This window comes from Rhinolophus sinicus, linkage group LG03 (genome assembly GCF_036562045.2).
Source record: "Rhinolophus sinicus isolate RSC01 linkage group LG03, ASM3656204v1, whole genome shotgun sequence".
Taxonomy (NCBI): Eukaryota; Metazoa; Chordata; class Mammalia; order Chiroptera; family Rhinolophidae; genus Rhinolophus; species Rhinolophus sinicus.
The window spans coordinates 101,888,417-101,958,770 of record NC_133753.1 but is presented as its reverse complement, the minus strand read 5'-3'; the positions used below and the strand labels follow the sequence as shown (position 1 = coordinate 101,958,770).

The 70,354-nt window shown below is 48.5% G+C and overlaps 3 protein-coding genes and 1 long non-coding RNA gene across 5 annotated transcripts; 1 reads left to right on the top strand and 3 right to left on the bottom strand.

Moving 5' to 3' along the window:
• Positions 1-3,218: 3,218 nt before the first annotated feature.
• On the bottom strand, positions 3,219-6,236 carry CCL24 (C-C motif chemokine ligand 24). The gene is given in 4 exon segments (XM_019717666.2): positions 3,219-4,337; positions 4,339-4,438; positions 5,657-5,774; positions 6,008-6,236. Coding segments are annotated over 4 exon segments (381 nt in total). The 5' UTR covers positions 6,081-6,236; the 3' UTR covers positions 3,219-4,247.
• Positions 6,237-11,222: 4,986 nt separating this feature from the next.
• Positions 11,223-40,000, bottom strand: LOC109438072 (prolyl-tRNA synthetase associated domain-containing protein 1). Its single transcript, XM_019717665.2, has 3 exons — positions 39,821-40,000; positions 17,777-17,798; positions 11,223-11,704 (listed from the first exon to the last, which is right to left on the bottom strand). Exons 1-3 carry the CDS (start codon positions 39,998-40,000, stop codon positions 11,223-11,225), a joined length of 684 nt encoding a protein of 227 aa, XP_019573224.2.
• On the top strand, positions 39,917-49,921 carry RHBDD2 (rhomboid domain containing 2). Its single transcript, XM_019717677.2, has 4 exons — positions 39,917-40,176; positions 42,198-42,605; positions 46,488-46,638; positions 48,960-49,921. The coding sequence occupies exons 1-4, from the start codon at positions 39,999-40,001 to the stop codon at positions 49,312-49,314; spliced, it is 1,092 nt and encodes a 363-aa protein (XP_019573236.2). The 5' UTR covers positions 39,917-39,998; the 3' UTR covers positions 49,315-49,921.
• LOC141570652 (uncharacterized) lies at positions 44,785-64,848 on the bottom strand. 2 transcript variants are annotated; one of them, XR_012494913.1, is made up of 5 exons: positions 64,484-64,848; positions 63,796-63,897; positions 54,389-54,482; positions 49,892-50,002; positions 44,785-45,258 (listed from the first exon to the last, which is right to left on the bottom strand). It is a non-coding gene; the product is annotated as an uncharacterized LOC141570652 (long non-coding RNA). The 2 variants fall into 2 exon arrangements; XR_012494912.1 differs by lacking the exon at positions 44,785-45,258 and adding an exon at positions 48,334-48,480.
• Between the last annotated feature and the right edge of the window lie 5,506 nt (positions 64,849-70,354).

Below are 70,354 nucleotides of genomic sequence, written 5' to 3'. Positions count from 1 at the left end.
CCCAGGGACCCAAAACGGGGGTGGCACAGACCACCACCCTCGCCAAGTGGGGTGCCTACTTGGAGCAACGTAGCACCCTTAGTTCAAGCCCTTTGAGCACAGAGCTACAACACGTCCTGGGGCCTTGGACCTTGTAGCCCAGGCTGAGCCAAGTGCTCTGCCTAGAGGGGAGGACTTGGAGCCCTCACCCTACAAAGAAGGACAGTCCCCAGTACCTGAGGATGCCTGGTTTACCGATGGTTCTAGCCGAGGGGCTGCAGCTGTTTGGACGGCTATCGGTGTGCAGCCCAAAGCAGACACCATTTGGTTTGATACTGGGACGGGCCAGAGCAGCCAGTGAGCTGAGCTACGGGCTTTGTGGATGATAATCAGCCACGAGCCCGGGCCCCTAGTTATTTGCACTGACAGCTGGGCAGTGTTCCGGGACCTAACGTTGTGGCTCCCTACCTGGAAACACCAAAACTGGTTGGTGGGACACCGTCCACTGTGGGGTCAAGCCATGTGGCAGGACCTCTGGGACCTAGGGCAGAGAAAGGAGGTGACCTTAATGCATGTCACAGGTCACTCCCCCTTAGTGTCCCCAGGTAATGATGAAGCAGACGCCCTAGCATGGGTCCGATGGTTAGAACGGGCTCCTGCCACTGATGTGGCCCATTGGCTGCATAGAAAATTGCAGCACGCTGGAAACCGAGCCATGTGACAGGTGAGCAGACACTGGGGTCTGCCTTTGAAATGGCAGGAGATAGCAGATGCCTGCTATGACTGTGCCGTCTGTGCTCAGGACATCCCCCAAAGGCAGAGGCTGCTCTGGGTGACACAGCAGATTACACAAGGGAGGGTGCCCCTCACTCACTGACAAGTGGATTACACTGGACCCCTGCCTAAGGCCCGCAATGTGATGTATTCGCTCACAGCAGTGGACACTGCTACAGGGTTGGTGTTTGCTTGGCCGTATCCGGCTGCGGATCAGCGGCATACAGTGGTCGCCCTTACACGGCTGTGTGCCCTCTATGGGCGCCCCCAAGTCATTGAAAGTGACAGGGGTACCCATTTTATGGGGCAAGAAGTGCAGTGCTGGGCTGCCAGGATGGACGTACAATGGTTGTTTCATACCCCATGTAACCCACAAGTAGCTGGCACGATTGAACGCTATAATGGCCTTTTGAAGCAAGGTCTCCGGGTGTCAAAACACCCTCCCACAATGTGTGACTAGGCTTCGTGTCCATGGGACATCCTGAGAATCCTGAATGAGAGACCACGGAAGGGAGGGCCCGCACCAGTAGAAGCTCTGCTACATCGAACGGCCGCTCCCATTCAATTACAAGTTACCACCAGTGAGACTCTGTTAAAGCCAGGCTACGGCAGAAATGGAAACATTTTCCTGCCAGCACCCACCTGCTTGAAAGCAGGGGAACGACAGCAATGGACTTGGCCCTGGCAGGTCAAAAGCCCCCACTGTCGGTGGTTGGGCCTGACAGCCCCATGGGGGGCTGGTTTGACCCATGATTTGCAAATGACGCCAGGGGTGGTAGCCGAGTGGCTACCTCAAGTGACTGTGGTATACGAAGGTCCCGATGCTGGGATGATTTTGTGGGGCAACCTATATGTGCTCGCTATGGCCTATTATGGGGTCCCCTGTTCTGTTACATGTTGAAACTACGCAAGGGACCCCAAGCCCTGCCATAAAGGTCTGGTACCACAAACCAGGAAAGCTGCCAGTGGCAGCGACCCTCCTTTCTCAGGACAAAAAGCTAGCATGTATCCTCCCAGATGGAAGGTATTTGCCACTGTTGGTTCCTAAAACTGCTATTTCTTCCCCCTGCCCCCCACCGTAGGTGCCTATAGGCTAATATGGCACAGGGCCCCTAATGGAAGATGCTTGTCAGGTAGATTATGAGGCGAGACCCTGACCGGTGGAGTGTGGGGACAGAGTCCCAGAGAGCAGTTTCCAGGCTCTCGGCCTCACGTGGAAAGGTGCTGGCTCGGGTAGTAGATGGCCGTCAGTTGTGACTAGTTAGCCATGAGCTGTTACCAGTTAGCCATTGGCCACTGATATAACTGCTGTGGCTATGATAGTTGGTTGGTTGCTTGCTTGCTTGGTTGGTTGGCAGAGAAGCGGACGGCAGGTTGCAGATCATGTGGCTCCTGCTTCCTGTGTCTACAACCCAACCGCCAGCGAGAATATAGTGGTGTGACTCCCCTACACATGGCCCCGTGGGTGTTCCTTTTTGGCCTCACCGTGTTCTGCGTTCTTGTGCGGGGAGCGGGATCAGACTCCCTGCATGACAGATGCATAGTGTGATGGGGGTGGAGGGAGCAGAAATCTTCACAGAGTTGGCATCTGAATGGGGACTGAGACTTCACTCTGGAAAGAAGAGTGCATTTCTAAGGATGGAAGAGAGCCGGAGCAGTCAGGGACGAGGGACTGAGGTACAATGACCAGGCCATAGATGACAACAGAACTCTGACACACAGCCTCTGAAGCAACCAGCCCAGAGCCATCAATGGTCAGTGACTGCCAGCTTCCATGACTCCCCCTTTTCCAGCTCAGGGCCAAGCAGAGAAAGTCAAATATGCTTCCAAATCAATCACATAAGATGTTTGCTTCTAGTTAACTTACCTCCAGCTTCCTCGGGCCAACCACCTCCAATCGAAGCACACCTGCATCTTCCCTTTTGTCCACTCTGAAGCTCAACCCTCCCGCCTACCTGCCTGTGAGTCTCTCCGCCAAATGTGAGTGATGGTAACTGACTCCCTTACTCCAGCAAGCTCTGAATGAATAATGTGATTGTTCTCACCTGGGTGATCTTCATTGATTTCCACAGGGAAGTCGTATAGTCTGGTATGGCTGCAGCTGGGCCCATGGGAGGGCTAAAGCAGGCAAGGGAGAGGAGGGGAGAGCCTCTGGGAGCGTGGAGAAGCTGGCAGTGGGCTCTACTGCTTGCGGGAGTGTCTATTGGACCAGCCTCTTTGGAGAACAGTCTGGCGGCTATGTTAGAAGTGAGAATATAGTGGTATGACTCCCCTATCTATGGCTCCGTTGCTGTTCTTTTTGGCCTCATTATATCCTGCGTTCTTGTGCGGGGAGCAGGACTAGAGACCCTGCATGACACCACTGTTCACACCCAACCCTGCCTCTACAGGCAGGACACAATCACCTTCAAAAGAGAAATCATTTTACTTGGAATGTACCTGACAGTAGCAAGTGTATCCACACCTTTTTTTTTTTTAATTAAAGTTTATTGGGGTGACAATTGTTAGTAAAGTTAGATAGATTTCAGGTGTACAATTCTGTATTACATCATCTATAAATCACATTGCGTGTTCACCACCCAGAATCATTTCTCCTTCCATCACATATATTTAATCCCCTTTACCCTCATCTCCCACCCACCCCCTTGTGTCCACACTCTTGACATACAAATTACATGGTATCTCATGCATAGGAAAAAAAAGCTGGGGTCCCTCTCCTCCCTCAGCCCCACCCCATCTTCCCATCACCAAAATGTGGGGAAAGACCAGCTTTCAAGCCAGAGCAGATCTTTGTCCCCAAAGTAGCATGGAGCAAGCCATGTCACAAAGTGGGACATCTCCTCGAAGCTATATCTTCACAAGGGAATTAAACTACCCAGGCTGTCCCCTTATCCTGCTCTCCTATGCCCATTTTGTTACAAAAACCAATGAGTTCCTGAAACCTTTATTATCATATCCCATAAGAAGTGTGCAAGGAGGGCCAGGATCTGGCAGTGAATGCCACAAAGGGGCCCCTTGCTTTTGTGGGGTTTTCATTCACTCGGAGTGCTGGGAGAGGGACAAGCCCGAGGCATCCTCTACCTGATGGAGAGATGCAGCTGTTGTCAGGTCCCCCATCCCCAGATCGATCGATAGATGATAGCCTGTAGGCCCCACTGCAAGACCATAGGGCCCAGAGAAGCCAGCAGCAGGCTAAGGTTCAAACAAGTTTGTCTACAGGTTGGGCCTCATGCACCTGGGCTCTGATGGTGCCAGGAAGGCAGGGGAAGGGCCAGCTCCAGCTCAGAAGGAGGACAAAGGACCTTCTCCCCAGCTCAGGGAAGGCCAGGGGCACAGGATGCTTGGAGCCTTTGCTCAGACCCCAAGAGTTTTTATAGACTAGACATATCCCCTGCAAGTGATGCTAAGAAACAGGTTCATTAGCTCTTCACTTATCACTGCTGGCTCACCAGGCCCCAAGCAGCCTGGCAAAGAACTGAGACCAAGATGCAACTTCAGGACAGGGGGCCAGGAGATGGTGAGATGCAGCTATTAGTAGGACGTCTCTGGAGACGGACTTGGGTGCCCATTGCCCTGGCCCCAGGATGAGGCCTTCTTCTGCTTGGTGTTCAGGTTCTTCATGTACCTCTGGACCCACTGCTTCCTAGGGTTACTGCAGAACTTCTGGCCGTTCTTGGTGGTGAAGCTGTGGAGGAATGACAGGGCACACCTGAGACCTGGCAGGGAGCCTGGAGCGTTTTAGGAGGAGGTGGGGGTGCAGCCCATTGAGGACAAGCTGCTGCCCAGCCTCCTAGCAAGTGACTCACACGATGTCTTCGCTCTGTGTTTCTGTGTCTCCCTGTTTCAGTGTCATGTTCAGTCACCTTCCTGTCAGAGGGGGGAAGCCCAGTCCTGCCTTCGATAACTCTGGATCTCTATCCACAGGGAGGAGTAAGAAAATGCATTGAAAATCCCCAAGAAGAAAAGGCAGAACCTCCAATCCACACGCTATGCAAGGAAGTGTGGTCAATAAGGACATCGGGGCTGGGATGGGGCAGCAGGATGTGCTCCTCCAGGCCAGTGGAACTGGGCCTGGTGCCAGTGTGGGGAATCACTAATAATATGAACATCACATTCCTACAGCATGCTGCTGTTTACACAGTGAGTTCACACCTCCTGCCTTATGTGAGAGGCAGCTATGAATTATTTGAGTCCTAGGTGACCTTGAGCAGTCACTTTTCTGAGCCTCAGTTGCCCTCTGTAAAATGAGGATGATCCTATCTGACTCATAGGATGGTCAAGAGGGTTAGTTAAGATAACATTATGGGCCAGCCCAGTGGCTATCATGTGCTGCCGTGGGCTACCGTATGCTGCCATGAGTGGCTGGCGGCCAGCGTGAGTGGCCGGAAGCCGTCGTGAACTGCTATGTGCTGCCATGGGCTACTGTGTGCTGCCATGAGTGGCTGGTGGCCAGAAGCCATCGTGAACGTTTGGCAGCCAGCAAGAGCTGCCGTGAGTTGCTGTGAGCAGCCGACTAACCACTGGCGACCGGCTGCCTCAGCTGGGGGAGCACAAGGCTCATAACACCAGCATGGGCCAGGGAGCTGCGTCCTACACAACTAGACTGAGAAACAACGGCTTGAACGGGAGTGGGGGGAGGAGGTGGAAGAAAAGGGGAGGAGAAAGATAACATTATATGCCCTGAATGGTGCCTAGTATATATTTGGTGCTCAATAAATAATCGTTGATTCTGAATCCTCTTCCTAGTTTTCTGGGTGTGGAAGTTGAGGCTCAGAGAGGTGAGGTGACTTCCCCAGAACCACAGAGCTGGGTCCTCCTGACCTCACCCCTCAGTGACCCTGGAGGCTCCCATCTCCCTGCTCCTCTCCCATCAGGTGCCCAGGGGAAGATACGAGTTACTTACATCACTCCTGCCTTGGGGCAGATACTCCCACTGGACAGCTGGTAGCTCACCACTCGGCTCTCAGGAATTTTCTTGGAAACGAAGGACATGCAACAGGCAAAGGGTATGGTCGCAGAGCCTAAGAGACGGAAAGAGAAGAACTATGTCCTTTCTCACCCTGCCCTAGGCTCTGGGCTCCAGATACAGACGGAGCCTGTCCCCTTCACTAAATACCTCTGATCTAGTCACAGGGCAGCAGCATTCCCCTCCAACTCCAGGCTGGTCGGCCCTCCTCCCTCCACTGTGCCATCCTAGCTATGCCCTCAGGATGGTTGTCCTGCTCAAGAGCCATTCTGGGGCTGGAAATCTTACCTGCAGGGGCGATGCAGTGGGTACACAGGGCCAGGAGCAGGAGGCTGGCTGCTATGGCTGTGGAGCCTGCCATGTCCTGGGGAGCAAAACTGGGGTGCAGGAGGAGATGGACTGGGTTCAATGGGCCTGGTTCCTTGCAGGACACCCCAACCTCCTTCTGCCCTTTATAGAGGAAGCTAGGAGGAAACACGCATTGGTATAGCCTCCCCTCAACGCCTCTAGGCTTCCTTGAAAGTCCTAGAAGCCTAAGTTCTGCAAATGGGATGTTGTTGCCCAGCTGAGTCAAAAGCTATTTTGGGGTGCTCTAAGAAAGGGCTGGGGGAGGGGAACCATTGCTCCACCAGGACAAAGTTCAAAAGCTTTGGATGCACAGTCAAGAAGGCTGATGGGGGTCCTGGCCGTGCTGCTCCTTCCCTGTGGGATCCTGGGTAAGTTACTCATCCTTCTAAGTTTCTATAGCTGAAAATGGGTAGTCATCCTATCTCCTTCTTTCCATTCATTCATTCATTCATTCATTCATTCACCTGCTCTTATTTGGCATGTGCCATATGCCAGACTTCTAGTGGGCAGATATGTGATCAAGTGTATGTAATAAAGTATCACAGGTGCTGATAGAGTCGGCATAGAGTGAAGCAGATGCTGTCATTGTCATCCATATCCCCTTGGACACATTTACCATGTTCACGCACACTGGCTTCTGGTGGCCTTGCAGTCCCCACCTTCAGGCTGCCAGAGCTACCTAACCTACAGGCTATAGAAAAATGGGGAGTAACTCAAAACTTACATCATCAGGGCAGCCCTTGACCGGTATCTGCTGGAGAGATACGGACTCCAAGCCCAGTGTGACCTATACTGCGTCCTGAGTTCCTGGTAAGGTCAAGTCAGTTACCTTCCATGCTGTGAGACTTCGCAGTCCCCCTCCCCTGCTGGTTTCCCCTGGAAGCACTTCCTAATAAGCCACTTGCTCACGAATCCTTGAATTTGTGTCTGAGGGTCTGCTTTAGGGACCCTGACCTGAGACAAGGGGTATGCATGGGGAATGGGAAACCAGCCAGTTCTGCTGAAGGGAAAGTCAGGGATGCACTTGGATTTGACGGCTCTGCTGAGGTTTGAAGGATGGAAGTGGTAACCACGCTGGGGCTTTGCCAATCATAACGATAAGTTCAGTTGTTAGAAACTGAAGTGACTCTGTCAAACAGGGTGGGTCGTGGCTCCCACGTCACTCCAAGCCCCATTCCAGGATCTCAGGCTGGGACCCCAGGTTTAGAGACTCTTGTCATTGATGCTTCCATTTCCAAACTCTCCCCCCGTCCTCTCCGTTCTACTTCTCATGGAAACACTTGGCCTTCTCTGGCTTCCCTGCTCTGGCCAACTATGGCACCAGGAGCACACTAGTATGGGAGCAGAGTGGCACTCATCACCTAGATGACAGCCAGTTGTGCATTTGTCTCCCACTTGACCATGAACACCTTGAGGCCAATGTCTCATTTCCATGCCCATCAAGTCCCAAGCAGATCACCTGTCCCATGGCCAGTGTATAGAATGAATATATGGTGGACCAACTTTGGTCCCTCTCCTCTGGACCAGGGACTTCCACAGGGTCTCCGCCCAGCATGACTGGGGTCAGCGTGTACACAAGGCAGCCAGCAGGCAGGTCTTCTGAGGCTCACAAGAGTGGAGTTGGGGAGGCCAGCAGGGCCTGATCTCCCCATTGCCCTGCTTTACGTTGCAAAAATATTGAGAGCCCCGCTCAGCTCCTCACCAGCTGTACACCTTCCCCTCATCAGCCAGCAGTAACAGTCCTCACCTGGCAGAGTGCGGGGAGCGTTCAATGATGAGCCCTTTATACATTCAAGGGCTTCCATGATTCCATTTTATGACATCCCATTGTAGCCTCCTCAATAATTCAGAGGGGATAGCCTACTGTCTGGGTGTTATGCCTCAGTGGGTGCAGGGAGTGGGGTGCAGCAGGAGAAAGAAATGGTGAAGGAAGAAGTGGGGCAGAGGCATCATGTGGGAGAAGAACGGGGACAGGGCTGAGCAGGGTGGGTGGCACGAGGTGGAGCCCTCGCTGTCTGTCTGTGGTAAGCACAGTGTCAGGGCAGAAGGCCATTGGGTGGGAGGGTTTCACCCTGATTAGTCATACCCTTTAGGGGCTTTTCCAAGGCCCTTTCTAAAAAACATCCCATCCAGGGTGCTCTGTCTGGAGAAGGAGGTAAGACAGGACTTGTCAATCCTATTTTAAAAGGGGAAAACTGAAATCTATGAAGGATAAGTGACTAGACACCATCACAACCATGTATCTGGTCTCCCCAAATGGGACCCTGCACCCTTCCTGCTTGAAGAGGCGGAATCCAACAGCCAGTATGATTATTTAAAGTAAGAGTGGGGAGGAGGTCCTAGGAGAGCAGAATAGAAAGGGATAAATCAAAAGAGAAAGAGGAGGGAGGGGATGAGACAATGAGGGGGAGGAGGAGAGCAGGTACAGGATTGAGGGAGGGAGGCGGAAAGGACAGAAGAGGGGCAGTGTGAAGTACTTGGAAACCCCCTGGCTCAGTTCAAACCCTGCTCCACACCCCACCACAGTTTCTCCATCTCAGAAGAGGGGTGTTGCCCAGATCTGCCTCTCCCCTAGTGTGGCAGCCACACCAACACAGATGATACGATACAAGGATTGGCATTTCTTTTCTTTTTTTCTTTAATTGCAAAATGTGTATTACTTGGCAATACCTAGTATCAGCCACAGAAATCCAGTTTATATCAAAAGACACCATTGTGTGGTTTATCTTTTTAAAAGCATTCACTATTTTTCATTTCAGTTTTTATTTTTTTATTTAGGTTGGTTTAACATTCACTTATCAAACTGATATAAAAATAAAACAGGTGATTTTTATAACAAGTGGTTAGGAATCATTTAAAAATTATAAAATTTAGCCAAGTATTATTCTTTCCTTTGCCTTTGCCTAGGGAAACCTATTTTCAGACATAACATATAACCTTGTTTGGACGATTGTCCTAATCATTGTGAGATGTGTATTGGAGATTTCAGGAGAGAGTCTATCCATTCTGTCAATCCCAAAATAGGTTTAAACACATTAATAGACTGTATGAATCAGTACCTCTTTTTCACGTATAGCCTTTGGAGGCAGAGTGGCAACCAGCCTTGTGTCCTTGCGCAGGTCAGTCTTTCTGGGTCTATTTTCACCAAAAGGTGAGAAGGGCAGTTAGACCAGTTATCTAAGGTCCTCAGTGTCTTTGATTCTATTCATTAAACCTTCATTTATATGCAAAGCAACCTAAAATTTACTTAGAGATATAGTGCAGTGTAGGTTAAAAACTAACATGGCAACTCAGAATAAGGTTATCATTTATAGAAAGTATAGCTTACTTACCGCCACTTAAATCCGTTCTATATTTTATAAAAATTGTGCCATGAGTGGACTTGTGGTTCCTAATCATATATTAAGAAATGACAAGTGTTTACTTTGATTTTGCCTTAGTGACATAAATTGGTATAAATTAAGTACAGTATCTCTACCAGATGGAAATTAGTTTTTGAGTGATCAAACTTAGGAAAATATGGTTATCTTATGACTGTCTCATTTGATTATACTAGAGGAAAACATGAGAATTTTCATGACAAGATCTATAGGCTATTTTTGTAGTCTAGTCTGCACCAGACCCTCAACTGATGAAAGGTTTCGTTTGAATTTAAGTGAAGTGAAAAAAATGTCAATTTACCTTTATGTTTGAACTAGCTTCTATGTGACAACTGACAATACATAATCTTGGGATCTTATACTTCTCATATGCCATAACTGAAAGGGGATGAGTAAAATTTAATATATAACTTATTCATGCTCACATTTCTGACTCTTTTTTTTAAGATTTTATTGGGGAAGGGGAACAGGACTTTATTGGGGAACAGTGTGTACTTACGGGACTTTTCCAAGTCAAGTTGTTGTCCTTCCAGTCTTAATTGTGGAGGGCACAGCTCAGTTCCAGGTCCAGTTGCTGTTGCTAGTTGCAGGGGGCACAGCCCACCATCCTTTGTAGGAGTCGAACTGGCAACCTTGTGGTTGAGAGCCGGTGCTCCAACCAACTGAGCCATCCGGGAGCTGAGCAGCAGCTCACTGACTTCATTCTAGTTGTGGACGGTGCAGCTCGCTGGCCCATGTGGGAATCGAACCAGCCGCCCCATTGCCCAGAGCTCGCACTCTAACCAACTGAGCCACCCGTCCGTCCCACATTTCTAACTTTTGAACAAAGACTAAACAAATCCTTCTTAATGGCCTGTGTATATTCTGCTACTGAGCTTTAAAATGTAATTTCATTAATATAATGATTACATTTTCCATCCCTACTTAGAGTTTTTCTAAATTAAAGTTATCTAAGAATATAACTTTATAAAAAGTTAATTAGCCTATTTTTTTCACTGAAAAAAACAACACACCAGTTTAAAAACAAACACCCAGTAATGTAAAGTTTTAGCATTTGCCCCATGTTTAATTTTCTTGCTGGGGAATTATTCCTTAATCCTCATTCCCCAAAGATAAGCACTATCAACAATTTAATATATTCCTTTTGATTTTTTCCCTATATGTACACTGTCAAATGCATGATTTTATATATGCTGTTTTGCCACTTGATTTTTTCAAGTACAATAACACCCTAATGAAGATGTAACATAGTTAATCTTAGTTAACTAACCTTGGTTTTTGTTTTGTTTTTGTTTCATTGGGGAATATTGGGGAACAGTGTGTTTCTCCAGGGCCCATCAGCTCCAAGTCGTTGTCCTTCAATCTAGTGGTGGAGGGCGCAGCTCAGCTCCAAGTCCAGTGGCTGTTTTCAATCTTAGTTGCAGGGGGTGCAGCCCCCCATCCCATGTGGGAATTGAACCAGCAACCTTGTTGTTAAGAGCTTGCGCTCTAACCAACTGAGCCATCCTGACGCCCCTAACTAACCCTTGTTTTGATGTTAACTTATTCTTGTAATGCATTCCTGTAATGAGTCATGGAGGGTAGGATCTGAGCTAATACTACCTCAATACATCTTTTTAAAAACAGCTTCTTTAAGCGGAAATATTCCTCCTAAAATGATTTAAGTAGTCACCAAACCAAGGTGCTAAATACTCTTATCATTTTAAATGCTTTTTACAAATTACAATGAAGAAAAACAGCTTTCAGAAATAAATGTATTCTAAATATTAGCCCAATTAGTTGTTTTTATCAAAATGTAGGATTATGGGATCATGTCCTGTCTTCTTCACAAATATAAGGAAGTCTTCGGGGCTCAATCCCATGGTTGCAGCACTGGGCATTGGATGAAAGTACACCTTTTCATATCCACCTTGCAAAACAGCAGAATCCAGAACAAATTTCACATCTCCATCATCACAGAAGCGTGTCAAGGGTATGGCACAACCTTGCCCAACTTTAAGTTTTTCTAGCATGGCTGTTTCATCAACAAACCGCAGATTTCCACTTCCAACACCTAACTGCTTGGCAAGATCATTTAAATTAATTTGTCTATCATAAAGAACTGTCACCAGCCAATAGCCTTCTTTCTTTTTGTCTTTAAGAAATAAGTTCTTACTATGTGCTCCCTTCAAATGTTGGATATGAGGCATCATTTCTTCACCCGTAGCCACCTCCGGGTGCTCCAGGGCCTCCGTGCACATGGCGAGCGCGCCCAGCCCTGCCCAAGCTCGCAGCGCGGTTTGGTGCCTGCCATGCTGCTGTGGTGGCCGGGGGACAGACCTGGAATTGGCATTTCTCATTTTAATTTAAATATGTCTTGTTATGGTTACCCTCTATGACAAGGGGTTTTATATTTATGGTAATGATATATAATTTCAAATACCTGAAGATACGTCCCAGAAAGGGAGAGTTGGTCTTGAGTTTAGGGGGGTTTCCGGGCAGGAATTCCCAGCCATCCTCAGGAATTTTTTTGCTTTCCCATTCCCAAATCCCGAGATACAAACTGTTTTCTGTTCTCCACGATGAATCATTTCCACAAAGTGACATCCGATTCTACCAACCACCGGGGCTCAAGGAGCCAATTTTCCCGATTTCCTGACCAACTTTTCTCGGGATTCAGAAATGGAAAAGTGAAAAAAATTCCCGAGAACGGGGAGGAATTCCCACCCAGAAACCCTAGTCTTGATGGCCCTGAAATCAGGCAAAAGTAGACAACAGGAAAAGGTTGTGGTGTTAGGGTGGGGCTGACTGGTAGGAGGGCAGCCAAGGGAGCCGAGCCCAGCCTGCCTATGAAACTGCTAAGTATTTTAGATCCCTCCTCTCCATTAAATACCCCCACTTTCTATGCAAGGAAACCAAAGTTTAGAGGTCAAAAAAGGGTAGAGCTCTCATTTGAACTGAGTTCTGTCTGAATTCAAGGTTCACTTCTCACAGTGGAGTTCAGCCTTGTGGGCAGTGGGGCCGCCACCCATGGTTTTGAGGTGCAGAGTTAATTATCTGTGACCTAGTGACGTGATTGGAGCCATTAGCAGGTATAGTAGGAAGGGGCTAGCGGCAGGGAGGCTGACTGGGAGGTTATTATAGCCGTCCAGGGGAGGGACGAAGAGGGACTGGACATGGGCCAGGGAGAGTTTAATTTGGCTCCACGTTGCCCATTAGCTCTACCGGAAGAACCTGTGGAAAGGGAGATGAAGACTCTGAGCTGCCGTCTTCCAAGATGCCATCCACCCCTTTCCAGGTTGTAGGTAAGAAGCACCAGCACGTTTCCTATGAACAATTTCTTGGAAGTCAACCCAGAACCCACCTTGTAAAGCCTCTCCCTAAACCCTGAGAAGACTGGCCAGTAGCCATGGCCAAGTAGGACCACCTTCTAGATTTGAAAATCACCTGCCAGGCTTGAAATCTCAGCTCAGCTCTTTTGCTATCTGATAGTTAACTTCTCCATGCCTTCTCCATGCCTTTGTGTCCTCAGCTATAAAATGGGAACTAATGACAATATCTACCTCATGGGTTATTATGAGGATTGAATAAGGTGATTCATGTCAAGGGCTTAGCTGCCTGTCTGGCAAAGATCAATTGTCCCCAAAAAGGTGGTCATTCTTGTTTTTGTTCTTTTGTTACAAGTTTACAAGCTGATGATCTGAGTAATCCACAGGCTCTTCCATGAGTTTTATTTTATTATTGAATGTAATTTAATCTACATTAATGACCAGTAGAGAAGATGTAATGCATTTCATTGTACAGAGAGGTGAAGTAACTTGCTCATGGTCACATAGCCCCTGACTCCACCTTCAGTTTGTAGCCTAAACTTGAACCACCATCGTTTGGGGGTTAGAAATGGAGAGGTAGTGAGGGAGAGAAAGGCTAAGAAAGAGAGTGAAAATGGATAAGCTGACTCTGAAATTCGTATGGAAATTCAAGGAACCCAGAATAGCGAAAACAATTTTGAAAATTAAAAAAAAAAAAAGAACAACATTGGAAGACTAACACTTCTGGGTTTCAAAACATACTACAAACTACAAACTAAAGTAATGAAGACAGTTTGGTATTGGCATAAGGATAGACATATAGGTCGATGGAATAGAATTGAGAGTCCACGTATAAACCCTCAATTAATCTTTTACCAAGGTACCAAGGTCATTCAATGGGAAAGAATAGTCTTTTCAGCAAATGATGCCAGGACAACTGGACCTCCCCATGAAAATAAATGCAACTGGACCTCTCTCACTCCATATATAAAAATTAACTAAACATGGATCAAAAGCCTAAATGTAAGAGCTGAGACCATAAAACTCTTAGAAGGAAACATAGGTGTAAATATTCATGACCTTGGATTAAGTAACAGTTTCTTTGCTATGATACCAAAGCACAAGCAAGCAAAGAAAGGATAAGTTTGACTTCATTAAAATTAAAATCTTTTTTGAATTAAAGGACACTATCAAGAAAGTGAAAAGTCAACCCACATAATGGGAGAAAATATTTGTAAATCATCTGGTAAGGGTCTAATATCCAGAATATATAAAAAACTCATACAACTCCACAACAAAAAGACAAATAATTGAATTAAAAATAAGCCAAGAAATTAACTAGACATTTTTCCAAAGAAGATATACAAATGGCCAATGAAAAGATGGTCTACATCATTAATCATTAGGGAAATCCAAATCAAAACCACAATGAGATATCACTTCATACACACTAGGATGGCTATTGAAAAAACAACAATGGAAATAACAAGTGTTGCTGAGGAAATGGGACCCCTCATACACTGTTTGTGGAAATGTAAGATGGCATAACCCCTGTGGAAATATTTGTCAGTTCCTCAAACAATTAAGCATAGAGTTACAATATGATTCAGCAATTCCACCCCTAGGTACATACCCTAGAGAATGAAAACATGTTCCCACAAAAACACTAATATTCATGGCAGCATTATTCATAGTTGCCTATAATGTGGAAACAACCTAATGTCCAACAAGTGATGAATGGATAAGCATTGTTATAGTTATGCAATGGAATTTTACTCAGCCATAGAAGGGAATGAAGTACCAATATACACTTTACATTAAGTAACAAAATTCAGACACAAAAGACCAGATATTGTATGATTCCATTTATAAAAAATGTTCATAAGAGACAAATCCATAGAGCCTTAAAGTAGATTAGTGGTAGTCAGGGGCCTGGAAGTAGGAGCGATTTGGGAAATATGGGGTTTTTTTTTGGGAGGGGGTGATGGAGGAAATGTGGTGAGGGTTGTATAAATTGTGAACATACCACTCAAGTATATACTTTAAAGGGGTTAAATGATGCATTTCATATTATGTGACATTTATCTCAATTAAAAGTTAAAGAAAAAAAAGGAAAGAGAGAGAAGAAGCTGAGGAAACTTTTAAAATGTTGGTTCAAATAGCGGGGCCTTAATGGCTTTATTAAGGTTGTGCCGTCTCTGAGATCTTACCTGCCTCCCTCACGCAGCCCGACTTTCATCTAATAGTCTGACTTCTCAGATTGGAACCTGAGTGGTCACAGTGAGGTGGGGAGCAGTGTGTTTTCCCTCAGTTCTCCGCTACCCTGGGCGCATTTCCTGGCAAGCAGGCAGAAAAGGACTCTTCCTTCAATGGGTTCCATGGCAGAGTCTTAGAGAGCTGAAGCTTCAGGGCCCCTTTTCTTTTTTTTCTTCCCTGGTGAACCTCCTCAGGCCCCGTGCCTCTTTACTCCCTCTTTCCCTTCTTATTTAAACCTACCACTCTATAGAAAGGCAATAAAGGGCATTCGCTGTACACACAAGTGACTGATAACAGCTTAAAATAAGAGGCCTCTTGTTCTAGGCGTCTGCAAATGAGAACAATGGGAACCAGGTTTCTCACTCTTGGAAAAGGGCATTGAAAACATGCAAAGGCAGACAGAGAGGATGAACCCAGGATTGGAAGCAGAGATATTTAAATATCATCATTTAGAAACAACAACACACCAGTAGCAATGAGCATACTTAGCAAAAACATTTCTCCTGGGAGAAATGGCTGATTCTAGTCCTAGGACAGAAAAAGTGGAGCCTGGAATGTCTTTTTGTGCTGGAAAGTAAGAAAGTTCTCAAAGAACCATGGGAATACGTCTAAAGGACATAGGAGCCAGCTTGCAGGAGCTCACACTCGCCAAATCTATGACAGTTTGACCAGTAATAGAGATAGTGAGGGATTGAATAAAATAAAAGTCAATAAACAAATAAATAAATGTGTTTTGGATTGAATTGTGTGTCCCCCCCCAAAAAAAATATATGCTGGAGTCCTAATCCCCAGTATCTTAGAATGTGACCTTATTTGGGGAAAGGGTCTTTGCAGAGATAAAATGAGGTCATTAGGATGTGCCCTAACCCAATAAAACTGGCATCCTTATAAAAGGGGGGAAGTTGAACATAGGAAGGGAAGACAATGTGAAGATACACAGGGAGGAGATGGCCATTTACGAACAAGGGGAGAGGCCTGGAACAGCTCCTTCTTCGCAGCCCTCAGAAACAACCAACCCAGCTGACATCTGGATCTCAGACTTGTAACTTTCTGCTGGTGGGTGAAAGTGTGATGAGAAATGGGATATTTACATGGCCTCAAAGTATCTCCCCACAAATGATTTGTTAATTACAAAGAGAAAATTTGTGATTTGATAGTGAAGAAACGTGAAGGACAAATTTTTGGAAAACGATGTGCTTTCCTAGTAAAGTTTGAAACTGGGTTGGGGGTCAAGGGGAGGAGCAGCTATGTATATTGGAGGGTTGTACTTTCACACCTGGTCAAACTGAGCTGCATGAACTTGGGCAATCACTCACTTCTCCCAGCCTTTGATTTCCTCATCCATGAAATGGGCGGCTGAGTGGCGGGGGGGGGGGGGGGGACTAGCTGTCTCATGTGGTCATGAGAATCCAAGGAAATTATGGACATGAGAGCTTTTAGTCAACTTCAAAGCGTGGTGCTCCTACAAGTCTTCACCATCCAGCAGGAATCTGAGCCTTAAGTTAGAGGAGTTAAGCCCATTTCAGGAACTAGTCAGCAGAGGCGCAAATATCTGGGGTCAGTGTGGCTTTTCTGAGCCCCTGAAATGGAACTTCCAGGCAGTCTGGCTCTGCAGGCTCTTGAATGGACTTTAAGGAAGGAGGAAACTGACTTGGAAGGTAAGATCACTATACTGGGGGACAGATGGCTATTGCAGACCTTTCCTAGGATACAGTGGATGTGTTTTGAAGGGTTGAAAAATGTCACCTTCTTGACCCTACTACCCTGATAATTGACAATTACCCTCTAAATAATATCCCTTTTGTTAAAATGCAAGTGTGTTTCTTGGAAGGGAAAACAAATCCCTCACACCCACCCACTAATAAAACTTGAGCTAGTCTTCCATCCGTCCACCTACACGTCATCCACTCACTGAGCCCTGCTCATCCAGACGTACCAGGGGAAACTATACCCAGGTGCTCACACTGAGCCATGAGACACAGGCAACTGTGACACAGGTGGCAGGTGCCGCACAGGACAGCAGACAATATCAGAGAAAACTTCCTGGAAGAGGTGCCTCCTGCGCTGAGTGAGGCTGATGGAGGTGGGAGGGTCTGGGGGTAGGAGAAGCGTGTTCCAGGCCCTGGAGGCCGCAGGAATGAAGTCCAGGAGTCGGGGGTGACTTGGTCAGGTCTGGAGCTTTACAGAAATCACCCTGACTGCGGGTGACCAGAGTGGAGGGACTATGGTGAAGGCTACAGTCGGGGCCCAGAGCGAAGGTGGGCAGGCAGTGAGAGTGGAAAGAAGAGGATGGATTTGATAACTACTTGGGAAGTGGACTTGCCAGGACTTGGTGCCCTGTTAGTTGAAGGAGGTGACCAGGATAACACTCGGGCTTCAAACTTGGGTGTGCGTGTTGTTGGGGTAATTTATGAAAGAGAAGAATCCACCAGGGAAAGCAAGTCTGGGTGAAAGCTGTTTGGGGCTGTTGGGTCCAAGGTACGGGGGGTTCTCATAGAGCTTTCTAGTATGTAGCCGACGAGGCAGTAGGGAGAGGTCTGGACATGCAAACAATTATTAGACCAAGGCCCTTGGGGTGGTAGGGAGGTCTCACCTATCTTGACACTTTGCAGATGGGGAGTGGGGGCCCGCAGAGATTGCACAGGTCCAAACGCCCCCTCCCAGCCCACGCCCCAGACACTGACAGTGTAGCACCATGGGAAGGACCCAGCCCTAGACGCAGACCGTCCTGGGTGTGAGCCCTGCCTCCACTTGCTCATTTGGTGGCACCAGGCCCGGTGTTGAACTTCTCTGAAGCCCAGCCCTTTGCTGTAAGATGGGGTGGGAAAGCCCACCTCCCAGGACGGGCGGGTAGGGTCATAAGCCTTAGTGAGAGACTATTCCACACCTGCCTTTTAAGACGTGATGAATTGCCACCAGTTCAGATTTGCATCCCTCCAGCTATTACCTTAAAGCCCCACTTGATCCGCTGAACTCTTATCTCATACTTTTATTATACCCGTTTCACAGGTGAGCAAACTGGGGCTCAGAAACGTGAAGTGACTTGCTCAAGACCCCAAAGCCGTGATGCAACAGGGCTGGTCCTACATCTTCCTGGTAAAGAACTCGTGCCCTGGCCATGGCACTAGGCAGGCCTGGTCTGTTATGTGGTGCCAATTCCAGCACACTGAGAGCCTTCCTCAGTAGCTCTCAAATCCATCTCTTCCTGTCGACCCTCATTGCCAGCACCTTCGCTCAGACCCCACCAGCGCCGTCCTGGATTCCTGCCCCAGTCTCCTAACTGAAGGTGGCTGAAGGTGGACAGTGTCAGGTTTGAAGCAGGGAGATCCAGGCGGGCATCAGGAGGATGGGTGGGCACTGAAGTGGGGAGCTGAGAGGATTCAGGGGAGCAGGCTGGGGTGTCACTGCTTCACGTGGTAGCCTCTGTCCTCAATACCAAACATACACAACACACAGACCCAGAGGACTGGGAACGGGGTGGTCTTGGGAGCCACTGACCTGGAAGTGACAAACTGACAGCCTCACACCCAGTGCAGAAATGCTTCCCCTCATTTATCAGATCTGGAGTGACAGGGAGAGTGGGATGAGAGGACGGACCTCCCAGGCACAGAAGGGAGCCTCCTGCACATCTCGCCTGTGTTTGGCTTAGAAATTTAGGAGCCCAAGGTTCATACAGACTTTTGAGGAGTTGGCTCGTGGCAACAGGCAGACCTTGACAGGTGCACATGCAGGGGTGAGGGCTGTTCCCATCGGGAGAGCACAGTGAGCCCATTGTCAGGACCGGCTTTGTCACACCCTCTAGACCTGGTACTGGAAGGGGTGTGTGCCCTGGGAGAGCAAGGGCAGGGACAGGCGGCAGCTATGAAGTGATTTGCCCTTTGGTTCCTTGATGGGAGGTCTTGCAAGAGTTCAAGTTAACAAGAATCCAAGGGCACTGCTAACCAGCTGGCCCAGTCTGGGTGGAGAACTGGGACAGCTGTAGACTGAAGGGGCCTAGGGGATCCCCTTGTATATCTCAGTGTCATTGCTGCCTCCTAGACGTTGGAGGCCCAAGGGGAACAGGAGCAAGAATCAAGAGGTAAGGGAGGAAGACGTTTATGGTTAGGGAAGCCATCCAGTGAGATCCCCACCAAGGGGGGCGTGCAAGCACCTCTTTGAAGAGCTCCGAGTAGGAAATGCAAGCTTCAGATGAGGGAGTCTTAGCTCTGGGATTCTGGGATCCGGGAAAGGACCCATTTCAGATTAAGGCCATTAGAGCTAAGAGTCCACTGGACAGACAAAGACATAAACAAATAATTACAATATAGCACAATAAGGCATAGGAGTCAGAGTGATGAAGACCCTGGGCTTTAGAGGCAATTAGGCCTTGGTTCAAATTCTGGCTGCAGCCTCAGTTTTATCATCTGTGAAATGGGGATGAAACCCTCTGCTTCCCAGTAGTATTATGTGGAAAAAGGGAACTGCTATACATAGTGTTCCAGGCATGATGCCTGTCCTGAAGTAAATGGTAGTAAGGGAAAGTCATTGCTAGTGTCAGGCTGGTGATTAGGCCTCCCTGCCCTAACCACCCCTGACTAAAAATCTTCACTAGTACCCTATCACCAACAACCAAACTTCATCCATTCTCTTACCATCTCCATAATTTTTACCATTTCTGCCCAGCACCCAGACTATTATACACTTAATGGTTTTTTAAAAATTGAATTCACTCCAAAATATACTGGCTGCATTTTTTCCGATAGAAATTTAAATAAACCCATAAGTATTAAAGTAAACCGTGTGTGTGTGTGTGTGTGTGTGTGTGTGTGTGTGTGTGTGTATCAGTCCTTAGCAGATGCTCTCCCTAAATGTCCTCGTCCTTGCCAATTCAGGGCTTGCTGGTCTGATGTCTGTCCGTCTGCCACCACCTGGCTGACTGTACCCCCGGGGGCCAGGGCCAGGCTAACCTGCTGGGGAGGAGGACTCAGGAACTCCACATGGAAGCAGCTGATACTGACACTAGTTATCAGCAAACACTTTGGCAGGTCTTTGTTTACAGACAGGTAAGATGGGGCCAGCGATGTGCTCGTAAATGTTTAACAACTGGCTCTGTGGGGAAAGCTCTGATTTGTAGTATTTGCTGATTCCCTTGGAGTAAACACTCCTAACATGGCTGATTTCAAGCTTTCAACCTGATGTCACTGAAAGTGGTGTTGGGGAGAGATGCTCTTCCAGGTAGGCGAGAGCTGGCTTTGGCGTACCCCTGGGTGGGGCCCAGAATAAAAACGTAAGGGGCCTTAAGTTCTGGGAGATGCAAGGAGGGAAAGAGTGGTCTTGAGAGGGAGGTTGGAAGACACTAGCCTGAGGCTCACTGAAAGCAGGTGGGTGCAGGCGGAGCGAAGGCCTCCGAGCGTGTGGACAAAGGCCCTTCTGGTGGCCGCGCTCTTAGAAGGCAAGGAGTCCCAGGGCAAAAGGGCACAGCAAGACCTAACCACACCATTTTCCTTCTTGCCTGTGGCTAGGTCCCATCTTTCTCCTCATAAAAATAGCTCTTTCGTGGAAGCCAAAGAAGGATCAAATTCTGCTGATCCGCAGTCTTGTGACCAATGACCTCAGTAAAAGAAGAAGTGAAAGGGCAAATGGTGCAGCCGCTATAGAAAACAGGTTAGCACTTCCTCAAAACCTTAAACATAGACATACCATATGGTCCAGTGTGTTAAGCATGTCTTTTTGCTTTCAGCGTTGTGATGCTTTGATAGCTGGGGCCTTGCTAACACTGGGGAGATCACCCTTCCCAGGGTTCCTACTTCCTAGAGAGAACAACTCACCTGGTGAGAGATGGTCTTTCTCATGCAAACCAACCAATCCAGAGCCCATCCTGCCAACCACCTCCTTGGTCAGGCTCACACTCCAGGCCACGACCCCCATGCCCTAGTCACCGTAGGGCCAGGTAGCATACCACTAAGGAAGCCCCTATGCCACAGAACCTGGTGAAATTATTCAACCTAGCCAATCTTAACCCCACTCATACTGTCTTGCCGCTTCCTTCCCACAAAAAGCACAATAAAGACTCTTGCCCACATTTTCTCCAACTCCCTCTGCCGCCTGACCAAGTGTGGTGCTTCCTTATGTGGCCCTGTGTGACATGTTATGCCTCCTGTTTCTAGGAATCTGTGAGTATATACTTCTTCCTTCATGACAGTGATTTCCATGTCTGTATGTCTCACCATGCCTCATTTAAACAAATTCTGGATATGTTTAAAACACCCAGGAATTCTGTTTCTAGGAACATGCCCTCAGGCACTCAAACTAACACGTGTACAAGAATGTTCACAGCAGCGTTACTCTCAACTGCCAAAAAGGGGAAACAATCCACAGGAGGAATAGATAAAGAAATTGTGATACATACACAAAACGAACTACTATTCAGCCATAAAAAGGAGTGAACTACTGACACATGCTACAACACGCACGAACCTTGAAAACTTTATACTAACTGAAAGAAGCCAAACACAAATATTACATACAAGGTCAGACAATTAAGTTCGCAAACCCATCCTAGAAAAGTGCTACCTACCTCATTGCTGAATATCACTACGGTCACCTTCGAAGTACTCCCCTTGGGAAGCTATGCACCGACGCCAGCACCTAGTCCACCCTTCAAAGCCATTTTGGAACTCTTTTTCTGGAAGGGCCATCAGAGCTGTCGTCGTAATACACTTGATGTCCTGAATGTCATCAAAATGTCTTCCTTTCAATATTTCCTTGATCTTCGGGTAAAGAAAGAAGTTACTGGGAGCCAGATCAGGTGAGTAGGGAGAATATTACAATACAGTTATTTGTTTACTGGCTAAACACTCCCTCACAGACAGTACCGTGTGAGCTGGTGCATTGTCATGATGCAAAAGCCATGAGTTGGCGAAAAGTTCAGGTGGTTTTCATCTAACTTTTTCACGCAGCCTTTTCAGCACTTCCAAATAGTAAAGTTTGTTAACTAGTTGTCCAGCTGGTACAAATTCATAATGAATAATCCCTCTGGTATCAAAAAAGGTTAGCAACATCATTGCAACAAGTTTGCGAACTTAATTGTCAAAACTCATATTATGTGAAATATCCAGAAAATTAAATCCATAGGGAAAGAAAGCAGATTAGTGGTTGCCAGGGGCTAGGGGGAGGGCATGACTGCTTAATGTAAGTACAGCTTTCTTTTAGGGTGATGAAAATGTTTTGAAACTAGACAGAGGTGCTGATTGTACAACATTGTGAATATATTAAATGCCACTGAATTGTACACTTTAAAATGGTTAATTTTATGTTATGTGACTGTGGGGACAGAACCCCAGAAATTAGTTTCCAGGCTCTCGGCCTCACATAGACAGGCGCTGGTTCAGGTAGTGAATGGCCGTCAACTGTGATTGGATGGCCGTCAGCTGTAACCAGTGAGCCATTGGCCACTAATGTAACTGCTGTGGCTACGCTAGGAGCAAATAGAGGCTAGCAAGCAGATGGTGGCTGAGCTAGCAAGAGCGGATTGCAGTTAGCAAGTGAGGTTGGTTGGCGGAGAAGTGGACGGCAGGTTGTGGATAGTGTGGCTCCTGCTTCCTGTGTCTCCAATCCAGCCGCCAGCAAGACTATAGTGGTGTGACGCCCCCATCTATGGCTCCGTGGGTGTTCCTTTTTGGCCTCACTATATCCTGCATTCTTATGCGGGGTGTCATGCGGGTCTCTGGAGCTGCTCTCCACATAAGAATGCAGGATATGGCTAAGCCAAAAAGGAACACCCACGGAGCCATAGATGGGGGAGTCACACCACTATAGTCTTGCTGGCGGCTGGGTTGGAGACACAGGAAGCAGGAGCCACAATATCCAAAACCTGCTGTCCACTTCTCTGCTAACCAACCCCACTTGCTAGCTGCAATCCACTGTGCTAACTGCAATCCGCTCTTGCTAGCTCAGCCACCATCTTCTTGCTAGCCCCTATATGCTGCTAGCGTAGCCACGGCAGTTATATTAGTGGCCAATGGCTCACTGGTTACAGCTGACGTCCAACTAGCCACAGCTGATGGCCATCCAATCACAGTTGGTGGCCATTTATTAACTGAGCCAGCACCTTTCCACGTGAGGCCGAGACCCTGGAAACTGCACTCCTGGCTCTGTCCCCACACACCCTGAATGACAGTGTGATTTTAAAAATGAACATATCCCTGTGGGTGGCTGGTTAGCTCAGCTAGTTAGAGCGTGGTGTTAATAACACCAAGGTTGCTGGTTTGATCCCCGCATGGGTCACTGTGAGCTGTGCCCTCCATAAAAATAAAAAAACAAACAAAAAACAAACAAACAAACAAAAAAACCTAAATTAATATATAAAATATAAATAATATATTATAAATATAATATCATAAATAGGCATCTGCCTCCCTAACGGTTTGTATATTCAAGTTGGAAAACTATTTTAGATTTCTGCTTCAGAAGATGCCTTGTCTTAATGGTCTTCTTCTATTCTGGTGTTTAAGGTATTTCTGTAATGAAAAAGAGGATCTCACTATTAGAAAGTGTCGTGCTGGGGACCCTGCTCGCTGCGCCATTTGTCGTGCAGGGAGGCCTGCAGGGTCTCTGCTCCCGCTCCCCATACAAGAACGCAGGATATGGTGAGGCCAAAAAGGAACACCCACGGAGCCATAGGTAGGGGAGTCATACCACTATATTCTCTCTGGCGGCACTATACTCTCACTGGAGGCTGGATCCACACTGTCCGCAAACCGCCATCCACACTTGCCAGCCCAGCCGCCATCTTCTTGCTAGCCCCCATTCTTTCTCTCTCCTCTTCTTCCCTCTCCTAGCGTAGCCACAGCAGTTATATTAGCGGCTAATTGGCTAACTGGCTACAGCTGACGGCCAATCAGCCCCAGCTGACGGCCATCTACTACCCGAGCCAGCACTCCTCCACGTGAGGCCGAGAGCCTGTAAACTACTTTCTGGGGCTCTGTCCCCACAGAAAGTTATCCTAATTCCTGGAGCAGGGCTTCCTCCGCATGCTTCAGTAGAGCCTGTGTGACACTCGGTGCCCTGTGAAACTGGCCAAGCCACTTGGCTCTGAGTCCCTGCCCACCGATCACCTCATTTTACCAACTTAGTTTTCATGTTGAATAATTCTGATTTTCTGTCCACAAAAATGGTAAGTCCTAACCTTCCCAAATTAAGTCACGTACATTATTTTTGTTAAACCTCCCAAATGAGATTTTCTGAGAGCCTCTTTTGCCTATACTGGGACCCAGGTCCCCTCACATTACCCATCTGTTATTTCTGAATTTCTCAGTTTCTTCCCCGCTGGCCTCTGACCACACCTGTCTCTTGTGAGATGACCAAACCCTGGGCACGCGCCTCTATACTCACACCTCTCTGACTCCTGGAGAAGGCACCAATCTTCCTTTGGCACCACATATCCCTTAACGCGCCTGTGGGGACAGAGCCCCAGAAAGTAGTTTCCAGGCTCTCGGTCTCACGTGGAAGGGTGCTGGCTCGGGTAGTAAATGGCCGTCAGCTGTAGCCAGTTAGCCAATTAGCCACTAATATAACTGCTGCGGCTACGGAGGAGAGGGGTGGAGAGTAGAGGAGCAGAGTGGAGGAGAGTGGAGAGTCGTCGGTCGGTTGGCAGAAAAACGGACAGCAGGTCGCACGTCCAGTGAACCCAGCCTCCAGTGAGACCATAGTGGTATGACTCCCCTACCTATGGCTCCGTGGGTGTTCCTTTTTGGCCTTACCATATCCTGCGTTCTTGTGTGGGGAGCGGGAGCAGAGAACCCGCAGGCCTCCTGGCACGACAGCCCCACAACGCAGCTGAGATCAGGCTATAACATCTGACAAGAGTATATACTGAATCGTAAGGAGTAACAAGCCATAGCAGAGTCGGCAAAACTGTTTTTGTAAAGGGCTAAGTGACCAGTATTTTAGGTGCTACAGGCCCCCATACAGTCACTGACACTCTTTTTTGTTTGTTTACTTGCTTGTTTGAACAATCCTTTAAACATACAAAAGCCAATGTTAACTCGTGGGCTGTACACAATGGTCTAGGGGTGGATTTGACTCATAGGTCATAATCTGCCAGCCGTGATCCAGCTGAGTCTTGGGAGGTGCTGTGGTCAGAGTTCCCAGAGGCCAATCCACCCAATGGATCCCTGCTGTAAGGATTCTGCGGAACATAAACTCACAGGGCGATCTGATCATAAATTCCTAACTGGGCAGGTCATGGTGAGTAGTCACACCCCAGGCATATAACTTTCTGGGAAAGGGTTTATCTTCGCCTTAAGCAAAAGCCCTGTCCATTGTTTCTGTACATCTCGGTAAACACACCTGTGAAATCAATGCAGCTGCCCCTGAAAACAGCACGTAATCTTGTAATCCGACCCCCAACCACGCTTTCTCCCACCTCCATGTACTCTTCCTTAGTTCCCATTAAAAAAACAGCAAAACTGTCGTGCTCCAGAGCATTATAAAATCTTGCTTCCTGGCAATTGCAGTCAGTTTGGCTTAAATAAATTTTAATAAAAATTCTCTACAAGTTTGGATGTTTCTTACATCAACACTTCCAATACTGTTTTTGCCCAGCTCCCAGCCTCAGCTCTCACAGTGGGAGTCAGTTTCTGGAGAAATTGCTTGTGTCACTCAGGGTTCTCAGAGATATAGAATAAACAGTGTATATAGATACAGAAATGGAGATATTTATTTTCAGAAACTGGCTCACATGATTGTGATTGTTGGCAAGTCCAAAATCCGTAAGATGGCAGTCTGGAAATTCAGGTTGATGTCACAGTCTTGAGTCCAAATTCCACAGGACCACAGTCTAGAAACTCGGGGAGGAACTTCTATGTTATAATCTTGAGGAGAATTCCTTCTTCAGGAGCCCTGTCTTGGCTCTTAAGGCCTTCAACTGATTGGATGTGGCCCATCCATATTATAAAGAGTAATTTGCTTTACTCAGAGTCTACTAATGTATATGTTAATCACATCTAAATAATACCATCACAGAAACATCTAGGATGTGATGTTGGACCAAACAATTGGGTACCTTAGCCTAGCCAATTTGACTCATAAAATGAACCATCCCATTGCCTGTGCCTCAGAATCCAGGTTCAGAAGGCCTGAGGCAGAGAGAGAAGACTTTCACGTTCCCTTTAGTCTGAGGCCTGCCTCCCACACTTCATTTAGTGTCCAAGGACTGGCCTCTTTCCAGAATGACTTATAGTGAAATTTCCACTCATTGCAGGGGAAACACAACTCCCACCACAGAGCTAAAGGACACTTCCTTAGTGCTGAGTCGGGATGAGAGAATTGAGTTCTAGTTTCAGCTCTGCTGCTAACCTGCTATGGAGCCTGGTTTTTTACCAGCTCCAGGCCTCCTGCTGACCCCTGGATCTAACACACAGAAAAACCCTGTAGAACAAAGTAGATGTTCAACAGATACTTGTTAGGTCACCTTAGCTTTAAGAAGACTTATCTGATCAGAAAATAGCTTAATTGCCCCAGATCAGCCCTCCCTGTCCCTTTTGCCCCCCAGCTTTGTGTCACAGGACCCATGTTTCAGCCCAAAGATCAGTATTCAGGTGTTTGCAGCTTGGACACAAAGTTGAAAGTCTTTCTGCCAAGTAAAGAGAACTTACCACTGATGAGTGTCTATCACACTGTAAGCATCCTGTCTAACCCTCCAAACAGCCCATAAGCAAAAAATATGCCATTGTCCCTACTGTCATCATTCACAGCAGTGTCCCAGCGGCAAGCACAGGGACAGGAAGCACCCCTCCCAGAGGGGTAGGTAATTAGGAACAACAATTTTCATTTCCAAACAGAACAGTAACTCTTCTTAATCATTTCCCCAGGTAGAAGGGACTTCACCAGTTTCCCCAAGAATCATGGCTGGGCTGTAGGTCACATGTGGAATCACTCACTGATTCTAATACAAGGGAAGAGTCATCCCATAGGAAAAGCAAGCCTTCCCTCCTGAGATCCAGGAGACTGCTTTTAGCTTCAAAAGACTAGTTTTTCCAGACTCTACTTTTTTCCAAACCAGTAAACAAATATTCACACTTGACAACCCTTCAAATATTTTCAAATGTGCTACTCCTAGGGCATCTTATCTTCTCCAAACCTTCAGCCATTCCTATGTCGCCTCTTCTCAAGCCCCCATCCCATCCATCTGGTCAGCTCCTCCCTGAACTCACTGTACCCAGTGGTTCTCAGCCATGGCTGGTCCTTGAAATTGCCCAGGGAGCTTTGATAAATATGGATGCCTGAAAACGTTTGAGGAGAAACAGATATTTGCATGGTCTCCAAGTATCTCCTCCAAGATTTTATTAAGTAGAGAGGGAAAAATAGAAACTTTACAGTACGGAATCTTGGAAGACACTACTTTAACCCAAAGATCAAAGTGAATATCACCAGTAATAAGATATTATCAGGAAAAAAACAAAATAAAACAAAAAAGCAGTAGCCTTTCCTCCTGTCTGCCTCTTTTACTTTCACACAGAACACTTCACTTCTGATACTCCTGGTCACTAAATGTGTGGAGGTCTTCCCCGATCAAGCTGGGTGACACCAGCTGGGTGTCCTACAATTTAATTCAAATCTACCTAGAGATAGCATCGGATCCCACAGCATAAGAGCTCAGTCTCACAAGGCTGCCCGACTTCAGATGCCAATCACAAGTAGTAGGTCCCCAGGTTACCCACAACTTCTGCCCGACTTGGCTACATATCAGAGGTTCCATCGCCTCAGGTTCAATTAATTTGCTAGGGCAACTCACAGAACTCAGGACAACAGTTACTTACTTACATTGACCAGTTTATTAAAGGCTATGATAAAAGACACAGATGAACAGTCAGATGAAGAGATACACAGGCTGAGGTCTGGGAAGATCCCAAGCACAGTGGCTTCTGTCTCCGTGGAGTTGGGGTATGCCATCCTTTTGGTACATGGGTGTGTTCACCGACCTGGGAGCTCTCCAAACCCCATACTATTGGGATTCGTGTCACCCAGGAAATTACAAGGATTTCAGGAAGACTGTGTCAGGAACTGGGGTCAAATACCGACTATTAGAACAAAAGATGCTTCTAGTGCTCTTATCACCTAGGAAATTACAAGAGTAATTTCCTGTCCTGAATCAATTCAAAACATTTACCTTTCATGGTCAATTTGACTTTGGGGAAGAACCAGAAGTCACACGGTTCCAGATCCGGTGAATAAGATGGTTGAGGATATACTGTAATGTAATGTTTTTATTTGACAGAAATTGCTGTACCAGAAGCAACGTGTGACTCAGAGCCTTTCCGTTGTGATCAAAATATACAGTGAATACTACTGCCGAGTGCCATCCAACAGAAAGGCAGGGATCTTCAATACAGGAAGTGGCAGATTGAACCTCAGTAACCATGTGTGACAATTTTCAATTTGTTCAGTGCAGTCAGTCGGGTGTCAGCTACGGTTGAGAGAAGGTTTGTTTTAAAGTGTGCCGTAAATCATCCTCCATCATGACAATGCTCCATGTCACACATCGCTTCTGGTATGTGACAATTTCTGTCAAATGAAAACATTATGGTGTGTCCTCATCCACCTTATTCACCGGATCTGGCACTGTGAGACTTCTGGCTCTTCCCCAAAGTCAAAATGATTCAGGATATCGAGGCAGCCACAACAATGCAAGTAAAGACACTCATGAAACAGGACTTCCAGAACTGCTTCAGAAAGCAGCAAGAATGATGGGATAAGTGTGTTCGCAACAGGGGGGTGTATTTTGAGGGGGATTAATAGCAATGTGTCTTTTACTGTAATAAGTTTTTTACAATTTAAACATTCACCGTATTTGTTGATCACATCTCTTATGTTCAGGTGTCCCAGGCTGATGAAGCAGCTCATATCTGGGACAAACCAGGTCCGTGACAGAGAAAAAGGACAAACAGCAACAGTGGAAGCATGTACTGGCTCTTAGGACTCCTTCTGAGAAGTGGCAGTTGTCACTTCCACTCACATGGTCCTTAGCCATATTATATCAATGATCAAGCCTGACTTTAGGGGGGTGGGGGTGGGGGAATAATCTTCTCACAGGGAAGAATAGTGAATATTTGGAACAATAACACAATCTACCACCAGGCCAATGAACAGAACCCTATTTCTCACCTGAGTTCTGAACTAAGATACCGTATAAAACAAAGAAGACAACACATGGAGAATTAAAATGACTCCTTCATTACTAATATAGGCTAGAGTGAAGGATGGCAGCCTGGTAGGAGAGCCAAAATGGGATTGCTAAAATAAGCCCAGAATTTAAAACCTACTGCCCAGTCATGGCTGTGCTGGATGGGGCATGTCTATAGAGGAACCTGCTCCCGGAGGAGCAGAAAGCATACTCCAAGGAACCAGCTCTCAAGCAAAGGGGGCGAGGGAAGGGAGGACACCAGGTTTCTCTCCAAATTTTCCAGGCAAATTACTATTCCCACTTCCCTGAAACAGAGTGAGTCAACAGAGGGGAAGGCCAGGGGCAAAAAGCTAATAAGCTCCCACCACATGGAAAGAAATGTCAGGAATAGGAAGGAAACACCATGAGGCAGGTATCTTTTGGATGAGGAAACAGAGGTCAGTGGGGACCAATAACTTGCTCATGTCCCAAGTGGGGGCTGAGTGCCACCCAACTCCAGAGAGGAAGGAGGGACCACTTCCACTTAAAAGAAATCAACCAGGGTGTGCCTCAGGGAGAGGAATTTGCCATACCGGTGGGAAGGTTCAGATCTGAGGGACATTTTCTGTGTGCCTTCGTGTGTCCGAATTTGTATCTGCTGATTTCATATTAATCTTCTTGTGTTTAACAAGCATGTATGGTTGTGGCCCCTCCATTCCACTCTCAGGATAGCCATTCAGGAAACTGTAGAATCAGTAAAAGTTGGTTAATTCTTGGTTAACTTGAATAAGAACAACTTTACAGGGACTTATTAGGCCTATTTTACAGGCCCAGAGGGGCTGAGATAGTAACTGAAACCCAGACCATTGGAGGCAGTGCTGGGATGTTAAGCCCTGGTCTTCTGCTTCCCATGCAGTGTTCCTTCTCCTGACTCATACTACCTGTCTCCCCCCATCCATAAGGCTGATGTAATGCCAGGCCCACCCACTCAGAGCCCCGCATGAGGGGTCTTTGCCTCTCGTGGCGCTGTGATTACTTCCAGGCAGCAAAACCTACAGACAGAAGAGGCAAGATGTTACCGACGCGCAATTCCAGGATTTATCGCCAGCAGCGGCAGCCCAGGAGCAGGTCGGAGGCCCATCCCCAAATTCTCCCGAAATCCGCCCCAAGACTGAGCTAACAGGCCACGAGTGGATGCGTCACCCCTCACGACTCCTGTTTCCCCCCCCCCAGCCTTCGTTTTCTCTGCCGCCTCACCAGGAATGGGGGCGGAGTCTGTTGCCAGGGCGACCCGGAGTGGAATTCCTTGGGTCCATTTTGCCAGATTCTCTCTGTGTTCTTGGCTTTCCTCATTCTAACCACCAAAAAAAATGCGAACCGTGCCACCCTCCTGCTTCCTTTCCTCTCCTCATTTTGCTTCTTTCTCTACGGTCTGAATCTCTCGCTGTAAGATCAGGTTGACCTCTGTCATTTTCCCAGTCTACTCTTATTCCTCCAGCCAGTCCGGATGCCCTTGCCATCCCTGTCTGATCGCAGCCTCTCGGATTTCTCTTTTGATCCGTACCACCAAGCAGTGAGAACTTTGTACTGCATTTCTGGTCAGAGAGCAGTCACAAGTGGGTTTGGAGCCTGATCTTTTCTTTGGGGAGATTGATCTGGCACCAGCTGGGGGGTCAATCATAGTAGCTATAATTTATTGATCACTTGCTTTGTGAGGTATCTTACGTATACGACTTCTAATGTTTTGAGGAAAGCCTTATTGTACCCATTTTACAGGTGAGACCATTAAAGCTAAGAGGATTACTCCAGGTCCCCAGCCGATGAGTGGCAAAGCCAGGATTCAACCCCACATCTATTTGGCTCCAATGTCTGTGTCCTTCCTTTGTCCACATCAGGAAAGAGCCAGAGGCATGGAGGATACTTGGGAGACAACTAGGCATGACGGAGGCCAAAATGAGGAGAGCACAATGGGAATTTGCATGGGGGCCGATAAAGTCCTTGGGAATGGAGAGTCTGGGCTGGCTTGTGAGTCTGGGGAGGGCTCCTAGTGAGATGTAATTACAGTAAATTATTTTTGTACAGTACTTTATAAAACTTCCACACATATTAACTTATTTGTTCCTCTTCACAGATTTGGAAGTAAATCTTATTACCTCCTTAAATTCAGGAATTTTGATTCAAAAGCTGTCGCACCCCCACCCTCTCACCACCACCACCCCATCACAAACTCTAGAGAACAAACTCCTGTAATGGAGGTTTGACTCTTGGCTGTGGTTGGGGTTTCTGGGCAGGAACTCCTGACCGTTCTCATGAATTATTTTCGCTTTCCTGTTTCTTGAGAAAAGTTGGTTGGGAAATCGGCTCCTTGAACCCAGGTGGTTGGTAGTATCGGCTGTCGCTTTGTGGAAATGATTCATCATGGAGAACAGAAAACAGTTTATATTTCAGGAGTTGGAAACGGTAAAGAGAAAAAAATTCCTGAGAACGGGTGGGAATTCCCGCCCGGAAACACTACTGTGGTATAATTTAGGGTAATAGTGGCAGCTTTAACAGGGTGGCCAGGGTATGCTCCAGACACACACTCTACCTTTCTTTATTCTTCTCTGTGGAGTCGGCTGACGTTAATGAACCACATAAGGAGGCTCCCAAGCCCTCTGGCTTCAGGGGGTTTGACCAATGGGAGGCACCAGCAAGCTGGCTCCTGTCTCTACCAGTATAGCTGCTCTCAGCAGGCCCAGGAGCCATGCCCTGCCCTGGGCCCTCAGGCCTAGATGGTGGAATGGCTCTCAGGCATCCCCAGGCCTGGGGCACTGCACCATCCCTACCTCACCCTCACCTTTATAAATAGTCCCTTTCGGTTCCCTTCAAAGGCCTTATTTTGAATGTGTACAGCTCTGGCAATTAAGTTCGCGAACTTGTTGCAATGATGTGGCTAACCTTTTTTGATATCAGAGGGATTATTCGTTATGAATTTGTGCCAACTGGACAAACAGTTAACCGAGTTTACTATTTGGAAGTGCTGAAAAGGCTGCGTGAAAAAGTCAGACGACTTGAACTTTTGGCCAACAATTCATGGCTTTTGCATCATGACAATGCACCAGGTCACACGGCACTGTGTGTGAGGGAGTTTTTAGCCAGTAAACAAGTAACAATTGGAACACCCTCCCTACTCACCTGATCTGGCCCCCAGTGACTTCTTTCTTTACCTAGAGATAAAGGAAATATTGAAAGGAAGACATTTTGATGATATTCAGGACCTCTAGGGTCATATGATGACAGCTCTGATGGCCATTCCAGAAAAAGAATTCCAAAATTGCTTTGAAGGGTGGACCAGGTGCTCGCATCCGTGCATATCTTCCCAAGGGGAGGATTTCGAAGGTGACCATAGTAATATTCAGCAATGAGGTATGTAGCACTGATGTAGGTGATGTTGGATCTGCCGGCAGTTTCTGGGTGCGGGCCGGGATCGTGTCTCGTGAAGCCAAAGAATGGAAATACGGACCAGGGGGAGGCAAAAAGTTTTAAAAAGAGGATAGTTTATTAGAGGCAGGAGAAGAGGTTGCAGCTCCCAAGCGGGAGGGGGTCCCCAATGGGGGGTGCCCCATGACTGAGGCAAAAGCTCTTACTTTTATACCTTCCCTTGCCTGTTTGGGTAAGGGAACCTGTCTGAAGAAGGGAACTGGCGCCTTCTAATGAAATTCGCCTACCAGGTTTGTTCTGCTTGCCCATCCTAAAGGAATTAGCAAAGTAACCCACTCTTATCTATCAGATCTGCTCCGTTTGTCAGGCCAAAAGGAATTTTATGATTAACTTCAAAGCGTTGTTACATTATGTCCTGGAGCAAAGGAGTGATTTCAAAACCTGAAGTTTTAGGATATGGCTGTCTTTTGTTTATTCTACCAGGGACCTCCCTGTCTACCTAGGGACATGCTAACTCTCCTGTATCAGCACTTTTTCTAGGATGAGTTCGTGACTTCGTCCAACCTTGTATGCCATCTGTTTGCTCCAGGGCCTTGATGAGAAAGATAAACCTGCAAATCTCAGAGGCTTGACCCAATTAAAAGTTATTTCTTGCTCATGTCACAATCCATTGTGGGTCTGTGTGTATGTGTATATATACTCACATGTGTGGAAACTGGGGAGGAGGCAGCGGAGGTTGGGTTAGAATGTACAGAAGAAAAGTTGTGGGTGGAGGAAGGTCTAGCCAGTCAGACTGAGGGTTGGTTTTTCTGGAAGGCAAAGGGCACACTGACCTAGATTGGTAGCTCAGTGTGCACTTGCTGTAACCGAAGGTGTGTCAATCATCGAGAAATAGGAACCTCTTGTCAGCACTTGGCATGGGAATGACAGAGTGATTGCCCTAAAGGTGCTAATGCTTGCCCAGAGAAAATAATTTCATTTAATTATCATTGACTTTAATACACAACTGCTAAGCAAGGCAAGGTACTAGAGTCTCTGGGAGGCACAAATTTGATTCAGATATAGGGTCACCTTCAAAACACTTGAAATTTCTTCATATTTAAATTTTATTTTTAGACTTATAGTAAAATTCATTCTTTTTGGTACACAAGTCTATCCGGTTTTTAGGGTTTTTTTACATTTTTATTTCTTTGCACATATTTTTTTATTGAGGTATATCATAAAATTCACTATTTTTTATAGTTAAAAAATTTTTTAAATTGGGGAACAGTGTGTTTCTTCAGGGCCCATCAGCTCCAAGTCAAGTCATTGTCCTTCAATCTAGTTGTGGACGGTGCAGCTCAACTCTAAGTCCAGTGGCTGTTTTCAATCTTAGTTGCAGGGGGTGCAGCCCCCCATCCCATGTGGGAATTGAACCAGCAACCTTGTTGTTGAGAATTTGCGCTCTAACCAACTGAGCCATCTGGCCACACCCTAAAATTCACTATTTTTTAGTGTACAGTTCAATAGTTTTAGTATATTCAAAGACTCATGCAACCACCACCATTAATTCTAAAACATTTTTATCGCCCCTATAAAGAGATACCTATTAGCACGTACTCCCCATTCCTCTTTCCCCCGACCCTTTGACAACAACTAATATATTTTCTGTCACTATGGATTTGCCTCCTCTGGACATTTCATATAAATGGAGTCATACAATATGTGCTCCTTTGGGACTTGTTTAACTTAGCACGTTTTCAAGTTCATCTATGTTATAGTCTGTTGCAGTACTTCATTCTTTTTTATGGCTGAATATTTCACTGTCTGTGTAGACCACATTTTGTCTATACATTCATCAGCCAATGGACATTTCGGTTGTTTTCCACTTTTTGGCTATTATGAATAATGCTGCTATGAACACTCTAGTACAAGTTTTTGTGTGGATGTATATTTTCACTTCTGTTGGGTTGATAAATATAATTTTATACTGCAGCATAATATTGTATGTAGCTATAGTATAGTGGACTGTAAACACACAACCACTTTACTGACATTGGAGATAATTTTTGGATGACCCAAGAGGATCATTGTAGAAACCAGTTGCTAACCAGAAGGGGTAGGGGAAAATGGCACACTTTCCCGTGGGGGATCTGTGCTGAAGCAGTGGGCTTGCCGCTCTGTGCCTCAGAGTGTGGGGATAAAAGAACTGGGGAGAGATGGCTTGGCAAATGAATGCCACAGATGGCTGCAGTCACATTACCTTGGGGGATTGTCATCCAGGATTTTGATAACTTAAGGGGGAGGCTCAGCGGTCCCTAGATTAAAGCCAGCGTCTAGATACGCCGCTTCCTGAGACAACCAGCAGGGAGCAGTATTCTGCTTTGAGACGGGACCATATTTAAGGAACCCTGCGCCAAGCTGTCCACCAGGGGGCAGTAAGGACATGGCTTGGAGGCCCCAGAACCTCAAGTTTGTGTGGGGAACCACAGAGCAACCGGTTATTCTGCACCGCAGCCATCCTCACCGGAGTAAGGAAAAAAGAGAAGGAAGAGCAAGCTGAGGACAAAGAACAAGCTAATAAGGAGACGCGCTGCTCAGTGGGCTCCTGTCCCAGAGGCTGGGACCACTTGGGGGACCAGAGGGACCTAATGTCCTGCGCCCCTGGACAACCCGTTGGCATGGACGAGGTCCAATCCTCACCCTACCTCCAGCCCCTCCCAAGCCCTGCAGTCACTCCATTCCTTCGGCAAACGTGTGTGTGTGGGGGGGAAGGGGGTATGTAAATCCAGGAACACCCTAGCTAGCCAAGCTGGGTGGTTGACACCAGTCCCAGAGCTGTTTCAGCGGTGCAAACTGAGACATTTGGTGCTTATCATCTCAAGCCCTCTGACCTTCCGCAGCCTTTTCTTCCCCACACCAGAGACATCAGCAGTGTAGAGGAGGGACTAACAAATACTTCCGAGCACCAACTATGTGCTAGGTTCTATTCTGGGTGTTGGCACATAGAGGTCACTGCCCTTAGGGAGCTCATAGTCTGGTAAGAGTGACAGACAATCAGATACGTAAAGACCCAAATAGGTGAGATCATTTGAGACTGTGGCAAGTGCACTCAAAGAAGAAATAACTGAGGGGAGGTGGGGGGTGGGGAGGGAGGCTCAGAAGGCCCTTCTGAGGAAGCAGCATCTGAGCTGGAGACCTGACGGCTAAGAAGGAGGCCACCATACTAATAGCCAGGAGAGAATGTTTCAGCAGAGGGAAGACCTCGTTCAAAGGCCCTGAGATGAGAAAGACTTTGGCTTGTTTGAAAACAGAAAGAACACCAGTGTACTGAGTGAGGGAATGTATTCATTTCCTATTGCTGCTATAACAAATTACTGCAAATTTAGTTGTTTTAAACACAAATTACCACTTCACACCCATTAGGATGGCTACTATTTTAAAAAAGCAGAAAATAACAAGTGTTGGTAAGGATGTAGAGAAATTGGAATTGTGCACAATTGTGTTGGTGGGAATGTAAAGTTGTGTAGGTACTGCAGTATGGCAGTTCCTTCAAAAATTAAAAATAGAACTATCATATGATCCAGCAATTTCACTTATAGGTATACCCCCAAAAGAATTGAAAGCAAGGTTTCAAAGAGATACTTGTACACCCATGTTTATAGCAGCATTATATACAGTAGCTAAAAGGTAGAAGCAACGCAAGTGTCCATCGGCAGATGAATGGATAAACAAAATGTGGTCTAGCCATACAATGGAATATTATGCAGCCTTAAAAAGGGAATTCTGACACCTGCTACAACATGGATCAGCCTTGAGGACATGACGCTCAGCACAATAAGCCAGTCATAAAAAGACAAGTGTTGTATGATTCCACTTACATGAAGTACCTAGAGTGGTCAAAATCTCTGTAGACAGAAAGTGGCCTGGCAGTTCCTAGGGGCTGGGGGGAGTAGGGAGTTATTGTTTAATGGGTATAAACTTTCAGTTTTATAAGATGATAGGAGTTATGGAGATGAATGGTGGTGATGGTTGCACAACATTATGAATGTATTTAATACCACTTAACTGTACAGTTAAAATGGCCAAGATGGTCTATGTTTTATGTATTTCAACACAATAAAAAAGTTGGAGGGCCGGCCCTGTGGCTCAGGAGGTTAGAGCTCCATGCTCCTAACTCCTAAGGCTGCCGGTTCGATTCCCACATGGGCCAGTGGGCTCTCAACCACAAGGTTGCCGGTTCAATTCCTCGAGTCCCGCAAGGGATGGTGGGCTCTGCCCCCTGCAACTAAGGTTGAACATGGCACCTTGAGCTGAGCTGCCTCCCAGATGGCTCAGTTGGTTGGAGAACAGGCTCTCAACCACAAAGTTGCCAGTTCGATTCCTCGACTCCCGCAAGGGATGGTGGGCAGTGCCCATGCAACTAAAATTGAACACGGCACCTTGAACTGAGCTGCCGCTGAGCTCCCGGATGGCTCAGTTGTTTGGAATGTGTCCTCTCAACCACAAGGTTGCCGATTTGACTCCCACAAGGGATGGTGGGCTGTGCCCCCTGCAACTAGAAAACGGCAACTGGACCTGGAGCTGAGCTGCGCCCTCCACAACTAAGACTGAAAGAACAACTTAAAGCTGAACAGCACCCTCCATAACTAAGATTGAAAGGACAACTTGACTTGGAAAAAAGGCCTGGAAGTACACACTGTTCCCCAATAAAGTCCTGTTCCCCTTCCCCAATAAAATTTTTAAAAACAAAACAAAACAGTACTGAAAGAATTAAAAAAAGTATTATTAAAAAAAAAAATTTGGATACCTCCTCCCCCAACACATTTAATAATCTTTCCGTCCTGGAGGCCAGAAGTCCGAAATGGGTGTCCCTGGGCTAAAATCAATGTGTCCACAGAGCTGGTGTTCCTTCTGGAGGCTGTAGGGGAAAATCAATTTCCTTGCCTTTCCAGTTTCCTGAGGTTGCCTTATTCCTTGGCTGGTGGCCCCTGCCTCCATCCTCAAATCCCATAGCTCCAACCTCTGCTTCTGTCGTCACATCACCTTCTCCCCCTGACACTCCTGTCTCCTTAAAAGGACACTCACTTTTCCATTGGGCCTACTCAGATAATCCAGGATAATCTTCCCATCTCAAGATTTCTAACTTTATCACGTTTGCAAAGTCCCTTTTGCTATATAAGGTAACATATACATAGGTTCCAGGGATTAGGACGTGGACATCTTTGGGGGCCAGTTTTCCATTTCCCACAGGGCATGCAGAGTGGTAGATGATGAGCTGAAGAAGGTCAGCAGGGAACAGGACATGTGGGATGTCCTATTAATCATAAACTGTGACAAGGGCAACAACACACTCTGATGTACTTTTTAAAAAACAACCCTGGCTGCTGGGTAGAAAATGGGTTTCAGATAGAGACGACAGTGTTCGCTCATGGATTTGAGCTGGAGATGTCCACACTGGTGTGTGCTCCCTGAGAAGTCGCCTGTCCCCCAGCCTCATGGGGAGAACCAGACACTCTCTGAGTAAGAGGATACCCGGTGCAGCCATAAACAGGCAGAACCAGAGAGAGGGGAGACCACTGGGTGCTCCCTGCATTAGACTACACGGCCCTTGGCTGTAGGATATGTGAAGTCGCCACAACTCATTCTGCCAGGGAACCAAATTCACTTATTCTCAACACTGGTAAATGGTAAATGTATCAATTCTCCATATGCATTTGTATTTGTTTATGGACTACTAGAACTGAGGATCCAAAAAGATTTTAAAAGGTATCTAGTTCCACCTCCAACCTGTTGTTTGAATGTAACTTCAGTATTCTCACGAAGTCACCAGATGGCCTCTGCTTGCACACCTCTAGTACCAGGGAGCTCACCACCGATCCAGGCAGCTCATGCCATAGATGGACAATCCAAACTGTCAGAAAGTTCTTTCTTAACTGTGTCTCTCACTTACACCTTTCTGCCTCAGTGCTCCCCTCTGGAGAAACAGTACAAATCTACTCCCTCTTCTCCAGAAAAGCCCTTCAGACAGTTACAGCCAGTAGTCTGGAAGGGAAGTCTCTGTGGTCCTTTTAATTATTTCTCATCAGACATGATTTGAACTCCCCCTCCCCCTCCCAATCCTGATCACTGTTTGTTGGGCAAGCTCTAGTTTTCTACATCCTTTTTCAGAGTGTGTGTCTAGAAGTAGACCCAGAACATCTGGATTGGCCTGACTGGCACAGAGGAGATGAGACCACCATCCCCTCCTCTTTCCAAGGCCCAGAGTTCAGTTCCAGCAGCTTAAATTTCCATTCACTATTTTTAACAGCTCCACCACATTCCTGTTTCATATTTTGCATCCTGTTGGGTAAAACCTTAATTTTCGTGCCCATTGCTGTGTCATGAGCAGCATTAGTTTAAATGTATGCAGTATTCATTTAAATATATCCCTTGCTTTATAGCTGGAAAATTACGTGGTTATAGTTTAGTACCAAACAAAAGATGAAAAGAATCTCAGCTTCTCCCCCAGAGGTTCAGGAAAACACAGATACGGCCAGAACTAGAGAGGGGGCAGAGTAGGGCCTGAGAATGGATCTGAATATCCAGCACAGACAGCGAAGCATTTATTTTTAAGTTGTCTGTGTGGCCTCAAGTCAAATTTACATACAGGCAAGCAGGATATTAGAGGGAACTACTGTAGTGAAAAGGGGAGAAAATTGAGGTCTAGCAAACCGATTCAAATCCCAGGCCTTCCACTTCCCGCTTGTGACCTTGGGCAAGTTACCTCACCTTCTGGAGTATCTGTAATCCGCGAAACAACATTCCAGTTGTGTACCCTAAACAGCTGTTCTCTGGCGAAAGAGCATTTCTAACTTGAAGTGCTGAAATAGACCCTGATTATTAAGGTGTTCTATTACATTCCTAACATTTCAGTGCCTTCATAGAAACCCTCTCTAGTCTCCCGCTCTTGCCTCTCCGACCCAGCCACCAAAAGCTGCCCCAGCTGTACTCTTGGCCAAATCCAGGCCATAGCAGTGGGAGGACCTGAGTTCTAATTCCGCCTTTGCCATTTAACTGAATTACCCAGGGGCCTCCCCCGACCTCAGTTTTCTCGAATACGTGTAACGGAGATAAGCACAGGTAATGGAGGGGGGGGTCTCTGTAAACCACAGGGGACAATAATCATTAGGTATTAGAGCAGAAGTGAGAAAACCCAAACCCGAACCCTTGAAGCTGCCCCACACCGGAGCCCTGCGGGGCGCCAGGACTGTGCAACCAGGCAGGGCGCGCTGAAAAGACTCCCCACTGCCCGCCGGCGGGAGAGGCTGGTCAGCGCGATCCAATGGGGCCGCTCGGCGTGGGCGGGGCCCGGGAGGCGGGGCTTCCGGCAGCTACCCCATCCGTTGCCAGGGGAGACAGCCGCAGGGAGGCGGAAGGAGCCTGCTCTGAGTCGGTGCCCAGCAGGCACGGGAGCGGTGGCGGCCATGGCGGTCTCGGAGCCCGGGTATCGGAGCTGGTCCTTTTGGCCTGAGGTGCCATCCGCCACTTTCTTCACCGCGCTGCTCTCGCTACTGGTGTCTGGGCCCCGTGTGTTCCTGCTGCAGCCTCCCCTGCCGCCTTCCGGCCTCTCGCTGCGGTCCGATTGCCTGCGCAACTGGCAAGGTGAGCAGGCGGGGCCGGGAGTCCGGTACCAGCCCTTTTCCTCCCACCTCTCCAGGCCCTGGGCTTCGGCCTCCCAGCACCCGTGCCATCAGCCCGTACCTCCAGCTTCCCCGTCCACATCATCATGCCCCCTATCCTTGGACCCATATTCCACGTCTTTGTCTCTCCAGAGCCCATCTTCGTCATTACTGTAATCCTACCTGAATTTGTTCCCTTCCCTGTCGCCACCGGACAACGTTCGCAAGCAAACCAATTTCATTCATCCATGCTCGCTCTCTAAGGAGAAGGCTATTTCTCTCCCCCTCCTTCGTCGTATACACACTTCCGTCTGCTTTAGGGCCTAACCCTCACTGAAAAAATATTTTCTCTCGCCTTCATCAAGACATTTGAGCTTTATCTGTGGCTACGCCTATGCGCGTCCTGGCCTCTGGAAGTTTAGGATTTCTTTTGCTTCTTCGTTTGTATCTTAATTCTCACTCAGATTGCCAGTTTATGGGGTTAGGAGCATCATGTGCCTTTGGGGGAGGTGTTTGTTTTCTCTGGGGGAGAGAAATTTTGCAAACCAATTAAGTATAAGCATCTGCTCATAAAATCCTTTCTTTCCTGGGGAGGAAAATGGGAAATTTGTATAACTTGCTGTTTTGCAAAGCCACAAAGGTGGCGGATGCAGTAAGCTCATTTAATCCTCCATGATCCCATGACGTAGTAATGAGACTGAGGCTTACTGCAGAGAATCACAGAGCTATTCAGTTACACAATTGAGACAGAACCCAGATTTTTCCTCTTGTTGTATGATGTTTTGGAACCAGAGGCTTGGGGTACATTATCCCCAAATCATATAGAGTTTCTTCTAGAATCTTCACATTGATGCTTGGAATTTCCGTTTGGGAAGTATTCAACAAGTAATGAGGTGCTCGTCAGATAATGTAGCCCAACAGACATGGCCTTGCCTGACTGGGGTTCATAGCCTGTCCCCTTCCTCAAATCTAAAACTTACACCCCCAACCTGACACAGAGCATGTCATAGGCAGATGCAAAATGTCAGCCCAAACTAAACTCCCTTTTTTTCTTTAGTTCACAGTTTCTCTGAGCGTGGGGCTCATGGGCATGTGAGTATTAGATACGCACGTAAGAGACCTTTGACGGCCCCAAGTGTCATCCTGTTACTTTACAATGAGGAAACTGAAGGCAAGAGGGCCTGTGACTTGACCTCAGCCAACCAGTACGTGATAGAGCCAAGATTCCACTCCAAGCCTTTGGGCTCCCAAGTCCAATATTACTGCCACATGACTGGTCCCCCTCCTTCAGTTTCATGTTTTGGCCTGCAAGGACATAAAAGTGCATAAGAGATGACTGCTTTTAAAAGAATGAAAGTAAGATTCTTTGCTGTTTATTGCACATAAAGCATCAATCCACCTGTAGGATTGGATAAGCACTTTCAAGGAAGACTTCTGAGTTTTATTTCTATATTATTAGTGATACTCATTATATCTGGATTATAGTGATAATCTTTATAGGTGCAAAATAATTCATGGTCCCTTTTTTCTTCCTCTGAACAGCCACTATGGAAGGAGAGGTCAGGATTACAGCCGAGGAGACTGACACACAGAGTGTTAAGGGAACCCACTCAGTCCACCCTGAAGCTGTTACAATTAATTAACCCTCAAACTGCCTGGTGAGATAGGTCAGTATTAAAATCTAAAAAACGGGCATAAAACACGTTACAAATTCAAAGACCATCCCATGCTACAAAGTGTTATTTTTTTTTTCCCACATGGAAGTCAATCACTAATAAGACTCACTCCAGGTCGGGGAAAGAGCAGAGATTTAGACATTACTCTACTTTGAGTCTTGGGCCCTTCATGGTTGCCTCCCACTGCTTATCTTGGCTACAGACTGATTTCACTGGCTCTCAGTGCTCTATCATGGGGGCTACTCCCCCTTTTCGAGGTGGTTGGAAACCTGTTTTTCCCTCCTTGGAGCAATCCACCGTCAGGCCTCTAACCCACCTCCCTCTACAGTTTACAGGCTGGTGACCTACATCTTTGTCTATGAAAATCCAGTCTCTCTGCTCTGCGGTGCTGTCATCATCTGGCGCTTTGCCGGCAACTTTGAGAGAACCGTGGGCACCGTCCGCCACTGCTTCTTCACTGTGATCTTCGCCCTCTTCTCTGCTATCATCTTCCTGTCGTTTGAGGCTGTGACAACGCTGTCGAAGCTGGGGGAGGTGGAGGATGCCAGAGGTTTCACCCCAGTGGCTTTTGCCATGCTGGGGGTCAATGTTGTCCGCTCTCGCATGAGGAGGGCCCTGGTGTTTGGTGTGGTCGTGCCCTCCATGCTGGTGCCATGGCTCCTGCTGTGCGCCTCCTGGCTCATTCCCCAGACCTCTTTTCTCAGTAATGTCTGTGGACTTGGAATTGGGCTAGCATGTATCCTTCCTAGAAGGGAACTGTAGAACGATGACATCCCAAAAGGTGAACCAAGTTGGAGGGTTTGGGGAGTCATGTAGGTAGAGCTGTGAGCTCAGATATAGGTAACCCGGGTTCTAGCTTCAGCTTTGAAAATTGTGTAGCCTTGCAGGGTGGTGGGGGGCCGGGGGTGGGAGCGTGGTCACTTACCTTCTCTAGGCCAGAATTTCCTCACAAAGCTATCTCCTTGGGCCAGCTTAGCACTGCCAGTTAGTAAAATATTCCGATTTGATTTTTTTTCCTTATAAACTAAGGTGTAAATGTATATTTGACTAATTATGATAAGACTTTACATTGGAAAAACCAGAAATACCCATGAGCTGGAGATGTTCCATGAAAGGAATAGATAACAAGGTTTTTCTGTTTTCGTTGGTTTAGTCTTTTTCTCAGAAAAAAGAAAAATTATGATAGGCTTTTATCGTATGAATGGTTTAAAACTTAGGATAAGTTTTACATCCCTTGTGTAAATATCCCGGCAATTAGGGAAGAAAATTCTAAAATACAGAGGGGTTACTTTTTTAAACATCGGAATTGGTATTATTGGGGGTTAGATAGGCACAATCCTAAAATCTCTTTCAATTTATGATTCTATAAGCTATTAGGGTAGGTTGTGTATAAATACACATTGATAACGTAGTTCTTATTTATCTTATTTTTAAATTTAAATTTAGTTTCATTGATTTTAAACCTTTTTTTAATATGAAAATTTAAAGCTATAGACTCCCCTGTAAGCACTACTTTAGCTGCATCCCACAAATTTTGATAGGTTGTGTTTTCGTCACTCTGTTAAAAGTATTGTCTAATTTTCTTGGGATTTCTTCTTTGATCCAAGGCTTATTTTATGTAAGTGAGTTGCTTAATTTCTAAATATTTGGTGATTTTCCATATTTCTTTTTGTTATTGATTTCCAATTTCATTTCATGGGGTCAGAGAACATTTCTTTTGAAGATTACAGTCCTTTTGAATTATTTCTAGCCCAGTATTTGGTACATCTTGGTGAATGTTCTATGTGTACATGAAAAGAATGTGCATTCTGCAGTTAGTGAGTATAGTGTTCAATATATGTCATTTAGGTCAAGCTGCTGATGTTGTTCAAGTCTTTTACATCCCTATACTTGTTCTACCAATTACTGAGAGGACTGTTGAAATCTCCAACTAAAATTGTGGATTTGTCTATTTTTTCCTTTCAATTCTTGTCAGTTTTTGCTTCAAGTATTTTGAAACTATAATTGGATGCATACACATTTAAGATTGTTATGTCATCTTAATGAATTCACTCTTTATCATTAAGAAATTGACCCTTTTAATCTCTGCCCTAAAGTCTTTGTTATCTGATATTAACATAGTTATTCCAGCTTTCTACTTTCTTAAAATTAGGATTTACACAGTATATATTTTTCCATCCTTACATTTTTAACATGTTTGTGTCTTTATATTTAAAGTATGTTTCTTGTAGATAGCACATACTTGGTTCTCCAAAGACAATCTCTGCCTTTTAAATGGCATGTTTATCTCATTTACATTTAGTGTAATTATTGATCTGGCTGGAGTTGAATCTACCAGCTTGATGTTTGTTTTCTCTTTGTCCCAAATGTTCTTTGGTTTTTTCTTTTCTCCTACCTTCAGTTGCATTTTTTTTTTTTTTTAGTATTTTCTCTATTTCTCTCTATTAACTACACTTTTTTGTTTTAGTTTTTAGAGTTTCTCGCACACTGACTTCAAGTGCAATGATCTTTTCTTCTGCAGAATCTACTGTGCTGTTAAACTGATCCAGTTAGTTTTTTACTTGTCATGTTGCATATTTTAGCTCAAGAGGTTCCATTTGATTCTTTTTAATCGTTTTTATTTCTTTGTTGAGATTATTTATCTGTTCCTTCATTATATTTACGTTTTCATTTAAACACATATACTTACACAATTATAAAAGCTGCTATAAAAATAATTGTCTGTTAATACTATCATCTCATTTCTGGATCAGTTTCTTTTGACTGATTTTCCTCCTGGTTATAGACCACATTTTCTTGCTTCTTGTCTTGTAATTTTTTATTTTATGCTATACATTGTGAATGCTATGTTATTGAGGGTTGAATTTTGTTCTTCCTTTTAAGAGTATTGATTTTTTTTCTGATAAGCAGTTAATTTACTTGTTAAGGCGTTACCTTTTCGGAGATTTATTCTGAATGCCCTGGGTGTTCAGTGAGTTCCTTTTATTCTGTGGTTGGAATTCGATCATGTCCTTGGCCTGTATGACCTCTAGGAGTTGTTGAGCTTATAGTTGTTGTATCCTCAGTAGCTGTTCTTTGCCTGGCTTGAAGATTCTCAGCCTAAGTATGTGCATGTTAGCATTCAGCTAAAGACTCAGGGAACCCATAGGTCTTCTATGAGCAGCTCTCTCTTCTCCATTACTCGGACCTGTAAATCCCAGGTACTTTTTCCTCTCTGAACTCTGTCTCTCCAGCTCAGCAAAAAACTGTGATATGATGCGTGGATTCTTCTTTCTGTGCTATAGTTTGGAAAGTGCCTCCAGGCAGAAAGCCAGCTTGATCTTGAAGTTCACTTCATTTGTTTCCCTTTTCTTAGGTATGTCAGTCTGGCAGTAATTATTGTCCAAAATCTGAAAACAATTGTGTAAAATATTTATACTTCTTTATAGTTATTTATGGTGGGAGGACTAGTCTAGTATTATTACCTCATCAGAGTCAGAAGCAGATACATTCTTGAGATCATTCTATGATCTCAAGCTATCACTACTTGACTACTTCTGACTTCCTTACAGCACTGATTATCAACTGGAATCAGTATTTGGAAATACACCATCCTCCCTGAAAGAATTTAGAAATATGCAGGGACATTTTTGGTGATCACAATGACTAGGTGCTACTGCCATTTAGTGGCTGGTGGCCAAGGATGCTAAAAGCCCTGTAATGTGTGAAATGGTCCAGCCCAGCAAAAAAATTGACTTGTTGAAAATGCCAGTAGCATTCGAGTTCAGAATACTGCCTCAAGGAACAACTTTCTCTTGGTGCTTCCACAGGGAAGCCTTCTCTGTACCACCCCTCTTCTAGCTATTGCTACTCACAATTTAGGGTTCAGCATACCCATCACTTCCTCAGGGTCCCCAGCAGGGTCTTCCATAGATCAGCTTTTGCTTATCACCACTTATTCTACCCCAATTACTTACTCTTTGTCTGGCACTTGTGACTTACTCCTTAGTTCCCAGTGTATGTTAGATGTTCAGTAAGTATTTGTTGAAAGGATGGATGGGTGGGTAGATGGGTGGGTGGATGGATGGGTGGGTAAAGGCTGAATCTTTGTGGCTGCCTAGGCAGTGGTGGGCTGACACAGGTCAGAAGACCAGAGTGCCATCACGTCACTGGGGATGGTGACAGTATTAGGGGAATGCTGCCAGAGAGTCCCATATGAAGCTCACTTGGTCATCTAGAGGCAAAGTGCCTTCTGTCTGGGACAAAAGTACAAGATGTCAGTCCCCTCTGTAGGGTATTAGGACAGTATCCTGCTGCATCCCACTGCAAGGATGGAGGTGTGTGCTGGCTTATGACTTGATTACAGGGCTTAGAGAGGCTCATGAGATAAGATGGGTTGACGTAGGGGAAGGGGAAGTGTTAGCACCTATCTGCCGTCCCCTATTGCTGGGCCATGTTCCCTCTGAGGTACAGGGGATGGAAACTCTTGCTTTTCTCTGACCTTGAAACTCCAGTCAGTTTGTGGTAGAAAAAGCACTAATGCCTCTGTAGAATAAATGTGGGAGCCTGCATTCTCCTGTGGGGGGTGTTCACTCTTCCCTTTAGCTGCCTCCAATTTTACTTAACATGCTGACCTCAGATGGCATCACATACTGCTACTCCCTCGACATCTCAGAGCGTGTAGCATTGAAGCTCGACCAGAAGTTCCCCTTCAGCCTGATGAGGAAGATTTCAATGTTCAAGTACATCTCCAGCTCTTCAGCCGAAAGAAGAGCCGCCCACAGCCGGAAGTGAGTTATAGACCCTTTAAATCTTATTAAAGCAATTCCAGGGTGTGACCGGTTCAGTGTCATGGTGACAAAGGAATAAGGTGTGGGCAGTCCTGGGCCCAGAAAATCTACGCACAGATGTCTTCTGAGCACTCGAGATTCTGCCCAGCTGTATCTGAAGTGGGGAGTGAGCAGGAATGGCAAAGGGAAGGCATTTGAAGCATTGGTGCGTTATCCTTAGCGAGTTGTGGCAGACTGGGGGACGGAGTGGCCCTATCTAGTTACTACCAGCCCTCAGCACTGACGAGCACTCCGCAGGCCGGGTTGGGCTCTGGCGTGGTGCACTGGTAAGAAGCACAGAGAGTCCAAACTCTGCCTCTGTGGCTTAGGAAATGGCAGGGCCCGACACCTGAGAGGTAGGGTTTCCTTGGCTACCCAGAGAGAAGGGGAGGTTTACTCTTTCTAGTCCAGTCTCATTAACTCTCAATGGAAAGTGCGAGGCAAGCTGTCAGAGCTCTGGTAGCCTCATTTGTTTTAGAGAAGAGGCCCAAAGAGGACAAGAGTCTTTCTCCAGGTAACAGGTGGGAAGGGTCTAGAGCTAGGGTCTCTAGATCTGCTTCCAGATCCTCGCTCCTTTTCCTCTGTTCCACACCACCGGCTTCTGTGCCTTCCCTGGTTTCTGTCCATGCCGAGACTTCACAATGTAGGTTTTCTTTCATTCAGCAGTCCATCTAAAGGAAGGACTTACTGTGAAGCCAAGATGTCAGTGGCCCTTTTCTGCCTTCAAGCTGTGGAGTAAATTTTGCCCTCCATGCTCGTCTGGATGCAGGGAATGAGTTTAATTGGAAGCTGCTCTTATTTCAGGAGGTGGACGCTCCCAGCCCTCACTGGCTAAGGGCCCTTTGACCATTTTTTAAAGGCATGTGTTGGGCTGGGGCAGGGAGTAGCTATGAAAAACAAATGCACACACCCATTTTGCTTCAGGCAAGTAATTCCTGGGGTCTAAATGTGTGGGAGGCTGTTTAAATATAGAAGGTGAATTGTGACTTTTTGGCTTTTAATTGTTCTCACGGAATCTAGAGAGGACTTAGAGGTCCTCGGGTGCAATCTGCCACCCTCTGAAAGAGTCCCCTCTAAAACAGCTGGTAATGGTCATGGTCACCCACCCTTAACTCACATCCCCCGGTGGCTGGGAGCTCCCTGTCCAAGGCAGCCCCTGATGAGAAAGCTCTTCCAGGCTGAATTGCAGTGGCCTCTGTGGCTGTGACTCATTGGTGCCAGATGTGACCCTGCTTCACCCTGACATGTAGATCCGAGTAGGGGACATGGTGACCCTTTCAGTTCCTTCCGTGTTCCTCACACGGCATGGTGTTTGGTCCCTCATTAACCTGCCTAAAGTAGGCACCCAGAGCAGTACATGGTGTTTCGACGGCCTGACAGTGAGACACGGACAACTGCAGCATGCGTGGGCAGGTGACATGGCGTCTGCACAGCTCTGCCTCCCTAGAGGCTCTTGCCGAGCTCCTGGTAGACCTGAACCTCCACCTTTTCAAATATGCCAGAAGTGCTGTTAAGTGTCCTGTGTCTATGCTCATCTGTACATTTGCTTTGTAAAGTCAGGTTTTAATGGAAATTTATACGGGTTCATCCCGTCATCTAACAGACATCGGTCGTGTTGGTGTTCGTTCTCCACATTTGGAATTTTGCACCAAACTTCAGAGGATAAAACCCTTCAGATGTGTCTCCATTCGCGGTCCCGCCACATGTGTCTGTGGTAGGGTCTTTAACCGCAGCACAGATAGCTCCCCACATCTGTCTCGTTGGCTCCTGCCGACCAGGACTTGGAGCTGCAACTATTCCTGCCTGGGGTCATAGGTAGAAAGTGTCACAAGCAGACAAGACTTGTGCCCAAGTCCTGCATTAGCTTGTTAGAGCCCCCGGCCCTCCCGCCCTCGCAGGGCTGGCTCATTCTCGTTGAGGAGAATTGCAGAGCTGGCCAAACACACTGATTGCTCTGAGCCGGTCCCCATCTCTCCATCCGCTTTGCAAGCTGCTGTGAGTTGGTTACACTCAGATGGCCGTGGGCCCATTATCCCTTCCTCCCACTGGCTCGCTGCTGCACTGAGCAGGCCCTTCCCTCTCTGGGCATCTGGGCTTTGTTAGGTTGAGACTAACCTTTCCCTTCTTGGTACTTAGAGCCAGTCACAGCAAATTGTCCAAAGCATGTTGCAATATAAAGCACGACAGCGACCACAAGCTTTTCTCATGTAGAACGATAGCTGGGGGTGCTGTGTGCCTTGGCATTTCCAGCTGAATGACCATTTTCTCTCGTTTCATTCTAGGCTGAACCCTGTGCCCGGCTCCTACCCCGTGCAGAGCGGCCACCCTCACGTGCCCCCAAACCACCCTGTCTCCCAGATGCAGCACGCCAGTGGCCAGAAACTAGGCTCCTGGCCAGCCTGCGCCCCTGGGCACATGCCCAGCCTGCCTCCCTACAAGCCTGCCTCTGGCCTGTGTTACGTGCAAAACCATTTTGGCACAACCCCTAATTCCAGTGTCTACCCGGCTTCTGCAGGGGCCTCCCTGGGGGTCCAGCCCCCTGCCCCCCTCAACTGCCCTGGCACTGTGTATTCCGGGGCCCTGGCCACTCCGGCAACTGCAGGCTCCAAGGAGGGCTCAAGGGTCCTGATCCCCTGATGGGGAATTTCTGGGGAAGTCATCTCACATCTCAGCCTTCTGAAGAAGGTCCTCTCTGAGCTAAGGTTTTCTTGACAAAAGTTATTTATTGAACACCTCTATGTGCCAGGCTCTGTGTTGAGTACTTTGATATCTCTCCCTATTTCATCCTCATGACAACTTTGTGAAGTACAGTTTACTGTCCCCAGTTTGTAGCTGCAGAAGCAAGACTGAGATTACACGAAGTCGCCCAGCTCTGTAGTGGCACAGCTGGGCTGCTTGGCTCCAGGCCCAGGGCTCCTCCTACCTGCTGTCCTGCCTCCCAAAAGCACCTGGGAGAAGAGGGCGTTGTCAGTGACTGCCAATGGCTAGTTCCCGCCCTGCATTTCCTTCCTGTCACTGTGTGGTGCTGTGGTTGTATAGTGTCTGTGTGTCTGCCCCTCGGGAGCTCCCAGCTGTGTGCTTGGCAGTCCCCAGGCCTGTGTAGTGTTTCTCCCTGCAGCGACCCTCCCCACCTCCCAGACTTCTGCCCCAGGAGCAGTAAGAAGGGCCAGTGTGAACCGCAGCAGCTTGCTGGTGGATCCATAGTGTTGATTACCTTTGTATAAAGAAACAACCTCTAACCTGCCGTCCGTCTGTGGTCTCTTTGTATTCTGGCTGGGGGACATGGAGAGCTGGCTTTGGGCAGTAGTGATGCGGGGTGTGATGCCTAGAGGAGAAATATATTAGGGGTCAAGTCAGGCAAATGGCCTCCACCCAGTGGGAATCTGACGTGGGGAACAAGTTGGCAAAGGTGCTGGGCGAGCTGAAGGGGCAAGCAGGAGGGTTTGGCAACTCTGAGATTGGTGACAGTAGGTAGCCACTGCGGCTCTTAGAGAGGAGGGGTATTACCAGAGCTCCAAGTGGGACCACCACCAGAAGGGCTGCCTGGCAAGACCTTGTACCAAAGAGTGACATGGGCAGTGATGACATCTGAAGCAAGAGGGGGAGAAGAGACCTAGCTTCTTTGCCTGGCATCTAACGTCAGGGTCTCCCATGGGCCAAATTAACCAGGAACCTGTTGGCACGTGAGCTCCGGAAATGTGGTTTGGGGTGGCAGGTGGCCCCTCTAAGGCAGGACAGGACAGGATGTGAGCCAACAGGCCCATGGCCAGCTAATAAGCCATCCGCTGGAGTTCCTCACAGTGGGCTCACATTGATAAAGCAGGCCAAGTTGTAGGTGTTTTTATGGACACAACACATGACCACTTATTCCAGGACCTGGATGGCCTACTCTGGGCTGGTTCTTTGGTAAGTCTTGGGGATTAGAGGTGGATAAAACACCTACAAATCCACCCAGCCCAGATGAGGGCAGGCAGTGACAGTCACTGGAGGGGCCTGCATTATGTGAGGGGGTGGGGGATGACGCTGAGATGATGACTCCCCAGCTGGGTTATGAAGTAGGGTCACCAGCCAAGGAGTTGGGTGCCCAGACTACAGCTGGGACTTGTCTGCAGTCACAGAGCAAGTCTGGAAGGCTGGCCTGAGGCCTCTGTCTCCAGCCATACCTGGCACCTTTCCCAGTGTCACTCGGAGGGTGCAGACTGCTGTGTGTCCGAGGCATTTTCCTGCCAGTCTTAGGCCTGTACCCAGAAGCAGGTGAGAGGGCCATCTGTTCCCAGTGTGGCAGGGTGACATCCCATGTATCTGGCCCTTCTGCATGGATTGTGCAGCAGAGCCGCAGAGGCCATGGGCCTGGGTCGGGCTTGGGAGGGCCTCTTACATGTCCCCAAATAGAGCTGTGAGGATCCTCAGAGGCTGTTCAGCCCAACAGTCTCCTCCACCCCTGGTTTTACTAATGGGGTTCCAGGGAGGCAGGAAGGAGCTTGGCAGAGCAGCCAGCAGCAGCCCCTGACTCAGGCCCCTGCCACAGTTGCTACTCTGAGACGGTTCTCAATCTGTTCCCCTGTTCTTTCCTTGGTCTGGCCACAGCTAACAGCAGGCAGCCTGGAGCCAGGTCAGAGGGGGCCATTTCTCCCCTCAATATACATTTTAGAGGACCTGGAGGGAGATCCCAAGCCCCTTCCCTATTTGCCTGTTGAATCATCCACTAATGTGTCCCATGTCTGGAATCTGAGTGTGTGCCAAGCCTCAGGCTGCGGCAGAGACTGAGATGAAGGCACAAGTCCCTCCAGCCTGGTAAGGGCCGAGAACCCCTACCATGGGGCTGGCACTCAGTCAATGTTGGTTAAATGAATGAATGAACAGGTGGTCCCTGCCTTTGGGGAGCTCAGTCTGGGGTGGGGATGGGACAACAAAGAATTGTAATTTAGCAATGCTTTCAGGTGCTCGGAGTTCCCCTACCCCCAGACCAGCCTGGAGAGCTGGAGAGCAGATCAGTCAGGTACCGAGCACACACCCTCCCATGGAGAGTGAGTGGGGCTTCGGAGGGAGGAAAGGAGGATGGAACCAATTATGTCCTCTGGCTGTTGTTAGGAGAATGAAGAATACAACCCTTTCAGCATAAGGGAAAGCCATTATTCCTTCCCTGCTCTCCCAAAATCCCTCTCCTATCCGCAGGCAAGGCAGGACCTACTGCAGCCAGAGAAGCTTCCAGACTTTGTCCAGTTTTTCCACTTTGTCAGCAGGGGGCAGCAGAGAAGCAGAATCGCACCGTGGCAGCCTCCACAAACCTTCCCTGGGGCAGGCGGTGCTCCCCAGCACTGGAGGTACAGGAGGGAAAAGGCTGGCTGGCTCCTGTCCTCGGAGGACACCCACACATCAGGGCATCAGATTTGCAGATAACTACAGCACAAGTTAAGGGCTGTGAGACGCATGCCTGCCCAACCCTGCAGGGCTTTGTTCCTTCACACACATGCTTATTCATTCTTTCATTAACACTTTGAGAGCAACTACTGAGTGCCAGGCCTGGGCTAGGCTCTGCGGACATGAAAATGGAAAAGCACTACGGATGCACTCATAGTTCATTAAGGGAAACATGCTATGTGGAGTGAGACAGAGAGAGGAACCCACCTGGGAGGTCAGAGCAGAGAGACTTCTGAGAGAGGGAGAGTTAACGGGACAGGGGAGGAACTGGGAGGACAGAGGATGACAGTGTGAGCAAGACAGGAAGGTGGGGGTCCAGGAGGTGGTGAGACAGGTTAGTTGGCATGTTGTTAGGCAGACAGGAAGGTCCCCGGTAAAATAAACAAAAGGCAGCCATATCTTAAAACTCCAGGTTCTGAAGTAACTCATTCACTCCTGGACAAAATGTACCAGCACCTTGAGGTTAATGATCTCATAAATCCCTTTTGGACAAATGGAGCAGATCTGACGGATAGGAATGGGTTTGTTAACCCCTTCAGGACGGGCAAACAGAACAAACCTGATAGACGAATGTTATTAAAAGGCACCAACTCCCCTTCCCCAAACAGGCAATGGGAGGTACAAAAGTAAGAGCTTTTGCCTCAGTCACTGGGCACCCCATTTGGGACCCCCTCCCTCTCAGGAGATGCATTTCTTTGCTTTTTAATAAACTATCCTCTTTTACAACTCCTTGCCTCTCCTTGGTCCGTGCTTCCATTCTTCGGTTTCACGAGACACGACCCCGGCACTCCCTCACTCACAGGAAAAAATTCCCTACATCAGTGGGGTGGAGAATTGGAGCACGGAGGCTGAGAGGCCAGATAGGAACTGGATGGTTACGGTAGCCCAAGCTGGAAGTGATGAGAGCCTGTCCTGAGGCCCTGGCAGTGGGGGTGACAGGCAGAATCAGAGTCTAGAGCACAAAGTGCCTTTCTGGGGCCACACTGAGCATGAAGCCAAGCTGAGAGTGTGCACAGTTTTCCGTTTTAAGTCCGGCGTCCCTGTGCTGCCTGAATGTGTCTGCTTGCTCACAGTGAAGGTTGGAGGCAATACAGTCCTATAGGATGAAGTTCCCAAAGCATGGGATGGTGGGGGGTGGGAGCTGGCCATCAGACTGACCCATTGGGGCACCTCCCCAGCCTCCATCCCAGGATGCTTCCTGAACTCTGATAGGCTGGTCCATGCCTAGACAGCTGCCCACTGTAAGAGTAGCACCCCAACCTGGACCTGAAGGTTGGGTCCTAAGGGACCTCCACGCTATCTCTAGATGACAGTTCTGTTTTGAGCCTAGGGCTCCTCCCCAAGGAAGGTCTCCAAAGGCTTGTCTGCCCAACCTTGACCTTGAGCCATGACCAAGGCTGCCTTCTTAATAGAACTCCTCCTCCCGGGGGCCTGGCTATAGCCCCCCAGGCACCAAGGGCCAGATGGGCGGGCTACTGAGGTGGCTCTGGGACAGCTGGGGCTTTCCCAATGCCCAGGGCAATTAGAACCATACACCACCCCCATGTACACACACACCCTACCTACACAGGCATGTAATGTATAAACACAACATTTTGAGCTCACAAATCTGGACCCTCACCCACATATTAATTTAAGTTCAAACAGGCAGATACCCACACAAAAATGTACATGTATGTGGTTAAGGCACATACCTACGTGTACTCATACCTGTCCGTGCACAAAACCATGCATATGCTGATCTGTGCACGAGTGCATGCTGTACATACACGCATGTATACATGTCACCCCACAGAGCCAAGTGAGCACTCAGGTGGGAACCACTGTGGGGACAGAGCCCCAGAGAACAGTTTCCAGGCTCCCGGCCTCACATGGAAAGGTGCTGGCTCGTGTAGTAGATGGCTGTCGGCTGTGGCTAGTTGGCCGTCAACTGTAGCCTGTTAGCCAGTTGGCCCCTGATATAGCTGCCGCTGCTGCGCTGGGGAGTGGAGTTGAGGAGAGTCATTGGTCGGTTAGCAGAAAAGTGGACAGCAGGTCGCATGTCATGTGAATCCAGCCTCCAGTGAGACTACAGTGGAATGACTCCCCTACCTATGGCTCCATGGGTGTTCCTTTTTGGCCTCACCATATCCTGCGTTCTTACGTGGGGAGCAGGACCAGAGACCCCGCAGGCCGCCCCGCATGACAACCACCTAACCCCTTCCCTCTCCCTCCACCTTGCCCAACATGATCCCAGCCTAGCCCCCCCAATCTCATCCCTCACCAGCCTCCTGCCTTTCCCCAAACATACCTTGCTGTTGACACTGTGTGAGATAACCAGACAGCTGGCAGGAAGCCTCTGGAAATGAGCAAAATTTTCAGGAACAGGTGTGACCACTCGCCGCCTGTGATGAACAAGACAACAGGTAAGTCCCTGACCCCGCCCCCTTCTACCTGCCCATCACACCCTGCCTGGACTTGCACCATCAGAGCGCCATTCCTATGAATTAGCCTCATCAAACATTGAGGAAACAATGGAAAACATCTGGAGTCCAACTCTCACGCTGCACTCAGGATTGTGAGGCCGAGAGAGGAGGTTATTGGCTAAGAACACACAGTGAATCTGTTACAGAGCCAGCACAGAACCCAAGTCTCCTGACTCCTGTCTTTGTTCTGCCTCTCTGATCATTGGGCGGAGGAGTGGACTGGCTCAGGCGGGGAACCTGTGAAGACAGAAGCAGAGATCGGAGTAACGTGTCTATAAGCCAAGAGATGTTCAAGATTGCCGGAAGCCATCAGAAGCCGGGAAGGGGAAAGGACGGATTCTTTTCCCTGGGAGGAGCCCTCAGAGGAAGCATGGCCTTGTTGACACTTGATTTTGGACTTCTCGCCTCCAGAACTGTGAGAGAATAAATTTCTGTTGTTTTAAGCCACCGGTTGGTGGTGCTTTGTTACAGCAGCCCTAGGAAACTAATACAGGCAAGTCCATCTCCCCAAGTGGCAACATTCGGCACATGGCCGTCCTGCTCAGAGGCTCCGGGAGCCCCCCACTGCTGGATGCAGCTGGCACTCAAGCCCACCCCACCTCTACCTCCTTCCTGCTGCTCCCCAGCCCCACCCCTCGACATTTCTCCACTAGCAACTTGCTTGTCTCCACAGCACCTTGTACTCATTTAGTGGGAGAGAAAAGAGGAAGGGAAGACAGAGAAAAATGAGATTTTGAATGGTGACTGGCGTCCCTGCTGGAAATAAAAAGGCTGGAAGAGGGAGGTGGTCTGCAGGCAGGAGAGTAGGGGTAGACGTGCCATTGAGGGCAGCGCGAGGGAGGGGCACACAGGCAGAAATAGCCTGAGGCACTGCGAAGAGTAGTGCTAGAACCCAGACTGGAGACCAGCAGCAGAGGCCTTCAGCCCTCACCCCTACCCCCCAGGCCTGAGCCTGATGGAAAGACACCTGCAGGAGGGCCTCCCTGATGGGCCAGAATTGGTGACTTTGAGTTCCAAGGGAGGAGCTCTGATCCGAAGCAGAGGGTGGCGTCCGAGGCGGCAGCAGCCTCTCCCTGGCCTCTCTGAGTCTCGGGTCCTCATCTGTAAAGAAAGAGAATCCTGCCTGCCCCACAGAGGGTAATTATACATGTAAAAGACAAGCGGGGTAAAACCATGCTTCTTTCTCGTGTTTGACCTGGGGCAGGCACACAGCCTCGTGCCTCCCTGAGCTTCCATTGCCTCACCTGCAAGTGAATAATTCCTACCTTTAGGGAGGTTGCCAGCATTCGAATGAGTGACAATGAAGGACAGAGGCACCTAGCATAAGGTGCACGTAATAAACAGCTTCTGTGGGTGACGAAAGGCTTTATCAACTGCAGCAAATTGTATCGATTCACTTTGGCTTTCCCCAAGTAGCTGTCTGTCTCCTGCACCACGAACTCCTTGAGGACAGGGACTGCCTGGCTTGGACCCTTGTCCCTGAAGCCTGGAGTTCACTCATACTCACTCACTGAACATCTACTGAGCAGCTACGGTGTGCCGGGTGCTAGTCCAGTGCTGGGGTGCTGCAGTGAGCGAGGTGGCCAAACGCTGCCTTCAAAGAGCTTAACAATCTCTGTGTGTATGTCAGGGGAGGCGTGGGGGAGGGAAAGACAGCAAACGGATAAATAAATAAATAGGAGCTAGCTCAGTACAGAGCATTCAAACAGGCTGATGGGAATAGAGTGGTGACTTGAGATCAGGGAAAGCCTCCCTGAGGAGGTGGCTTTTCTACTGAGACATAAAAGAATCCCAAGAGCAGCCCTGAGAGGATCAGAACAAAGAGCATTCCAAGAGGACAGAGGAACAAGAGCAGAGGACCCGGTGGGAACAGACCAGGCATGTTCGAGGAACAGAACAGAGTGGCTGAGGGGAGGATGGCATGGGGTGATGCACACAGTAGGTGCCCATCAGTGCTTATTGCCCTGGGAATCTGCACACGGGCAGCCTGAGTTAGGGAGGCCACATGGTCAGGGCTTAGTGCTCTGAGCCCAGATGACCTCTCTGCCTGGCCCACAGGAGCTCAGTCAAGGGCCGTAGATCCTGGGAGGCTGTGCCCTGGCAATGCCCACCCTCACCCTTTCACTCATTCATTCATTTACTCTCGTCACATAGTTACTGAGCATCTGCGGCATCCTGGGCCTCATCTCAAGGCCTGGGGACACAAAGGCGACCAAGGCCTGGTCCCAGCGCAGGTTTGGTAAAGGAGATGGAACCCACAGTAACACCAGCTCCGGGATAGACATCTGCTCGGCCCACCTCCCCTCCCCCGAGAGCACAGAAGAGGGAGCAGCTAGCCCTGCAGGACCCAGGGACAGTGTCCCAGAGGAGTTGATCCCTGAACCTGGCCTGGAGGGCTGAGCAGGCCTCTCCAGAGCAGAGTGTGGAGAAGGGCGTTCCAGGAGGAGAGAACAGCATGTGCCTGCACAGATGCGTTCAGCTTGGCTAGACCAGAAAGTGGGGTGTGGGAGGGTCCAGCATGGAGACATGGACATGCAGAAACTACAGGACCAGGGTGGGAAAGGCCTTGAGGGTCAGCCTAAAGAGCTTGGACTTGGTCTTGTGGGTGGTAGAGACTAGGTTTTCCTGCTTGTGCAGGGGTCTGAAGGGAACCACACAAATTCCCCCAATGACAGAGCCGGGGCTAAAACCAGGCTCTCCCCGGAGCTGCCCCATGCACCCAGGGCTCAGGGGGCTCGAGGACGGAGGGCATTTAGGAGCAGTCAGAGCTGTCCCTTCCAGGTGCCTGAGATCTGTGTCGCAGAGTGAGCTGGCCCTCTGTTGGTCTCCAGCCCGCTGGCTGGCCAGGGCCATTCCTGTGGTTAGTGGAGAAGGAATATAAAACCCTTAAGCCTCCTGTTCTTTGTTGTTCTCCACTACCAGGTGGGGTCCCTCTTCTATTAACTCTCAGGGCTCCAAGTACACAGAAAGTTTACCTGCCTTTAGAGGTGAAACAGGGTTTATTTAGCCCACCTCCCCACATGGAAGTGTAATCGGGTGTGACGATTGTACCTCAGTTCTTGTCTCCTCAAGGGAAAGAATTCCATCAAGAGACAGAGTTTGTTTGTGCAAGCATAACATAGTATGAAGTTTATTAGCAAAGCAGATCCACTGGAGAGGGATGACCCAAGAGAGGGAAAAGCAGCCTCTCCTAACAGTGCCTGAAGTTTTTATTTCTATGGGTAGACTTGTCTGCCCTTCTCCCTCTCCAGTGTCTCTCACTCTCCCAGCTAGCATGCCTCCACCTCCCTTCTTGCTCCCAAGGTTGTCTGAGCTCATTACAATGGCCCTGAGAAGCAGGGTGTACATTTTGATAAGCGGGATATTTTCCCATCCCTCTCCAGCATTTTTCCTTCTATCTTTAGGGGCATGTGTGAGCCCGCTCTCCTGCTGGGTCAGTTGTTTTGTGCCCGCCTTTGTTTATAACATCCCCCAGAGCAGGGTTTCTGTGACCTAAGAAGGAGCAGCTGCAAGGGGGCTCCTAACAGGGGCTGGTTTCCTTCTTCTCCTGCTCATTTCTACCTTTCCATCTACCCTATCGGAAGGATGGAGCCCAGGTGTCCTGCTCCCCAGATCCCACCTGCTCCAAACTCTTCCCCTCTCTGCTGCCTGAGGTAGTGGGCAGACAGAGAGAAGGCTGGTCTCAGTCCTGACTTCCCGAGAGCTCTGCCAGGGAAAGAAAAGCTCTCTGACATCTCGGCCGTGGTGCTAGCTAGCGTAGCACTGAGCCCATGTCTCTCCCATCCTTTAAGAAAACAGCTGGCCTGAATCCCACTAATTTGGTTTCCCTTCTCCTTACCTGAGATGCAAGGAAGGAGGTGAGGAGGATGCAGAACCTTCCCTGGGGCCTGGGGAAGAGGGCAGTAGGTCTTATAACAGCACCTCCATCAGTCTTCCTCCCTGGATGACCCCCGGGAAGGACAGAGAAGCACTGAGTGTGCGTATGAGAGTGGCAATGTGGGGCAGCTGCAGGTGGATGTATGTGAGTTCAATGTGGGAGCAAGTGGATAAGTTTGAAGGAGCCGGCGACACAGTGCAGGGACCTGCCCATCAGAAATGTCTCTAGTGGAAGAAGCCCTTCCACAGGCTTATTTGGCCTGGGGCACCGATGGCTGTGCTAGAAAGGCCCTTTGATTCCCTCTGGTCCTGAGAGGAAAGAGCCTTTTCCGAGGCTGCAGAGGGAGTGGAGGCAAACCCAGCAGCCTTCCATTCCCTGCTGAGACTTTCTCCCAGGGTGAGGACTGCTCCAGCCCTGCCCTGGCCTGTGTCGGCCCCCACCCAAGGCCTCTCCAGTCAATATGGCTCAATCCCTCTTGGTCACCAGCAAGTCCTCTAAGATGTTTGGAGTGGAACTGTCTGTGTGGAATCTAGCCTCAAGCCCTGTGGGGACAGAGCCAGGAGTGCAGTTTCCAGGCTCTCAACCTCAAGTGGAAAGGTGCTGGCTTGGGTAGTAAATGGCCATCAACTGTGATTTGATGGCCATCAGCTGTGGTTAGTTGGCCATCAGCTGTAACCAGTGAGCCATTGGCCACTAATATAACTGCTGTGGCTACGCTAGCAGAAAATGGGGGCTAGCAAGAGGAAGGTGGCTGAGCCAGCAAGTGGAGGAGTATGGATTGCGGATTGCAGAGAGGCGGATTGCAGCTAGCGAGTTGGTCGGTTGGCAGGCAGAAAAGCAGACAGCAGGTCGCATGTCATGTGAATCCAGCCTCCAGTGAGACTATAGTGGTATGACTCCTCTACCTATAGCTCCCTGGGTGTTCCTTTTTGGCCTCACCACATCCTGCGTTCTTATGTGGGGAGCGGGAGCAGAGACCCTGCAGGCTGCCCCACACAACAAGCCCTCATGCTGCAGTGCCAGTCCTGATGAAAGCAGCAGGCCTCCCTGTAGGCCCTGGGCCCCGCCCTTTCCAAGGGTGCCAGACCTTCCTGGTGGCTTCTGCACCTGGGAGAGGTTCAGCTTTCCTGAGAACTAAGGTCTGGCTGGGAGTCAGGTTGCAGTGGTGGGGAGGGGGTGGCAAAGGGAGAAAGGGGCTAGAGCTCAGGTTGCTGCTGGCCCTGGGAGGCTCCCACGCCTGGCATTAGATAACAGTTCCAGCCTCAGGGAGCCTGGCCCTATGCTCCTTCACCTCTCCTGAGAGGCGACGTCCTGGGTCTGAGTGAGAGAGGTGGAGGGGTGAGGCCTGACTGAATTGTCCCCAGCGGCCTGCCAGCTGCCTCCTCTAACAGATGAGTGCTGAGGGAGTCAGCTGAGGCCTGTAGGAAAGACCCAGACTTCACCTTGGCCCCACCTGTCCCACTGTATGACCTTGGGCAGGGATCTTCCTCCATCGGCTCCCCTCCGTTGGCTGAGGGGTGGAGGGCAGGGCAATGACTGTAGAGAATGGCCAAGTGTTGCTGGGATGTCTGCACCTGGCACTCAGCAGGCCATCAGCACACCTTGACCGAGTGGGAGTTCCATGAGGTCAGAGCCTTAATCCCAGCGCCCAGAACCGTTCTGGTTCTCCCTGTCCTGGCGCATGGAAGGCACTCAATAAATATTTGCTGGGTAAATGTAATGACTCATTTAATCATTGCAACAATCTTATTAAGTAGGAATTCCTATCACACCCACATTCATATAGCAAAACAGACACAACGAAGCAAAGGTCAACCATCAAAGGTCAAACAAGTAAGTGAGGATTGAACCCAGGTGGCAGAATGCCAAGTGGGGCCCATTTTACCACAGTGAGGGGGCTCAGGGAGTGTCATGATCAGCTGGGAATATAATACCCGGCCCACGGGCAGGCCTGGTGTGGCCAGTGCCCAGCTCCCGTGGAGGGTCTGCGGCCCCTCTGGCCTCACCCCTCCTCTGCAGTGAGAGCCCACAGTGCTTTTCCCTAGAGCGGACAGGGACTGCGCCCACACGGACACAGACAGACAAAGGGAAAGGTCCTGGGGAAAGGTCCACAAGGCCCCTTGGGTGGCTGTGAAAGGCCAAGGGACAGCTTCCAGTGCAGGACGGGGAGAGCTGGAAAGATGAGCCAGGACATTGGGTGGTTGCGGTTTCTCCATAGACAAACCTCAGTGTGGGGGTGAGGGGGTAAGGGGGCGTGTGTGTGTGTGTGTGTGTGTGTGTGTGTGTGTGTGTGTGTGTCTCCTGCTGGGAGGAGGGGGTTGATCAGGGAGGGCTGAGCATTGGAGAGTGAGGGAGCTCAGGCACGGGCGTCAGGAGCCTGCCTCACTGTGTGGCCTCGGCCTCCCAGCCCAGGTCACTCAGCTGCAAAATAGAGCTCATGCTGCCTGTCCCAGAGGGCTTCTCTGGCTCAAACGATGTGGACTGGGGCAGCAGCATCGTGGGGCCTGTCTGGGGACGAACTGGCTGCCTTGGGAGTTGAGGAGTCCTGTCACTGAGGTTAGCAGAGGAGCGATACCATGGAGGGCTGAAACTGATGAGCTGTAGGGTCCAGAAGACCATTAGCTTTCTGAGAATTCGGGCAGAATTTGGACAGATCACAGTCTACCTGGGCCTTGTCCACAGAACCAGCATTTCTCCCAAACACTAGGCTTCTGTCTCTTTCCTACTGTCTGAACCACTCCAGAGCCAGCCTGCCTCCTCTCCTCCTTCACCGCCCCGCACCAGGGTTTCATCCTTTGCAGGCTGTGCTTCTCTGAGGGCTCTGGAGGGGCGGTAGGGGACGGGGGCAGCAGACTTCACCTGTCCAGGGGTCTGGATCACTGCTCTGGAGCGAGCCCAGCTGCTAGATGCCACCCTTCTCTGTCCCTGGTCCATGATCTCTTGTTCAGGGCTTTGCTGAGAATTGCTGGGTCTCTGAGGCCAATGGCTGGAGTGTAGACCCCACCCTGGACTGGCAGGTGCAGTGAGAGAGGCTTGTACACAGGAAGGGGGGCCTACTCAAAAGCAGTGCTGTCACTCTCTCTGCCACCTTTGCCCCAGCAGGCCAGGATGGGAGGGCGTCCTCTCTTTGCAAGGAGGAAGCCAGGTACCCAGAGATGAGACACACCAGTTGCAATTAAATCTCTTTTTGCCTCATGGGGCCCCACCTATTCTGGTTGGGGGTCCTCAGAGGCACAACCAAAGACCCGAGCATCATCCTAGCTTGTCTCCCCTGTCCAACCTCTCTGCGACTCACCCTCCATTCCTATCTGCCTCTTATTAGTGGCCAATGGAATGGCTAGAACACAAGGATGCAAGCCACAGCTCTTCCCAACTCACACCCCTTCAATGCCCCCCCACACACATTGCTCTTTATTCATCAGTTCATTCAACAGATTCTTTTTTTTTTTTTTTTTTTAAGATTTTTTATTTATTGGGGAAGGGGAACAGGACTTTATTGGGGAACAATGGTGAAATTGTTGTCCTTTCAATCTTAGTTGTGGGGGGTTCTGTTCAGCTTCAAGTTGTTGTTCTTTCAGTCTTAGTTGTGGAGGCGCAGCTCAGCTCCAGGTCCAGTTGGTTGCTAGTTGCAGGGGCAGAGCCCACCATCCCTTGCGGGACTCGAGGAATTGAACTGGCAACCTTGTGGTTGAGAGCCCACTGGCCCATGTGGGAATCGAACCGGCAGCCTTCGGAGTTAGGAGCACGGAGCTCTAACCGCCTGAGCCACCGGGCCGGCCCCCATTCAACAGATTCTTACGTGCCAGGGATCGATGCACAGAATAAGTTTACAGGCTGGCAGGGAGAGAGATAGTAATCAAACAGCCACACAAATGAATACGTATCTATTTACCAACTGTGGCAAGTGTCATGGGAGAAAGGAACACGGTTAAGTGGGGCTTAAAACATAGGACCGTGGCTGGCCAGGTAGAGGAGCAGGAGTTTTCAAAGGACCTGGAGCAGGAGTAGAGGAAGGAAACATCAAAGGGTTGTATGCTGCAGGAGGCAAGAGAGGAAGGGTGGTCAAAGGTATCATAAATGCTGCTGAGAAGCAGAGTAAGATAAGGAGAGAAAAATATTCTTTAGGTAAAACACACATTTCTTAGCATGGCCGTCAAGGCCCTTCAGGATCTGGCCTCACTGATATCTCCACTCATTCCCTAGCCACTATGCAGTTGTTGGCACTGTTCTCCCTGCCTGGAATTCTCTTGCCCCTTCTCCTCTTGGCAAATGCTTAAGGATCCCACAAGCCTCAGCTCAAAAGCCACCTCCTCCATGAAGCCTTCCCTGACTTCCACCCCTCCGGTGAAGAATCTCACTACATTCTTGGTTTTCCCATAGCACTTGTATGAACCTCTGTTGGATCACATGGCAGACACACTGGACCTGCCCAATGCCCATCCCCTCTTCTTCCTCACTGAAAGAACTCCATTTTTTTTTTCTTTTCTGAGCAGCAATGTTCCCAGCCCCAGCAATGCATTGGGATTGATATAATCCAATTGTGATAATACGATGGTCTACTTTCCCAACCTCCCTTGCAGTTACAGGTGGCCATGTGATCCAGTTCTGCCCAATAAGACATGAACATAAATCTACTGCAGAAGGAAGGGTTGGAAAATCTTTGCCTTCCACTCTTTATTTGGTCTCAAACACAGATATGATGGGTTGAACTGTGGCAGTCACCTTGAGACCATGAGGGAAACGCCAAAGAAATTACAGAAATGTTGGCTCTGATACCATTGAACTGCTGAACCAAAGCCAGAAGCAGACATACTTGGGACTTCTTGTTTTGTGGGAGAAATAAAACCTCTATGTAAGCCAACTATTGCTTGAGTTTTCTGTGGCTGGCAGCTGAGTGCTTCCCTGATACCCAGCACTTTACAAATCTTGTAATTTATTTGGTTGCATGTCTCCCTCCCCTACCTGGCAGCTCCCTGAGAGCAGGGATTATGCCCTAATCTTTAGGGCCTTAGGCTTTAGCAGGGTGTTTGGCAGTGAGTCAGAACCCAAGAAGGGTCCATTATTAACTGCAGAGAAGATTTCTGAGGACCAAGGCCGCTCCCAGATGGAGGTAGAGAGAGTGGTAACTTCAGAGGCCTAGTACTAGGGTTGCCAGGTAAAATACAGGATGCCCAGTTAAACTGAATTTCAGATAAATAATGAATAATTTTTTACTATAATTATGTCCTAGGCAATATTCGGGATATACGTACACTAAAAATTATTTGTTGTTTATCTAAAATTCACATTTCACTGGGCATCCTGTATTTTTATTTGCTAAATCTGCTTCAGGCTGTTTTCCACAGGTGTCCTTACCTGTGTTCAGGGGCACCTGCAGTAGGCACGGAGGGTGGAGTCTCATCCATAAGGGGAGAGGCTACTCCTGGGGCCAAAATGACAATAATATCTCCCCTCACTCTAGGCAGGACAAGAAAAAGAATAAGATCGAGGTGCTGTAGGTCCTTGTATTAGTTATCTATTGCTGCATAACAAGTGACCCCATATCTAGCAACTTAAAATAACAAACTTTTTTTATCTCAGTTTTTGTGGGTCAAAAATCTAGGAGCAGCCTTAGCTGGGTGGTTCTGCTCAATCTGGGTGCTTCTTTCACCAGATCCCCCCTCCTCCCCACTGCCCCTACCCAGGGGAGATCCTTGTCACTTCTCTCCTGAACACCTAGGCTCTTCTGAACCAAAATGTACATGTTGCATAAAAGCTCCATTGGCTCCCCAGCAGACACGGACCCCTGGGTGAGACACTCAGCTCCTGCTCCCCACTCCCCACTGGGCCTAACTGAATTTCACCACATGTTCTCTAAGCGAGCTACACACCTTCATAGACCCTGATAGCTCTGCCTAGAACATGTTCTTTTTTGACTGTCTGTAAAACTCCTAGGCGTCCTGCAAATACCATCTCCCAGAACCCTTCTCAGACTGCCCAGGAGAGTCTGTCCCGCTCCAGCCCCTTACAGCCTCTGTTCACAAGTGTGTAGCCATCTCATTACCTGCTTGCTGGTCTGTCCCTTCAGAAGTACGAGTTTTCCGGGGCAGGCACACAGCCTGGCTCATCTTGGAGTCCTCAGAACAAAGCCCAGGGTTGGGCATAGGGTGGGGGCTCTGCTGACTGGTGAAGGTGCTGATGCAAGTGGGGGCTGGGAACAAGATCAGGTAGAATCCATTTAGCTGCAAGTAACAAAACCCCACCTCGAATTGGCTTCACGAATGACATTATCTCATGCAGAAAGAAGTGCAGAGGGAGGGTAGGCAGCTGGGGTTGCGTAACCAGTGGTTCAGGAACCTTCTGCTCCACTGTCCTCATCATTGGCTTTGTCCTCAGGCCAGTTCCCCTCACGGCCACATGATGACTGCACGAGATCCGGGTGTCGCAATGGGGCATGACAATATCCAGAGGCAGAAAGGGGCCTTTTCTTCTAGTGTTTTCCTCTTGGGAGCCAGGAACCCCTTCCCTGCAGCCTCCCAGCAGACCTCCCTTCCTGTTTCATTAGCCAGAACTGGGTCATGTGGCACTTAAGTCATTTGCCATTGAGGAAATCATCTAGTACAGGGTCCACTGAGAGTCAACCAGCAAGTCTGGGAAGGGATCACACTCTGACAGTGAGAGCAAAGTGGGGGAACATTTATGGATGGAGGTAGGAGAAGGGGGGAGCCTTTAGGCATGTCTGCATCAGGCAAGGTGAGATGTTGAAGAAATAAGGTTGCTAGGGTTTATTTGGACTGGTTTCCAGACCCCTCACCATCCTGGTCACCTTTCTGTTCATTCATTCGTTCATTCATTCATTCATTCATTTGTTCATTCATTCATTCAAATAGTGATTGAGTACCTACATCATAGGTCCTGTTCATTCCTATGACGTGAGTATTATAATTATTTCTCTTAGATATGAAGAAACTGAGGTCAAGGTCCCAGAATAGGTCCCAGGAGCTGTCATAACTATCTGGCTCCTGATGCGGGGGTGTGAGCCCCCCAAGAGAGAACTGCAGGGAGCTGGGGAGGTCATGTGTCCCAACTGGGCCTCACTCTCCTGAGCCCCGCTCTCAGCCCCATGGGAAGCCTGGGCTTGGCTGGATGAAGCATCTGTGCTATTTTATGAGGGATGGGGGCCTCAGCCAGGGCAGAGACTGTTTTGGGACCCGCTCTAGGCCTGCTGCCTTCAGTATCTGGCAGGGGCACTCAGGGTGGAGACGGTTCTCAGATACAGACTCCCTGGGCTACACCCCTAATCTCTCACACTGTACCTCTCTGACCCATGAAAGGCCACATGGGGCTCACGCCATGGGAAGGCAGGACGACCCTCAGCACAGCACCTGCCCCAGCTGGTGGGCCCTGCCAGGGACAGCCATACTCCCAGCTGCCCAGGTGAGTGCCCCTCCGCATGGGGACAGAGAAGGTTGGAGAGGTAGGGGCCAGAGGCTGAGCTCTAGGTGGTTGCCAACCAGCTGCCCCTCCCCTCCTTGCCCCTCTGAGGGAAACCTGCTTCAGGGTAAGGAGGGCACAGACAAGACCGGTCAGGTCAATGGAACTGAGACCTGAGGGCAGCTGGGGGTGAAGTAGCTGCAGGGGCTGTGCCATGCCCCCCATCCCATTCTAGTCTGCGGGTAGAGGGAGGGGAAGGAAGGAACTGGTGCGGGGCCTGTCCTCCACTCGTGTGCAGGGCTGGTGGTATAGTGGGAAGAGTCCTGACTAGGGGTCTGGTCCCAGCCCTGCCATTCGCTACCGTGTGACCTCGGGCAAGTATTTCAACCTCTGTAGACTGAGTTTTCTCATCTGTAAAATGAGGAGGTTTCACGTGATGATCTTCGTCTGTGCTACCGTGTCTGCTTGAAGTTTGTGGTGGGACTAGACATAGCGCCCCTCACTCTTCTAGCTTCCACCCCACCTGCTCCCATCCTGCAGCCATTACTGATCTCCAGCCCCGAGTCCCCAAGCCAAGGACTGGCAGCCCTGGGTAATTTTCCAGGGCTTTATGGGACACAGCTTCATGGTCATCTTCCCTCTCCCTGGAGGCAGGCCAGGCAGGCATTTTGGCTGAGAGAAATGGAGTGGAGTGCCCAAGGCTACACAACGAGGCTGTCAAGGGCACTGCTTGCTCTACAGTCCAGTGGGTGGGCTGTGGGGGCCCCACTGCAGAGCATGGGGCTGAGTCCCTGGAAAGTCATTCTAATTTCTCCACCTCTGTGCTTCCTGGACCACCTGCAGGGTAAACATGCTTGTGAAAATGTGCACAGATTCCTGGTCCCTGGCCTCCCCTGCAAGGGGCTCCGTGGCCCAATGCCTGGGAATTCCTCTGCCTAATGAAGTTTGGAAGTCACTTCCCTGGATGACTTGGAGAAGGACCACGGACAGAGACTACATCTGTCTGCAAGCGGGCCTACAGAGATGGATGGAGGCGCCACTCGCAGCCTGGGAGGCTCCTAGACTCTTTGGGGTGGGTACAAGCAGCCACCTGAAAATGGAGACCCCAATGCACGTGACATAGGCCAGGAGTTAGGGTGTCCTCTGGAGACTTTAACAAAGGAGAGGAGGGGCCGGCCAGGTGGCTCTGGCGGTTAGAGCTCCATGCTCCTAACGCCGAAGGCTGCCAGTTTGATTTCCACATGGGTCAGTGGGCTCTCAACCACATGGTTCCTGGTTAAACTCCTCGACACCCGCAAGGGATGGTGGGCTGCGCCCCCTGCAACTAACAACGGCAACTGGACCAGGAGCTGAGCTGCGCCCTCCACAACTAAGATTGAAAGGACAGCAACTTGACTTGGAAAGATCCCGGAAGTACACACTGTTCCCCAATAAAGTCCTGTTCCCTTCCCCCCCCAAAAAAAAAGGGAGAGGAGGCTGACCTTGACGACCTCTTCAAACCAATAGTGTGGACAGCCAGTGCAAGGTGGGCAGCCCAGTCAAGGAGGGAATTTACGGGGCTCCTTCTTTCTCATGCAGCACACTAATCCCTCTTGAAAAACACGTTCTGGGAATGAGGCCAGAGTTGCTTGAATTTCTTGAGCTACAGCATCATCGGTTTCCTCTTGGCAAAGCCAATGTTGCCAAAATGATTAAAATAATCCTGTTATCGATCTGCTTGAGAGGCCTGATCGGGTTTCCTTCCTTGTGAGACATGACCCTCTAGAGCAAAGGGTTTCTCCCACACCCCAGAAAGCTGCCTCTGGGGTGAAAGTTCTCTTTGAGCGCAAATGTGGGTAAAGCGCCTCCCCCAGAAATGCACTGAGGGCCATTTTGGAGAGAATCTTGTGAAAAATAATCTGGAAAACTAAAAATATTGATTAGTGACAAGGGGTTGTTCCATTGTCTTTCACTAGAGAGATAGTCCGCTCACCTCACAGGTTCTCTCACCGAGCTTTTGCTGAGGTCTCCCACGTGCTGAATGCTGAGCTGTGATGCCCTTCTGGCCCTCTTCCCTTTGCCTTAGGAACATTCTACCTGTTTCCCTCATACCCAGACTCTAAGCATTCATCTTTAGAAATCAGAAAATAGAATAACATCTCAGCAAATATTTTCCCCTTCATTCACCTTGTTTAATCCTTAAACCAACTTCAGAAATTGGGTAGGTTCACCCCCATTTTACAGATGAGAAACTGAGGCCCAAAGTAGGGGATGGCTTGCTCAGGATTCGAGGCACATTTCCGTGAAGTTCAAGTCAGTTAAGCTCCAGGGTCTCCATTTGCTGAAAACAATACTATATAAGAAAATTATTACTGAAAACACTATGAGTGAGTTTTAACTTTTCTGTCATTACAAACCGTCCGTGATTTTATTCAACAAAATGAAGCTTCTGGATAATTGTATTTGTAATCTCACATTCTTTTTTTTTTAAAGAGGCCCCACAGGGAGAAAGAAAAGAAGAAGGAAAAAAGGAAAAAAGAGAGAGAGAGAGAGAGAGAGAGAGAGAGAGAGAGAGAGAGCACCCAAAACGCATCAGCCCCTGCACAGCTTGCTCTCAGGGTCTCTCAGGCTCCTGCCAGGGTCTTTTAGGGAGTAAGTGGCAAGATGGAGGCTCCAAGTCAGCTGTCTTTTCTTCCACCTCTTCCTGTCCTCCTTCCTACATCAGTCTTGTTCCTATTGTCCTTGAGGTAGTGGGTTGGTATTCTACCTGCTTTGTTTATTTGAGTCATCGGGTGGTAGAGTCATCAGAAATGACTGGTATGGATGTTCTTACTTCATATCACACTTAAAAAAATAAGCCTGTAATCTCTGTTAATGGAGATTAGATTGACTCACATTGTAAAAGGTAGAAATTACGCAGGGATGTAAACCTGTTGGAGATTTCATAAATGGATGGGCTGCGCAAAAATGCAGTGAGTGTCCAGTCACGGGATGTGTGCAAAAAGAGGGTGGAAGCCATTAGTTGCCAAACAGGTGATTCCAAATTTGGGGAGGGAGGTATTCAGAAAGATGCTGTGTAAGATGGGACCCTGAGAGTCTGTGGGGGCAGAAGCTTGGAAGGAGACCAACCTAGCATGTAGGTGATTGAACAAAGGAGAGAATGTCCCAGGATTGGGGTTTGGGCAGAAAGGGGCTTGGAAGTCGATGGCCTCAGCTGGGGGTGCATTATGTTAGCCCAGCATCACATTTGGGGCAGGTGGTTGTCACTCGACTCCTAGCTCTTCTCTGCTCCATTGTGATGCTCTCATTTCACCCTGCGATCACTATGCTCAGAAGTGCAGGATGAGCCTGGAAAGCCTTGTCTCAATCCCAGCTCAGCCTCGGCCCCTGCTGGATGCCATGTAAGTTAGCTCCATGGGCCTAAGTGTCTCCAGGCAGGACTCAGGAAGAAGACCCGATTATTATCGCGTCACAGGTGCTGCAGTGGTAGAATTCCAAACCACGAGGGAACTGAGAGTCTAATCCCTTGGTAAACTGTCAGCTTGTCACCATACCAGAGTGGACAGAGACTCAGTTTCCTCATCTGTAATATGGGAACCACAGTATCCATCTTTCGGGATGAGGTTCTTAAGTACATCCAGGGTTCTCAAACTTCAGCCTGCATGAGCAGCCCCGGGAGGGTTTTTGTTCAAGCAGATTTCAGGGCCCTCCTCCCCCAGAGTGTCTGATTCAGTCGATTAGGGAAGGGGCCTGAAATTTGGCATTTCTAACATATTCCCTGGTGGTGCTGATGCTCCTGGGTCGGGGACCCCTCTTTGAGAATCACTGAATCAAGCACATCAGGAGGTACTTGAACATGAGTTGGCCAGAAGACCGCCCGACCCTTGAGGCCAGGGACCAGCAATAACCCACTTCCATTTCTGCTAAGCGACTGCTGGGCATAGGCACATAGTAGATACTCTCAGCACCTCGCTGTTTGAACTGAACATTAATGGATGCCAAGCAGGCTCCTCCTCCTCAGAGGCTCTTTCCCAATGGTTGTCAGGGGTTCTGGTTGCCATGGCAACAGCCGGCAGCAGCCAGGAGATTTGAGAAACATAAGGGCTCTTCACAGTGGGGCAAGAGGCAAAGGTCCTGGCCTAGCAGCACGTGGACAAGAATGTGAAGAGGGAGTAGAGAGGGAGGGTTTGGCTTTCAAAGCCCCCCTTAGCGCAACAGCCTCCGTTTTGCTCTTCAGCGTATCCTAGCTCCGGCCTGCAAACCAAGCAAGGATTTAAACTGTGGTTACATAACAGAGAAAGGAACAAACGGTGTAAGGGGGGGTGGGGTGGGGGTGTAGGATGTAGGGAGCAGGAAAGAGAAAGGAATCTGGTCCCTGAGAACCACTGTGCACTTGGTCACTTCACACACATTAACCCTTTAAATCCTGTGGACCATGTTACAAGGGCCCACAGGACCCGTCCAAGGTCACACAGCTGTCTGGGCCTTGGCTGCGTCCAGACTGAAAACCTGATGTGCTGTT

Excerpts from the sequence above, each read along its gene's own strand:
- RHBDD2 (XM_019717677.2), top strand. The coding sequence starts at position 39,999 with ATGGCGGTCTCGGAGCCCGGGTATCGGAGCTGGTCCTTTTGGCCTGAG. Across the intron at positions 40,177-42,197 it reads TTGCCTGCGCAACTGGCAAG|TTTACAGGCTGGTGACCTAC; the intron begins GTGAGCAGGCGG and ends CTCCCTCTACAG. Across the intron at positions 42,606-46,487 it reads ACTTGGAATTGGGCTAGCAT|ATGGCATCACATACTGCTAC; the intron begins GTATCCTTCCTA and ends TGCTGACCTCAG.
- LOC109438072 (XM_019717665.2), bottom strand. The coding sequence starts at position 40,000 with ATGGCCGCCACCGCTCCCGTGCCTGCTGGGCACCGACTCAGAGCAGGC. Across the intron at positions 17,799-39,820 it reads GCCTCTCCCGCCGGCGGGCA|CAAAGGGCTGGGCTTCAGAG; the intron begins GTGGGGAGTCTT and ends CCCATCTTACAG. Across the intron at positions 11,705-17,776 it reads AAGGGCTGGGCTTCAGAGAA|GGCTGGGCGCGCTCGCCATG; the intron begins GTTCAACACCGG and ends GAGCTTGGGCAG.